The 70,943-nt window shown below is 47.8% G+C and overlaps 1 protein-coding gene across 1 annotated transcript; it reads left to right on the forward strand.

The window, feature by feature from the left end:
* Positions 1-7,011: 7,011 nt before the first annotated feature.
* Positions 7,012-45,313, forward strand: SLC25A17 (solute carrier family 25 member 17). Its single transcript, XM_044677392.1, has 9 exons — positions 7,012-7,077; positions 28,500-28,560; positions 31,801-31,867; positions 32,570-32,721; positions 39,470-39,586; positions 40,180-40,325; positions 40,521-40,616; positions 43,159-43,241; positions 44,380-45,313. Exons 1-9 carry the CDS (start codon positions 7,024-7,026, stop codon positions 44,525-44,527), a joined length of 924 nt encoding a protein of 307 aa, XP_044533327.1. The 5' UTR covers positions 7,012-7,023; the 3' UTR covers positions 44,528-45,313.
* The last annotated feature ends 25,630 nt before the right edge of the window (positions 45,314-70,943 follow it).

The raw sequence follows: 70,943 nt of genomic DNA on the forward strand, positions 1-70,943 counted from the left end.
ATAGGAAAGAGCAAAGACTAGAAGCAGAAAGACAACGGAGAAGAGGCTGTTTTGGTAATGCAGGCAGGCAGTGATGAGGACCTTGGCTAGAGTGGCTGCAGGAGGTGAGAAGCAGGGTCTTATGCTAGAGTGAGGGCTGTGTAAAGAAAGCCAGGAGATAAGAAGTGGAGATGAACAGGATTTATGTTGGCTAGGGAAGGGAGAAGGGTAGGACTGACAGGTTCTAACCTGGGTGATGACTCTAAGAGGGGAGGGTGGACTTAGGGCCCAAGTTGCATTTGACATGCCTGTGGAGCCTTTGCTGGCCCTGAGTTCAAAGCCTGGCTCTCACTATCTGAGGGAACTTGAACAAGTCATATCAGTTTTCTCCACTGTAAAATGGTGGAATTGGATTTAGTGGCCTCTGAGCTCTCAATCTAGGCCTCAAGGTCTAACTGTCACCTTCGTAGAGCTGATAGTGGAATCAGAGATCACTGAGAGGGAATGCCAAGATAAGGGCATCCATAATGACCCTGCCTTGGGAATTACCCCATCTATTTTTTTTTTTTTGGATGAGAAGCTTGCTTTATTATCTTATAATTCCAGTAGGTGTCAGCAAAAAACAAATTACATGCAAAATTTTACAACAAAACAAAATGCCTTTAAGCAAAGTAACTATAAAATCAGAAACATTGCTACTTTTCTATAAAGCAAAAATGTTTGTTTACAAAGGAAAACAGCTACAAAGAGCCAAGAGCCCTGTGTTTTACCAAAAAGTTTTACCTATCTAAAAGTAATAGTAACTGAATGTTAAATACTGCTATTAATATATTTCTTGTTGTGTTAATGGTATATAGCTTTAGATACTACAGAGAAGATACACAAAAACCTTGCACAAATGATCTATATATGGATGGATGTATCTACATGAATAGAGTACCCATACAAATGAGAGAATGGAAAAAAAAAAACAAAAAAAAACAAACCACAACCCCCAAACTTAAGTCAATTTTGAACTAGATCTTCCTGGACAACAGTTGTCACCTCCAAAACATTTCCTTTCTCTGAATTATCATAAACAAATGCTAAGCAAAGCTACATGTTTGTCTCCACAATAAACTGACAAGTCTTCTGAAGTTTTCAAGTAGGAAGAACTCACCCCCCCCCAAATAAGTATTTAAGTAGTTTTCTTAGGATATTTTTATATTTAATAGCATATTTCTGATAAGGTACAATACACCTATATGTATAATACCTGTATTACTCACATAAACACCATGCTCAGCAGATTAACAGATCGAGACTCAACACAATCAATAAAGATTTTTCTAACATAAATAAACATGCCCACATCAACAAAATAAAATAAGTATGGGCTATGAGGCCCTTGTATGCAAAGTCTTATCAAAGACTTAGATGTTACAACTAGATTTTCTAACACAAAATTTTATCAGTATCGTATTCATTTCAAAAGTACAGCTAGGCACTAGACTTTTAGAAAGCCAAATTAAACTATGAAAAAACTCAATAAACATCATACTACTCAATTATGCAAAAGTACAATTTAACTAGCAACAATCAAAATATGTTCCTGAAAACACAAATCTGGATGCTTACACTTCTAATTCCAATGTATCTTTTTTTTTTTAAAGCATGCTAACACTGACTTTTCCATCAGAATCCATATAGAACGGAAATTTGTAGTTTTATCATTTATTTTAAGAGTCAGGTCTCTTTAAGCCAAGCAGCAACACCAAGTAAAAAGGACCAGAAGGATTCTGTTAGCACACTCACTTTAAACAAGAAATGGACTTGCAGATTCATTGTTTAAAAATGCAGAACACTAACCAGCCTGGCAAATTGTCATCCAGGAAAGTAGTAGATTTATATTTCTCGGTGAACTCTTTTAAAGTGAGAGTTCTTTGGAAGGCAGGATCTTCAAAGCTAAATCTGTATAAGAAACTGATAAAAGTAGGAACAGTAAATGTTCTTTGGGTAATTTCCCAAGGAATGTGTGCCAGGGACTTCGCACCAACATTTAAAAATTGTTTTTTAAATCATTTGAAATATATAAGCACTTTAATTCTGAAGACGAGATATCACCTTCCTTGAGACTATTTGTATTCTATTTTTATTTTGAGATTTATACCTCTTCTAAAAAACAAAAGAAAGCCAACACTGTCTATACCTAACGACCATCGCATTATAACTTATTGAAGGATTACATGAACACAAATCTTTTATGTCAGTAAATACTTAAAAGGACAGGAAAAACCTAAATTCCATTTGGTGAAAAAGCTTATTTGGTTTGAATCTGAAAAGAACTGAGGGTTTGGTGGTGGTAATGTAGAGTTGCATCTATTAGCTCAATTCAGAAATCCAGGCCAAAAACTAAATTAAGTGAGTGAGCTACATTGTTTAGAATTTTAAAATAGTAAAAAATCTCTAATTTGACAAAAGGCCGGATAGAAAAGCCTAAGAACACTTAGGGTAGCCTTAAAAACAATTTATTTTAATTTTGTTTCTTTATTCAAAGTGAATATAATCTGAAAAACTGCTTTGAAGATTTTTGGCCTGTTTAATTCTTAGTAACCAACATAGAATGGTTTTTAACAATTGCACAAAGGTATGTTTTGCTTGCACAGTCAAGTACTGTTCCCCCATCTACTCAGCTAGCTTATTTATCTACAACATACTAAACCTGATTTTGAAAGTCCAGCTAAAATGTACACAGAACAATGAATTCTGAAACATCTAGTATACAACACTCATGCTTGATGACATTTTCCAAACTCTCTGTCACTAGTTTATCATGCTTAAATTGTAAATATATTCTACAGCAGAATTGTTGAGCTACATAGAAATACATTAGCTCATTTTCAAACCACTCAAATTACCCAGCATGCTTATTATGAATCATCTCTCCTCCTCCTCTCTCAATCTGTTCATAAAGCCATGGGGGCAGCTGGGTAGCTCAGTGGAGTGAGTCAGGCCTAGAGACAGGAGGTCCTGGGTTCAAACCCGGCCTCAGCCACTTCCCAGCTGTGTGACCCTGGGCAAGTCACTTGTTAGGACCACAATTGGGACAAGAGTAGAAACAGCCCAGACACTCTTCATCAAGGCAGTCACAGAGATCCATCCCACCGAATATCAGGAGGCCTTGGCTGGCATAGACTTTGCTCTTTGGTGGTATCGCCTGCCTGTCTGAATTGGTTGCCTTGGTTTGTCTTCTCTTTTCCCTCTTACCAGTAGTCGTCTCTGGAGTAAATTCAGTTTGCTTTCCTGGATTGGCAAACTGTAAGGACCTCAAGGCTTTAGCAGTCGTCCCCTTGCCCGGCGCCCGTCCTGGCTCCTGCCGCGCCGTCCCCCGCACCTCAATAGCCTGGCCCGTAGCAGCCATGAAATCTACCCCATCTAGTTTTGAAAGATTAGGTGGCGCAGTGGAGAGAGTGAACAAGCGAAGATATTCTCTAAGTCTCCAGGTCCTGCCTTTCTGTAAACTGTAGAACGGAAGCTTCCGAGGGCAGGCTTTTGTGCCTTTTGGCTTTACACACATAAGCCCTTGAAGAATCTTAAACGTAGATGGAAGCTTGACCAAGAGGTTAGAGGCAGGAAGTTGGAAGCGGGCACCAAGGCCTTTCTTCCCCTTTTAAAACCCCCTTCCCCAGGCATCAGCAAACTTTGTTGTTCAATTGTGGACAACTATTCATCACCCCATTTGGGGTTTTCTTGGCAAACCATACTAAAGTGGTTTGCTATTATTTCCTTCTCCAGCTCATTTTTACAAAGAAGGAAATGGAGGCAAAAAGAGTTAGGTGACTTGCCCAGGGTCACATAGCTAGTAAATATCTGAGGCTAGATTTGAACTCAGGAAGATGAGTCTCCCTAACTCCAGGCCCAGCACTCTCTCCACTATGCCATCTAGCTACCCTGATGAAACCTAACAATCAGAAATAATAATCATGAAACTGGATAAACCCAGCAAGCCTAATAAAACTTAGATTCTGTATTTCTGACCCAGAAAAATGAGGGCTAGTGAAAGAGATGAATCTGGGGAACCACTGGGGACTTTTGGAAATCTTTGGGTTTGTGGCCCCTTCCTTGGTGGCCTGGCTGTACTCCTATACTCCAACACCCCCACCCTTCTCACTTCTTTGACAATCCTTAAATTCTTAAAAAGAGTTTCTTGTGCCACTGAGAGGTTAAACAAATTGCCCTATTGGAGTCAGACTGGTCAGCAGTGGCCTGTCATCTCATTTATTGTGTGTCTAGGCAATATCCCACAGCTCTGGCCTTTCTTTACCTTCCTAGGACCACCGCTCTAATACAAGACCCTATTCTTTCGATCCAGTACAGTCACACTAGCCTCCTGCCAATCTCCACAGTCCTGCCATTATTCCCTCTGCATGCATAATCAGATCCTGCCCAGTGCCTGGCACACAGTAGGCCCTTAATAAGAGCTTGATAACTGATAGAGACATAGAAGCTATGAATGAAGGGTGTTAATGACAGAAATTGAAGCCAACGGAAGACCAGATTTAAGGATAAAGGAAATAATCCGTTTGGTTACATATTTTTTTTTAATAATTTTTTATTTTTAGAAAAAATTTCCCTGGTTACATAAGTCATGTTTTTACTTTACCCTTCACCCCCCCTCCACCTCCTGACACCCCCCACCCCACCCCCGTAGCTAATTCGAATTTCCACTGGTGTGGTCAGTCAAGACTTATTAACACATTATTGATAGTTACATGGGTGTGGTCTTTTCAGGTCTACATCCCCAATCATGTTCTCATCAACCCAAGTGTCCATGCAGTTGTTTTTCTTTTGTGTTTCTGCTCCTGCAGTTCTTCCTCTGAATGTGGATAGTGTTCCTTTCCATAAATCCTTCCAAATTGTCTTGGGTCATTGCATTGCTGCTGGTACAGAAGTCCATTACATTCGATTTTACCACAGTATATCAGTCTCTGTGTACAATGTTCTTCTGGCTCTGCTCCTTTCACTCTGCATCAATTCCTGGAGGTCTTTCCAGTTCACATGGAATTCCTCCAGTTTATTATTCCTTTGAGCACAATAGTATTCCATCACGTTTGGTTACATATTGAGTCAGAGGTCCTTCTGGGCTTGGCATGATGGAGACTCACTGTGGACTGGAGGTCAGGATTTTAGGTCAAGATCAAGTCCTAGAGGTCATTGTTGTTAAGGTGACACAAGGGATTTAATTAAAGTAATTAAAGGGATTGCTGAGAGGGTATAAGAGCCAAGGCCAGCTTTTTGGAAATCTCCCATTAAGAGGCTGGTTGAGAAAGAAGGAGCCAGTTGTAGTAATAATGAGAGGAAGGAGGAGAACAAGAAAGTGTGATGTTTCTGAAGATGGAGGTGAAAATCCAGTTGGGCTGGGGGAGGTGGGAGGGCGGGGTCACTAGTATAGGAAACTGGAAGAGAGGCCAAGGAGAATCAATGCTGCAAAATGGATTGTGGGTTTGGCCACAGGTTGGTTCACTGTCAGCTTTTGGGAGAGCACCTTTGGTTGACTGTCAAGATCTATTTATCATCTCTGATAAGGACTGCTTGAGTTGATAAGAAAATAACGGGACACCGGAGATGATCTTGACTGTTAACTCATAGCTGCTCCTCCGAAGTGCCCTCGAGTCCCAAGTTTATTATATATGAAAATTCAAACTCCCTTTCACCCACAAGCACAGAGAGAGTTTTTCAGCCCCGGAGACATTGCAGTGAGTTTAGACAACACACAGAAACCTCAGAAACTTCAAGGGGAAGATAAGAACCAGGCTGGACCTTCTGCTGCTTATCAGCAAGCTTATCAGCAAGCTAAGTCTGAGAATACCTTTTCTCAGGGGTGAAATGCCCCAGCTAACTGAGGTTTCGGCCTTGGCTGCATTTCTGACCAAAGGGGAAGAATGTTAACCTCTTGACTGTTGGTTTGCTAAGAGCTTAAAGCTTTTCAATGAGGCCACAGTACTTTTCAACGAGAAATCACAAGGATCACAAAAGGGGTCAAAAGAGGAGTCTCAGATTTTTATCTGTTTGAGACTCTGTTTCTCTTTTTGGCTTTCCAAGTTGACGGGTTGCAGGAGGTTGAAGAGAAGACCAGTGAGAAAGTAAGTTCGTGGAGGAGTAAGCAATGTTTTCAAGAAGTTAAGAACCAGGACAGCTAGGAAGCACAGGGGAATAGGGTGCCAGGCCTGGAGACAGGAGTTCCTGGGTTCAAATCTGGCCTCCTATACTTGCTAGCTGTATGACCCTGAGCAAGTCACTTAACCCTCATGCCTAGCTCCTACCGCCTTAGAACCTATTAGCATGGATTCTGAGACAGACTCTGCTAAGGGCTTTAACAAAAGAAGAAAAAAAAAGTTAGCCTCTCCCAAGGTTTCCGGGGACCCTGGCCACCTTCTTGTCTGAAGCCACCTTCTGGTGGTGCTCCATGTCTGAGTTATTGGGAGCTCTGTGCTCAGAGGGGGCTGCTGACCCCTTTCTGGGGGGGGGGGGGCTGTGCTAAGGGCCTGCCACCACGACTCAGGCCGCCTGTAGAGACTGCACGAAGCCTTTGGGGACCCCCCGCCCCCCAAGCTTCTACGGGGGGCTGCAGGTGCAGAACGGGGCACTGCGCGCGTTACTTTCTCGGTGGTCCCGGTGGCCACTGAGGGAGTGGCGTGAGGGGCGGGGCAGGGGCAGCTCTCGTTCGTCAGGGACCACTCTAGGAAGAAAGTGAAAGAAGCGGAGGACGTCTCGAAAGGGTGAAAGAGAATCACCCAGGGTGCAAGCTGCGGGTGTCCATGGGCGAGCCCGCGCTACTGGCCTCGGATTGGCCCTCCCGAGACTCGCCCATTTGACCCCGCCTTCTCCCTCCACGACGCCGAACGACCCGGAAGTGGTTGCCATGGCGGAGGCCGGCGGCGGGGGCGTGGTCTGCGGACGCTGGGATCCTGACGCTGGTCCGGCCGCCGCTTCGCTCCCTCTGGCGCCTCCCGTCCGGGCAGCGGCGTCTGAAGCGTCCCCTGGGGGCGGACGGCAGCTGAGTCCATGGCCGCCGTGCTGTCCTACGAGAGCCTGGTCCACGCCGTGGCAGGCGCTGTGGTGAGGAGGAGGCGGGGCGCGCGGGTGGCCCGGGGGCGCCCGGATGTGGGGGGCGGGGGAGCGGAGCGGCACTCGGGGTCCCCGGATGTGAGAGCGCGAGTTCGTGGGGCACGCGGGTCTCCCAGCCCCTGGGCCTTTGGGGAGAGACTGGGAAGGCCCTGCCTTGCGAGGTCCCCAGGGGATAAACCCGACGGGGAAGAGTCTGGCGTCAGCCCGGGCCTGAGAGAGAACCCCCAAAAGGGAGAGTGAACGACGCCTCCCACCTGGAAGAGGCTCAGAAGCGCTGCTGGGAGGGAAGGGCTTGGAGCGGCGGCCAGGCCCATTTTACAGAAGAGGAAACTGAGGCGAAGGGACTGGCCCGGACCTCCAGACGGGACCGGAGGCTTGTGGTTCCGAACAGCACCTTGGCCGCCGAAGGGGTCTGAATTTGAATCCAGACCCCTATCCTTTAGAGGCGATGGGGAAGGAGCCAGGATGGAGGTGCCAGGCAGAGGCAAGGGGCAGCCAGGCGGCCTCCTTGGCGCTTATTAGCTGACTCTAAACAGATGCCGGCATTCCCTCCCCCCTGTCCAGCCCAGGGGAGTTGGCTGGTGACTGTGTGGACCGAATGGGCAGGCGCTACCTCTTGCGAAGAGCCTTTCCACACCCTCTGGATTGTCTGCCCTTGGTGGCACCCTCTTTTTCAATCCTTCCCTTCCTCTTCCAGTCAAAGTATGGACTATAGCTCAGAAGAGCAAGGGCTAGGCAAATGGGGTCACGTGAATAGTCCCGGGTCACACAGCCAGGAAGTGTCTGGGGTCAAATCGGTACCTAGGACCTCCTGATTCCAGACTTGGCGCTCTAGCCATTGTGCAGCCTGGCTGCCCCAGTTGCTCCCTTTTTTGAAGCTCTCTGCCTTTGGCTCCTGGAGACGTCCCCCATTCCTCATCCTCATCTCCCTCTCCCTCATGGTTCTAATTGTTGGACTTTCGGATTGTTTGTTTAGTTCAGAGACCGCTGAGACAGCCATAGAAAAGCACAGCTTCCCTGTGGGGCTGCAGTCAGAGGAATTAAGAGTGGAAGGAAGCTCCAGCTCTTCTGAGCTAACCCTGACCTGACACAATGCATAAATCTTCTTTACTAGCAGGGTTTGGTGGAAGGGGCACTGGATCTGGAGCCAGAGGGCTTGGGTTGGGATCCCACCTCTGCCACTTACCACCTCTGGGGCCTTGTACAACTCATGTAATTTCACCACACAGTCTCAGTTTCTCTCTCTGTAAATGAGAGGATTAGATTTGATGGGTGGCCTTTGAGGCCCCTGCCAGCTTTAAGTTTGTGGTCTTTGGAACACCCCTTTCCCTACCCATGATTCATTTCATCCAAAAGTTACCTGAAAGACTGGATTTCCATAGAGAAGAGACTACGAAGTATCTTTTGTATGCCAGTTCTCATGCCTGACACTTGGAATCCATAGACAAAAACTTAGCAGTCCTTGCCCTCAAGGAACTTCCTTCTGCTGGTGGGGCCTGCAAATAAGCCATGAGAATGGTACAAGGAAAATGGAGGTGGAAGGGAGGGATGGAGAGAGCACACAGCTTCTGCCCAGTCTTCTTAGAGGAGATGGCTTCATGTGGAGCCAAGGAATTCCCAGGCTGTCCCCTATTTGGGACAGCTGGAATTATGCAGCTGAAATCGCCCTCCTTGTATATTTCCTCTTCAGGGCTGGTGGCATCCTCTGGGTCATCTGGCCCTCTCTCCTCACTGGCTCCAAATCACACCTGTCTTGGGATAGAATTAACTAGATCTTGGGTTCTGGCTTGAATTAATCTGGTCACATCCCGGCTGATTGGACAAATTCTCTTTCACCCCTGCCTCCCACACCTCCTTTCCCTGAAACTCCCATCCCAGCCTTCAGCATGTCTGTTTTTCTGGTTCCTCAGGTTTATAATCATCTTTGTTCTCATTCTCTTCATTTCACCCCATTTGATCTGTTTAACACGTCATGCCCTTTTGCTCAGGTACGACTTGGTTCTGCCCTTATTTTCCTCCATGGCTGTCACTGTGGTGAAGGCCTCCTGAGCCCTGCTGCCCCCCACCCAGGCCTTCCTGTGACTGCTAGCCATGGATCTAGCCTTTTTGGAGTGCTGGTCCTTATGCCGCCCCCTTGCCTCAGAATCTTCATGGTTCTCTCTTGATTACCGACATCTGCCCTTCTCCTAAAATCTCACAGACCTCATTACGCCCTCTTCTTCTTCACCAGTTCCTGTGAACTTTCCTCCTTCAAAACTTGGCTCAAGAGAAGCATTCCATGATGGAACATACCCTGATTATTCTCACAGCCCCTTTCCCATACCATTTCTAAGCTCCAATATAGACAAACCCAATCCTTGGTGTGTTTGGGTAGGCTTCCTTTTATCCCCTGTGCGCCTAGATGGAAAGTTCTGGGCCACCTTTTGTGTTTCTTTTGGGTTCTCCTCTGCCTTCAGAATCGGCAGCCTCACTTCGGTTCCTCGGCAGGCCATCTCAGGCTGAGGACCCAGGCCTCTTCTCCCCTAGCAATTCGACCTAGGATTGAATTTGGAGTGTCTGCAAATCATAGACTTCAAGTTGGAAGGGGCATCAAGCAAGGCCTGTAAAAACCAATCTCTCTCCCGCGCCCCATCACAATTGAGAATTCTTGCAGGGAACCCACATTGGGCACCTACTGTGTGCTGTGCCCTGTGCTGGCTTGGGGCCTCTGCTTCACGCTACAGCCTGGTAGAGGAGTTAGAAAGAGGGGCGCCAAGAGCTATGGGATTTCAGAGGAAGAAGGAAGACGTTTCATTGGGGGACATCAAGGAATCTGGAATGATGGAGCATGAGAGGGGGCCCTTGCAGATGAGGGGTGCAGGAGGTGGAAAGGATGGGAGGGAAGGGGCCTGGTGATGAAGCGATGTGAGTATTGTTGGCGTTCCAGTGGGTTTCACATGAACAAATGAGTGATTAGTGAGAGTTTACTCTATGGGGCGCATTGTCCTAAGAGCTGAGGATACAAATAGACAAGTAAAAGCCCCTGCCCTTCAGGACTTCAGGTAGACCCAGGGGATCCCAGGGGCAGCAGCAAGGCAAATGGGGTCATTTCCATGGATTGAACCAGATCCATTTGATGGTCACCTGGAGGGTAACAACCTTTTTTCTGGTCTTTCTTAGGGCCTCTGGCTGCAGCACTCCCAGAGGCAGGTGGCCACTGTGTCTCCATAAGACTTGCTTGCCTTCCCTAAATGTTGCTATGGCTGGGCTGGGCTGGGGGCAGAGGACACGATCTCCCTGGGGTCCTTGGATCAGGTTCCTGGTCTGCTTCCCCTTGGGTCTCATGCAGGAGGCCTTCTTGAGCTCTCTGGAACAAGATTTCTCCTGTTTCTTCCATCAGATGACCTTTTCCTAATGCAGCCTTTTCTCCCAATATAATCCCTGCCTCCTTATATAACACTTTCCTTAGCTTTATGTAACTCAAACCTTTAGTGTCCGTGAGTTTTTATTTCTCCCACTAAAAAAAATAAGACTTAAGCATGTCTGGGAGCGGATAATAAAATGCATTGCTTTAGCTTCCTGTCCAGGCCCCCCCACCCCCCTCCCCAGGGTACTCCTACCTGCCCCGAGGAGAGGCCACTTTGCCTCTTTTCTCCCTCGCATAGAAGAGCCGTGCTCCCACTTCTTCCTGCCTTAAGCAAAGGCTAGATGGACGACATCTATTCCTCAGCAAAGTCCCATCCGAATCCCTCACTGAGCGTCAGGGAGGGTGGAGCCAGTGAGACAGTAGCAGTAGCGGGTTTTTATTACACGTCCTAAAGCTGTCGTGTAACCCGGACGATTGTATTAGCAGCTCAGCTTGCCAGACTGGTAGTGTGGCCTTGGGTCTACCTAAAGGATTTTTCTCGGAAAGTACCTTTTGGGCATCGTGACTTTGTTGGACTACATACAGAACGAATGAACAAGCCTTGATCAAATGCCACGTGCCAGGCAGGAGACAGTTAGAAAAGGGGACAATTCTGCCCTCATTGAGGACCTCACTGTCCAGAGCCCCACAGCAGATAGACAGGTATGCATGCCCCAGAAGCTTAGAGTGGAAAGGGGCATCAGAGGTCATCTCACCCAGCTGCATCTGACCACGAGTCCCCTTGACCTCCCTGACAAATGGCCATCTGGCAGACCTCCTACTTGAGGCAGCAGGAAGCACTCTCTAGGAAGTTTGGCCCTAGCTCACCCTGCTGCCCACCTCCTCACCACCTCTGCCCTCCAGGCCTGAGACCATTTCCTCTTCTCCATCCCAGCCCCACAGACATGGGAGCTCTCTCTCCTGGATTGGTCTCAGGAGAGACCAGATTTCTCTCAGCTTTCTGAAAAGATCATGCGGGTATGCACTACCCAGGTTTCATACAAGTTGGATCAGTTTGAGGAAAAGCACACGGCATGTAGAGAGCAGCATGGAATCCCCACGTTTGGGCAGCAGCCTTGAGCCACTGCCCAACGCCTAAGCCTGCCAGTGAGCACTGAGAGATGGGGCAGTACTGGCAGGGCCTATCCCTTGGTGCTGTCGGCTCCTGCTGCATAGGGAAGGGTATATCTTGTAAATGTGTGGCTATAAAATGGACTGAAATGCCTTTTGTGTGTGTGCTTTCTTTTGAGGTTTTTACCACTCACCAGTGATACTGTGTTAGCAACCTGGGATGTTGTGGAGTTGGGATGGAGACTGAGGATGATGGGAGGAAATCCCTTAGGCAAGGAGTGCTAGAATCCTGAAGACTTCAAGAAAGCAAATGCTTCAGGCGGGCACTTATTTGGTCCCTTGCCTTGACTTGAAGATTAAGAATTTGCGGAATTACAAATTGGGAATTTAAAAGGCATTTCACCTAGATGAGTTTGGGTTTTTTTACACTCAGTTCTAATGCCACAAGGGCCTTAGGTTGTTGGAGGCTGAGGAATCCTTGGGATTATGATGATGATGATGATGCTAGTGATGGTGTTAATCAGTAACTTTCAGGGTACATCTTGGCTCTGGCCTGTGGAAACTTTCTCCCCTGACCTTTGTAGGTAAGGAGCATGGTTTACTTGCCTCCTACCATTTGCCTCCAGGAAGCATCTGATTTAGAGCTGAAAAGGGCCTTAGAAATCACATCCATCCCCACTTCACTCCTCCTTTACAGATGCAGAATTGGGGGCCAGAGACAGCAAGTGAATGACCAGTGAAACAGTGTGTAAACTCGAGAATCTGACCTCGGAACCCTCTGTGTCATTTGATGCTGAAAACAGCACCTGCCCCCGCATGCCTGGCTTTGCCCAGAGAAGGCTTGTGCTAAACATGTTCAGCCTTCATCTTTTTCCTGAACTTCAAACATCTGTCCCTGTTATGTATCCAGAATGGAATTGGCCTTTCCCTTCAAACTTACCTCATGTTGAAGTCAGCATGGTAGATTGGAAAGGAAGCACATTGGCTCTGGAGGCAGGTCATGGGTTCTAATCTCACTTGTAGTGCTTAAATACCACCTGTAGATCTGAGTCAAGTCACTCTCTCCTCAAGCTTCTGTTTTCTCATCTATCTGTAAAATGGGAGAGTAGGGCACAAGCCCTACAGCTCTGTTGTCTTTTCTTACCGACTAACATCTAGCTGTTGGCCAAAGTCTGTGCCTTCTGCTTTGATGATGTTTCTCCTAGTAAGGGGAAAGTGCCGCCCTGGGTAAGTCACTTAACCCTGATTGCCTAGCCCTGGGAGCACTTTTGTCTTAAGGTTGATGCTAAGATAGAGGGTAAGGAGTAAAAAGAAATCAAACTTAGACACCGACTTTGTCCTTCTGGAAGTTTTTCCTGAGCCTTCCTCATTGCCTCTCCTGTCCCCAGGTGAAAACGATCTCCCCTTTCTCAGGTTTCTCATCATACTTTGCACCTCTTCTCTAATTCCTGTGGACTTCTCTTCTCTACCTTTATTAGAACGTGAGCTCGGCCTGCATGCTGCCTAGCAGAAGACCTTGCTCACGTTCATAGGCAAGCTCAAAGTGACCCCACTCTAGTGATGTCTCCATCACCACTGATAATGAACGATGTCGTTGTCAAACCCCCGTTGGGATGGGCAGTTTGGAGTTGAGTGTTTCCAGCTGCTTCTTGAACTTGTCCAGGCCGTGACCATCTCATCCTTTTGCTTAGGCCATCTTCTGACCTGGAATGAAAGCCCTCCTGTGCCCGCTTGTGGAAATCTCCAGCCTCTTGTTTCAACCCTTGCCCAAAAGCCGCCAGCCCGTGTGGAAATTCCTTGGAAATGCTCGACATTTCTATTTGATTTCTGCCCTGCCCCCTCATATTGTCGATGCCCGCTCTCCTCCAGGAAAGCCTCACAGCTCCTTGTTGGCCCAAGCAATTAGGGGGTATAGAATGCTTATTGAATTCAGTGAAATCCAGTAGATTTGGACTCTCCACAGTAAAGACCCTGTGCATGACAGACTATTTGGTTGGCTTTGGACTGAGTAATTTTGCCTTGGTCTGAAATGTGCCCGTGTACTCTCACAAGCTGCCTTTCCTTATTTTGTGCCAGCAAAAAGCAATCTCTGCCCTCCGGGAACTTGCTTTCCGGGCCATACGAGATGGGGAAGTACATTACCTCTTGATTTTCAGGGCTCTTTGGGGGAAGATTGCTTATTTCTAAAAATTCATTTTATGTATGCTAAAATCGAATTAGGAACAAGTTCCAGGCACCAGTTGCCCTCCACCTTTTTTTTTTTTTAAGCAATGCTTTTTTTTTCTTTCTTTTTTTTTTTTTAAACCCTTAACTTCTGTGTATTGGCTCCTAGGTGGAAGAGTGGTCAGGGTGGGCAATGGGGGTCAAGTGACTTGCCCAGGGTCACACAGCCAGGAAGTGTCTGAGGCCGGATTTGAACCTAGGACCTCCTGTCTCTAGGCCTGGCTCTCAATCCCCTGAGCTACCCAGCTGCCCCCAAGCAATGCTTTTTTAATGGAAAACAAAATACAAAATAACTTTTCTGAAAACAGAAATATTGAATCCTTTTCTCTGCAAACAAATTACAACTCCCCTTTTTCCGCAAAGCAGGGTTTTATATAGCTAAGACTTATTTCACAGAGTATTCATTAAACTGGTATTGCAATGCAGGAGGTGAGAGCAGAGAAGGAAATGATAACCAAGGCAGCAGTAGGACCCAGGGCCTCTGATTCAACCTTGTCATCTCGTTCCAATAGTGCGGTTTGTTTGTTTTTTTTAATTATATTTGATTGCTGATTAATGAGTTTAGCGTGACCTCTGATCCTCAAAACAACACTGCAGTCGATAGGCAGTGACATTCCAATTTACAGGTAGGGAAATTGAGACCGGACTGGTAGATCCATTTCAGAGTTTTGCAATTAGTTGAGACCCGGCTAGAGAGCAGTTCCTGTAAACCGGAGGAGGAGAGATGAGGGGTGTCCACCACAAGCCCGATGTGAAAAGCTTAAGAAAACAGCTGAGAACTTGGTTCTTCTTCCTTAATAAATAGAGTTTGCAACAAAGGAATCGGCTCCACTGGTCTCTAGCCTGGTGGCACCCACCCCCTTTGGAGGGCCACGTGCTGCTCTTTGGACCATGGCTTGCTAAGCAATGAGTTGTATGTTTAGAAGCAGTCTAGCTAAGAAGACTTGATGCGATGCTGTACAAAAATTGGGCTTGTCGTCACCCGAAAGATGCCCTTCCATTTGCCAGACATTTCTTTACGGCCTCTTGCTACGTGCACTTGGTGCTGGGCGTAGGAAGATGGAAAATGTACCTGTTCCCTGCTCAGTGGGGATAAATCGCGTACAATCCAAAGTAGGAATGATTGCACCAATGGAGAGGTCTAGGCAACGGGTTCTGGAAAATCGAGATGGGAGAAGACATCGTAACGCTTTTTGTTGATATCCAATCCTCCCCGATTCTGAGGAAGCAGTTCAGCAAAACAAACTCCTCTATCAGCCTGAGTTTGAAAGTGTCTGCAGTAAAGCAGTCAGCCCCACGCGTGGGAGTGCCTCGGCCACACGTATTGTCCAGACGACTGTACTCTGAGTTTATGCCCATTCTTCCCACAGATCCTGTGGGTCATTTGGGGAGCAGTTTGCTTGAGGCTCGTGGGAGGATTGCTTTGCAGCTGCTGCTGTTATTACTAGGCCATCTTATTTTATTTATTTATTATTTAGCTTTGCTAAACATTTTTTAAAGTATATTCAGTAGAGAGGTTTTATTGGTTGGGGCAAGAAAGACTTCAGAGAGAAATTGGCCCTGCTGCGGCTGAGCTTTGAAGAAGCTCAGGGATTTCCCAGCTAGAATTTCACTGGCCATTCCCTTACTGTCTCTGGCCTCCAATTCTGCGTCTGCAAAGGAGGAGAGAAGTGGGGATCGATGTGAATGGCATGGGAGCTCCAGGGAGACCGGGGGTGGGGTGGGGTGGGGTGGGGTGGTAGGGCAGGTTGGCTGGAACATAGCACGCATGAAATAAGCCCGGGAAAGTAGTTTGGAACCAGGCGGTTGGAGTCCTTAAGGGGTTGGTGTTTTCTCTAGGCGGCAGGAGCTCTTGAAGATTCAGGTGCAATGCCTTCTGTGCCTCACTTTGCCCTTTGGGACCCTTCTTCACAAGGCAGCCCTTTAATCAGGTCCTTGATAGAACTGTTAAAGAAGAGAAGCCCTAGGTGGAAACCTGACTGTTAGCATGCATATCTGAAGGGATGTCATCATCTTGTCAGACTAGTTGTACTTGGGCCCCAGGGGACAGGGCCAGTGGGACAAGTGGGTGGCAGTTGAGCAGAACAGAGTGTTACTTAATAGAAGGAAACATTTCCTTAGCAGAGCTGTCTGTAACTGGAACGGGCTCCTTCAGGACAGTCCAAGGACGCCTTGTAGCAGAGGCTCGGTGGCTGCTTAATGTCGCAGACGTTTCCTGGGGGCTTGTGGTCTCAAGGGAAGGAGCCCTGCCCTTCTTTGTGGTGAAGCTGGTATGGAACAGTGTCTTCTTCTGGCAGTTTTAGAAAGGAAGCGGCATTACATTTTACATGGAATCACAGATTTCCTATTGGAGAAAGGCTCGTAGCCCTGCTCCCTACTGTACCTGGAGCACTTCATAAATGTTGGAGCTAGAGGGGAACATTGGCTGTTTTCGAGTCCAGGCCTTTCGTTTTCTTGACTTATTTTTAATGTGTCTGTTTTATTACAGCTTTGAAAAAAGTCAACAAACACAAATGTTGCTCTCTATCCTCTCTTTACAGATGAGGCCTAGAGAGGATCACAGTAATTCAAGATCAGATCATTGGTAGCAAAAACAGAACAAGGACCCGGGGCTCCAGCCTGTTAGTCTTTCCAGTTGGGATCAGAGATTCATAGCTGAAAGGGCCCGCAGAGATGATCCCATCCATCCCCGTAGTGTAGTTTTATAGACGAGGATCTGAGGTTCAGAAGAAAGGGCTTGATCAGAGGGCACCCAAGTTTAGGAATCTCCCTAAAGAGGTGGGCTTTGAAGCCGAGTCTCCTCCAGCTCCAGAGCTAGTGTTCTTTTTGGTAGACCAAACCATTGGCCTGGATGTCTGTATACACCAAAGCTGACTTGGTTCACGTGTATCCAATCAGTGCTTTCTTACTCGTTCCTACATTTTTTCCATTAAAAAATGTCTGTATTCTCACTTGAGCTTAATATATCCATCCCCTTTCTCCTCCCACTAGGTACAGGCATAGCTTTCCTAGGTTTTTCCCTACTCTGTTCCCTGCTGGCTCCTGTTTTCTGAAAATCCTTTTGAAAAGCTCTGTGCTCTTTGGCAAGAGTTTTCTTTTTCCGCCACTGACTTTTCCAGGAGTGGAATAAGAATTAGCAGCCCAGAACTTCAAGGAATTAACTTACAGAGCTGGGTGTGCTCGCCAGGGTTATCCGCTTTCTCCTCTTTAAGAGTCTCATCATGTGGATCCATCATCATGACTTTGACCTCTCTTGTCACCATCCTTATCTCTCACCTGTTGGGCTGGGTTTCACTTTGATCTCCAGGAACATTCTTGGGCTAGGGTGACTTATTTAGGGTTCAGTCTCCCTCTGACCTTCCTCCCCAGACTCTTACCTTGATTGCTGATGTCCTATCTTGTTAACTGTCTAATCTCAATGTAGTTCAATCGATAAGCATTTATTGAGCACCTACTATGTGCCAGCCACCATGATAAGTTCTGGGAGTAAGCTAGAAGAAGAATATGACAGTAGAAAGGGGCTATGGTAGGGAGCCACTGGAGTTTGTTAAGTAGGGAGGTGACATGGTCAGACCTGCTATTGTAGTGGTCCAGGTGAGAGCTGATGAGGTTTTACACCAGGGATGGGAGCAGTATCAGAGGAGAGAAAGGGACGGCATTGAGACATGCCACTAAGGTGAAGCAGACGGGCCTTGGCAACATTTTGGATTTCAAGCGTCAGACCAAGATGACTTGGGAGGCCGGGGTTGCCCTCAACCTAATAGGGAGTAGAAGGGAGGGGATAGGAGGGAAGATAAGTTCCGTTTGGGGCACGTCAAGTTGAAGATTTGAGATATGTCTTTGATGTCTATTTGAGATGTCTGAAAGGTAGCTGGAGATCTGAGACTGGGGGTTATCATCAGTGGAGATGATAATTAGGTTAAATTCATGGCAGCTGATGAGATCACCCAGTGAAGTAGTCTAGAGGGAGAAGAGAAGAAGGCCTTAGACAACTCTGGGGGACACCATCTGGAAGCAGATCCAGCAGAGTAGGCCAAGAGGTGCAGTCAGAGAAATGGGAGCAAAACCGAGGGGCCTGAAGACTAAGAAGAGAGTGTCAAGGAGGAGAGAGGGATCACCAGGGGCAGAGGCTGCAGAGGCCAAGGACAGTGAGGAGTGAGAAGTAAGTGGCCATTGGATCTGACAACAAAGAGGCCATTCGTAACTTTGGGGAGAGCAGCTTCAGTGGGATTTTAAAAGCTCAAGAAGAGATTGAAGGGTGAGAAAGTGGAGGGACTTGGTGTATTCAGGCAGAAGAGACGTGATGGCAGAGTCAGAATGATCAAGGTGGAGGTTTTTCAGGACGAGAGAGTCATAGGTATGTTTGTAGGCAGAAGGGAAGGAACCATTAAATAGGGAGAGAATGAATGAGCATGGAGCAGTCTAGTGGAGGAGAACGGATGGAGTGAGATCACTTGAACAGGTACAATTGTGGCTGAGGCTGAAGGAGGGGAGGGAAGAGAGCTCACTGAATAACGCTGTTTTTTCCAGTAAAGTCTGAGGCAAAGTTCTCAGCTGGGGGTGGGAGGTACATGGGATATTTGAGGAGGGTTGAAAAGGTTTGCAAGTTGTTATGGATGGATAGTGGGATTGCCTAATAACAGTGAAGGCCCAGTGGACCAAGTCAGAGCACTAATCCAGGCCTTGAGGAGAAATTTTTCTTAAACTCTTCCCTTCTGTCAAAGGCAAAAGAGCAGTAAATAAGTTGGGATTAAGGGGTTTTACCCAGGGTCACCCAGCTAGTGTCTGGGGTCACATTTGAACTCAGGACCTACTACCTTCAGGCCTGGCTTTCTATCCACTGAACCATCTACCTGCCTCAAGAGAGCTTTAAAAAAATATTTGTTGGATTTTTTTTTTTTTTTGCCTTTAAAACTTTGGCAATAACTCAGTAAAATTATAGAGTTCAGTTGACATTTGCTGAAAAATAGGCAGTTTCATATTTTCAGTGGAAATGAGGAGTTATTTTAGCCCAACCCCAGACGATGGCAGTTGGTCTTAGCTGCCTTGAGCCAATAATCTGTGCTCTTCTCTTCGGTCATTTGCTTTAACAAAATCTAAGTTCAAATTTCAGAGCTTTTCAGAACTCTCAGAATGAGATTTCATTGAGGTAGCTTGGTAGAGGAGGAGGAGGAACCCCACCCCACCACCCCCACTAGTCTTGGGAATTGAATTCAAACCCTCCTCATTTACTTTTCCATAAGGTGAGGCCATTGACTCAGTCCTGGTAAGGACCTCAAAAATCCACCCCCGCCCCTCCCCTTAGAGTTGAGGAAAGAGAAAGCTCCAAGACTGGCCCAGTCTCTCTCTCTTTTTTTTTTTCAGCCAGACTCTTTATTGGGGGGACAAGGAGGGGAATAGACTTGGGGCTCCAGAGCTGCCACCGCCTCAGTCTTCATCATCAGCCCCAGGTGTGGGGATGGCAGCAGCCAGGCTGGGCCAGGTCAGGGCTCCTTGTATCCTGGCATTTGGCCTTGGAGGCACCTCCAGACCCCAAAGGGTGAAGCTGCTGAAGTTGCCCATGGCCTGGACAGTCTGGTCCTCCGACCCCTCTGACCTGTCTTCTCCCAGAGCACCAGTCCATGTAGCCTGAGGTGACCAGGTAGTACTGTGGCAGAGTCGAGATTGAAAGCCCAGACTTTGGGCCCCAAACACCATCGAGTTGCTTTTTCATGGGGCCCAGAGGCAGCTTTTGCAGGTGGTGACCTTGAGGGTACTGAGGCATTGGTTTTCAAGAGGAAGATAACAGAAGGAAATCCTCAAAAGCTGATTTCTCCCCAAAAGATGACTGCTAGCCCATGTACCCATTTTCCTATCAGGGGATACTTTATAATAATAATAATAATAATAATAATAATAATAATAATAATAATAATAATAATAATAATAATAATAATAATCAGCACACACTTCAGAGGCACCTGATGACAAGGGGAGAAGATCACAGCTTTATAGTCACAATTACCTGAGAAGACTAGACAATACAAGTTCCTCTGGTTCCTACTGTTCATTGATAATAGAAAGACATTTGATTTAATAGCACAGTCAGCAAGCATTCTGTTCTGTGCCAGGCACTGAGCTGAATGTCGAAGTTAAAAGAAGAAGCTCCAAAATGGCCCTGCCCTCTGGGTCTCACGTTCACAGGCGAGACAACAGGGAAAGGCCTTCCTCTAATAGAACGGCTCCCTTGCATGTGGCACAGTCGGAAGTCGTTCTTTTAAAGTTGGTACAGCACAGACAACCTTGTTTTTGTTTGACTCCTTCATTATTACTATCAAGTGAAGCATAAAATGGAGAAGATATTTGTTGGCGAAAGGTGTCTGCCATTGGTGCAGAGTCCAGATGGGAAAGGAGTTCCTGATGGATGGTGAGACTTTCCTGAGCTCCTGTTTGTGAAGGAAATTGTGCCGATTGCCCTGACGCCTGAATCATTGCAGAAGCTTCTTTCTGGACAGACCTAGCATCTCTCTGGAAGAGTTTGGCCAGTGTCTGGACTAGATAGGCAAATAAGCTTGGGGCAGGGCTGCTGGGGCATGAGGTATCCCTGGATGATGACCTAAGCCCAGGATTGAGTCAGAGAGCCAGTCGGATCAGTCTTTCAAAGGTAACCTCGTCAGCGACCCCAAGCTTCTTCCTGGACTAAAGGGCCATGATTTTATTATTAAAAGAGTATGTGCCCTTTTGTTTTCCCACCAACCCTCTTAGAGATCCCCACTTAAGAGGGGAACAAGCTGGATTATCTTTAGGAAGTCAGCCAGACTTTGCAGATTGTAGAAAAATGTTCTGTTATTCCCTTTTGTTTTTATACTCAAGTTACGGGCCCTTAATTGTGTCCTCAGCCCACCAGGTCTAACCTTGTGCCACAGAAAAACATTGAAGCAAGAACAAGGCACCGAATCAGGTCTGTGGCGCATCTCCAGGAGCGAGGAGGCTTTCCTTTTCACCTGTCTCAGGCCAAGAAGTTCAGATTATGGGAATATGAGGGTGTCCTAGCATTCTGGTCCAAGAGGGGAATGGTTCACTGACCAATAGGGAAGCTCTTTCCAGTGGTGATCTCATTTGATCTTCACAACCCTGTGCTATTCACATATTATTTATTACAGACAGACAACAGACAAGAAACCTCAGGCTCAGATGGGATTTTTGACCATGAGGAAGCATTGCTCTGAGCCAGCAGATCCCAGGGCTCCTTTTCTATTAATGACCCTTTATGATCCCCAGGGAGGTAGATCTTAGCCTAGCTTCTGGCCTCACCACCCCCTGAAGCTACTCTCCAGGATTACTAGTGATTTCACAATTATGTCCAGTGATCTTCCAGTGAGCCCTTTTAGCATTTGTGGGTGTCTTGAGGCTTCCTAAATGCTTTACATAGCTTAGTTCACTTTCAACCCTCAGAGATAGGTTCCCCATTTTACAGAAGAAAACATTGAGGCCCAGAGGCTAATTGGCCTGCCTCGGGTCTTCTCTGGGACAAGATTTAAATGTGGCTCTCCCCGACTCCAAGTGCGGGGCCATCTATTGTGCCACCTTTCCACCCACAACTATAGGTGACTCCTGAGTTTTTGTCCAGAGCCCTTTGGAAACCTCTTCCACTCGTCTGGATGCAGTTATCCCCTCTTTGGAGATGGTTGCCAGCCTTCCTTTCTCTCCTGAGATCTGGTTGGCCTCATCTTTCTGCTCATGTGGGCACATGAAACTCCAGCTATCAAAAGCAGAGCTCCTCTTCCTCCTGCTGAACGATTGGCTCCGTGCTCTCCATTTAGCTTGGCCAAGGCATTCATTCTCAGGGAAGAAACATTTCAGACGGGTCTAGGGGCCGAGCAGTGGAGTGTGAACATGTTGAGAGCTAAGAAGAGGCCTCAGCCTGAGGCCTGGGTCATTCTGAGAGCACAGATGTTTTCATTGGAAGTTTGTTACTTCCGGTTGCACTGGACTGTGGCTTCTTCCTATTGGTCTGCCCTCTCTGCGAGTATTAGACACCACCACTGTTTCACTTCCCCAGATCCCATCTGGTGACCGAGGGCCCATCTGGACCAGGCACATTGCAAAGTCTCCTGGGAACCTTTCCTTTGGGATCTTGAACACTCTGCCTGGATGAGCCAAGAGCCATCAACCCTAGTCCTTCCAGTGACCATTGAGCCTTACTGTACACATGTCCTGTTGTTTGGACCGCTAAGTCCTTCCATCTGTCCTGGAGCAGAGACTTTGAGAACGAGGCACTTCGGAGAAAACGCTTAGGAAATGTTGTTCCATTCCATCCAGGGGTCACTGCCAGATCTAGTGGTTTCTGTCTCTACAATGTCATGTCTGCAGCCGTTCTTCGCCAGCCTCGTTCCCACTTTCACCAGGCATCAGCTAGATGTGGATTTTCCTTCTCTTTAGCCTCCTTCCACAGTTACCAGTGACGTCCTAAAGGACTCTGACCCTATCACCTCCCCTGCTGGTCCCAATAGCATGAGTCCCTTGTAGAAGTCCCACAGTTAACTGGGGAAGTTTGCTCAGTCATGGCATTGATTTAGCTGAGTACAACTCGCCATGCCTCCCGTGGCCAGCTGGGCTTGAGGTCAGTCCTGAAATCAGGCAAATCCTCCCCCTTGTCATGTTTGGGCCTGGAAGGGACATGACTTCCAGTGTTTGGACTGCTCTCACCTCCAAGCCAGAGGTGGGAGGAAGCAGGATTTCCTCAGGTATGAAGCACATCCCCAGGAAAGGGACCTCTTCTATGATCATTTACCTCCCTTGGAGAATTTCAATTGTTAGGGAATGCTTCTTCCGTTTGTTCCTTTGCTCCTTTTTTCTCCCTGCATTTATTATTAAGCAGCTGCTGCGTGCTATCCGCTGGGCTGGACTCTAGGGAGGCAGTCTGCCCCCCAGAAGCTTGCCTCCTTTGATACAGCACGCTTACAGAGTCATTAAGGTGGGCATCCCCAATGAGGGGGGTGGAGCAGAAAAGGCCTCTTGTGGGTACTGGAGTGGGGCTGGGATTTGGACGACAGCCTGTGCGCAAAGGCTAGGTGGTGAGGAATGGGACATCACATCTAGGGAAAACCAGTGGGCAGTCGGTTTGGTTAGAGATTGCCGTGAGGGCTGTAGGCAGGGTGAAGCCCATTGTGAAGGGCTCCCTTCAGATGGCCCTCAGAAGTCTGCATCTTCATCCTCGAGGTTTTGGGGCCATGGAAGCTCAGCTTGGCGTCTTTGTCCCTTGTCCTCGGTTCCTAGCTCTGCCTTTGATGACCAAACAGAAGCAGTGCAATCCAGCAATGATGATCCAGCCTCTCTCCAACCCGTGTAGATGTTCTGGCTTTTGTCCTTCATCACTAGGCTACTCAGAAGGAAGGCCGTTGCCCCACTCCCACTCCCACTCCTAGAGCCCCAAGCTTCAACTCAGTCAGAAGATGGTGCAGAGAGGAGCACCTCCAGCCGCCTGCTCAGGGGTCTTGTGGTTCCTCCTTTTCCTAATCTTTGGGCCTGGGACACAACATTCCAGGAGCCAGATGGTTTGCTCTGTAAGTTTCGCTGATCTTTGCTGGCGATTAGGTTCTGAGTCTTATTTCGTAGAACAAGTACTGCATTCCGGGAGAGCTGGGGAGAGTGCCAGATACCTTGGGGGGACTCGCATGCGGCATTAGATGGCCCGCGTTTGTCATCTGCTCCCACCGAGAGAGAATGTGCAGCTGAAATAGCCAAATATAGTCATGAGAGTTTAGCATGTTCATGCAGTCAAAGGTTCTCCAAAACGTTGCTAAGCTTTCCCTGCCAAGCCAGCTCTTAAAATAGTTGAAAATGTCAAGCTTTGTCTGTCAGCCTGCTAGGCGAATTCACAGGACGCTCTGACTTGGTTTCTCTCATTACTGAATTAATGCAGGCTCCCTCCAGGGCCCAGAGCAGCAGCTTCTATGAAAATGGAAAGAAAGATGGCAGTGGGGGTAGTTGAGGGATATTCTCAGCGATTGTAGGGTTTGGGGCGTTTTCTCTGAAGACTCACCAGAAACTCCTCTAGGCGTGAGGGTGAAGTGATCAATTTTATGACTAAAAAGTACCTCTTTGGGGCACTGCTTAACCACTGATGAAAAAAAATGCCCACAGCTTTTGGTAGAAGATGAGCATACCGGGAATATGTTTGATTCTAGGATCCAAAGGCTGGAAAGGACCTAGATGGTGAAACTGAGGCCGATACCTAAGTTGCCTCAGGTATTCCTGTCCCGACATGGCACATTCGGATCTATTCCAGCTGAGGGTGGAGGAGAATTAGAAGGCCGGTTTGAGACAATCTCGGTCTCTCTAGGCCCAGGGGACCATCCTCAGAATGACTGCAAATGCTTGCAAAAGTAAGTTTATACCATCTTCTCTCTGCGGTCTGGCAGAAGAAAGCCAATATCCTTGGCTTGTGGTGAGTCATCACCGCCCAGGGGTCACCTAGGTTTAGTGCCCACCAGCTTCCTCCCTTCCTTCAACAGAAGAGCTACTTTGGCTGGAGAAAGACCTGATCTTGAAGCAGGGCCTTAGAAACGGACTTCCTCCCCAACTACCTGGCTTCAGTTCTTTGGAATGGGAACCTTCCAAATGGTGATTAGGCTCTCCCATCAGATGTGTTTAGTCTATGTTCTAAATCTCTAAGGTCTCACAATATTTTCATACTAGTAAGTAAAAGAATGTTTCTTTCCTCTTCAAAAAAAGAAAGAAAATCCATAGACTCTTGGATTTAGAACCAGAAAGGCCATCTAGCCCAACCCATTTAAGGAAACTGCTACACAGCTAGTAAGTGGCAACATCAGGATTTGAACCCAGGCCCTCTGACTCCAAACCTGCATTCTTTCCACTATACTCCCTTGAATCCTTAGTGTTGAAGCTGCCGAAAACAGTTGTCAGCAACTCACTGGGCTGGTGAAAGCCCAGTGCTTGACCGGGCAGGCAGCTTGATTGGTGAGCAGAGGAGTGACAGCATTCAGGAGTCCTGGATAATCAGGGACCTCACTCTGTACGGTGAGGGACTAGATGAATGCTGGCCTATCAGGTTGTGCCTGCTATTTGGGGACTCAGCACTCATCCATCCCTTTAGCAGTGCAGATTGCAGCCCATCGATAGCTGTCAAGGGGACTTGCCTCGATTCTTCTAGATGCCACAGATCTATTTCTTGCCATGGACTAGCCCATCTTCTCTTCCCATTGACCTTTGCTGCTCTTGTTCATAATTCACTAATTCCGTGTTGTAACTGCTCACGTGCCCACCATCACCCTCTGGGTGATTCTTATGCTTAATTTTGGGGAGACTTTTATGTTCCATGACTCATGGCTGAACATTAACACTGGTGGAACATTGGTATTTCAAAGGATGATTTGCTGCTTCTTGGAGAAATACGGGGTGTAGTTATTAAAGGAGCTTCGTCATTGCCCACAGGCAGTCCAGCCCACTCTCTTCCCATTCACCAGAGGTTGGCTCAGGCTTGTGATCCTTGCCCAATGCAGTCTATTTGAGAGAGAAATATGGATGGCGGAGCTCTAGTTTGTCTTCCTAATGACCTTCCTGATCCACACTGATATTTATATGTTTACAAAATACTTTCCTTCCCTCATTCAATTTTGCATCTCACTAGATATTCAGTGATTAACAGTTATCTGACAGCAGTTAAGCCAGAAGGACAAAACAGTCCTTCTCTCTGGGCTTTAGTTTTCTCTTCTCTAGAAAAGAGGATGGGGACAGCTAGGTGACTCGTTGGATAGAGAGCCAGGCCTAGAGACGGGAGGTCCTAGGTTCAAACCTGGCCTCAGACACTTCCCAGCTGGGTGACCCTGGGCAAGTCACTTGACCCCCATTGCCCACCCTGACCACTCTTCTGCCTTGGAGCCAATACATAGTATTGATTCCAAGATGGAAGGTTTCTTAGATCCCTTCTAGCTCTCAGTTCTGTTGTGCTCCTGTAACTCATTATGTAGAGAGGAGCTCAGAGAGGAGGCTCTAAGATGGAGCAGGATTGGGGAGGGTTTACCAGAGAAGGTGGGATTTTAGCTGATGCTTGAAGGAAGGCAGGGAAACCAAGAAGTAGAGATGAAGAGGGAGAGCATTCTGGGCCTAGGAGACAAGCAGAGAAATGCCTGGGGGCTGGAGATGGCTGACCTCCTCCTTCATGAAATAGCCAGGAGGTCAGTGTCACTGGATCATGGTGAGCGGAAAGAGTTTGAGTGCCAAACTGAGAACTTGATGTTTGATCCTAAATACAGTAGGGAGCCCCTGGCATTGATCGAGTTGGGGAGTGGGAGGGACATCAGTGGAGGCTTTCTAGGCCAAGGCAGCGGACCAGGCTGCCTCATGGGCCCCCTGGAGTCAGTTTCATCATCTGTAAAATGAGGGTTTCTGCAAGGCTCCTAGAGCTTGGAGGAGCACCAAGAGCTAGGGCTGGCAGGGCCCCATCTGTGACACATTAAGTCACCAAACCTCTCTGACTGGACCAGATGATGTCTCTGTCTCCTGTGCCTAAATGTTAGTGGTCCATGGAGCGGTGTGGCCTCAGGGAGCTTGTGTGTGGATCTACAGGTGTTGGTTATATGAATGCCTGGGCAGATTGTGCCTGCCTGCCTGCCTGCCTGGCTAACTTGTGTGTCTTGGGAGGAGACTACATTGCTTGGCTTTTGTATCCCTGTATTCCATAGAGTGGAACGTCCTTCTGCCATGCCAGGCCCTCCTCCCTGTGGTAGGTTCCTCTCTGGGCCTCATGCTGACCCGCTTCCATGCCCTCCTTGTCAGCTGTGCTTCTGGACATCAGTGGCCTCTTTGTTTTTGGGTGCTCTTTACTTTCCCCATTAGAATGTGAGCCCCTCGAGGGCAGGCACTGGCTTTCTTCTTGCTTTAATTTGTAACTCCAGAGCTGAGTGCAGTGCTTGGCACTCTCCAACACTTCATGGCTTCGTTGCCTGCCTGTCCACCTATGTTGTGCCCTTTGTGTATAAAGTGGATTGTGGGATGTGTGTGTCCAAGGCAGGTGAGTGTACTTGCCTAAACACACAGCTGTCACCATCGTGTGTGGCAGGCAGACCTGCTCAACTGAAACTCGATGGGGTGAAGGAATGAAGAAGAAACAAATTGATGTTCTTCTTGGGACCCCCTGCTCCCTGTTCTTAAAGTGGGGAGTCTTTAGCTGGAGGGAAACCAGAGACCTCCAGCTTGGAACTTGCAGTCAGTAAATCAGCCCAGCAGACCTGGTCTCTGTGGGATGGGCTTCAGATTTCTTCTAGATAACTCCGCAGGGAGGCGCTGTCTCCTCCAAAGCCATCATATCACTCTTTTGAATCCCTCCAACTCAGTTCCAGTGGGATTGGCTTCATTCATGTTTTATGATTCCAAAGCAGCTCATGATCTCTTGTCTGAATTTTATGATGACCTTCTCTGACAAACGAAGACGCCAAGGGGCAGGGCTGTGGCCTCATTCAACCCTAGAAACAACCTGTTGAGGTAGTAGCCTGATTTAACAGATGAAGAGACTGAGGGGTGCAGGAGATCAAACAGAACTAGTAAAGAGGCTCCCTCTCTTTCCTCCAAGTCCTGTTCCACATGCCTGGAGAGGCCGGCTTCTTCAGAACGAGGTGAACCATGAAAGAAAGCCATTTAGCTTTTCTACGAGATTGGCACACTTTGCTGGTGGGCATTTAAAACCCTTCGAAATCTGCCCCCAGCCCAGCTTCCCACATCCCTGGGCCAGTGGTTTTTCTGTTAGTAGAAGAATGGAATCCAAGCTTCTCGGTGCCAGTGATTATCGGCTTTTGGCTCTTGGATCTCCAGCATGGTGCCGCACTCCATAAATGTTGATTGAGTTGACCTCATGCCCAGACCTAACCTTGATTGTACATTTGGTGTCTTCTGGCACTTGTTTTTAGCTTCCCACATCCTGGGAATCCAACTTTTCTTGCACATTCCAGCCAAGTTGGATTACTAGCTGTTCCCTGAATGTGATCCACCATCTTCTGCCATTCTGTATTCATTGAGCCCATTTTCAGTACCTGGAATGTTCTTTCTCCTCTCCCAGCTCAGGGACTTCATCTTTGGTAAAGCCTTTCCCCCTGAAAGTGGTATCTTCCTCTTTGGATTTTATTTTATTATTATTATTTTTTTACTTCTTCTATCAATGCCTGGGGTAGCTAGGTAGTTCAGTGGATAGAGCACTGGGCTTGAAGTCAGAAACACCTAAGTCTTCAGTCTCTTGAGTCTGGCCTCAGACACTCATTAACTAAGTGACTTTGGGCAAGTCATTTAATCCCCATTTACCTTAATCCACTCCAAGATTTCCTTCTCCAACTCATTTGGCAGATGAGGAAACTGAGGCAATCAAGGTGCAAGGCCAGATTTGAACCTGGGAAGATGGCCTTTCTGACTCCAGGTCTACCACTCTATTCACTATGCCACCTCGCTGTGCCTAGACTGATCCTAGCATCTCAGACCCTGCGTTCTTAAACATGTGATCATGGATTCTCTTGTTTTGGAAAACTAAGTTGCTGCATGTGTGGATCTTTAAAACCCTCTCGAAATGTTATTGGTAGAAGGGTGGCAAGAGTGAAGAATGAGTACCTAGAGAAATGGGCTATTGGGAAGGGTGGCCAGCTAGTGGTGCCACCTTGTCAGTGAGGGAGGGGCTCTTGGGCAGCTCCGACTTGGGACTCCTTCCCATTGTGAGGCTACAAGCTAAGTATTCTTTCCCCTTTTGCAGGGAAGCGTGACCGCCATGACGGTGTTTTTTCCTTTGGACACCGCTAGGCTTCGACTTCAGGGTGAGTAAATCTCTCTTGGGGTGAGCGTCCATTGGCCTGGCTATCTTTATTCTCTCTTCTTTCTTACAAATACTAGAAGACTGTCAGGACATACGTGACAGCCAAGGAAGATAATTTAGCATTGAAATAATCAGTTCTTGTGTTCAGTCAGCCTTCCCAACTTCCTGGTAGCACTGCCTGAATTCTCAGAAAATTGGCAACTTACGAGGTTGGAATGTATTCAAACTGACTTTTGAAAAGATTGGAGGGGCAGCTAGGTGGCTCAGTGGATAGTGGAGCCAGGCCTGGAGACAGGAAGTCCTGGGTTCAATTTTATTCTCAAGTAATGTATGTGGGTTACACAATCCCAGTTGCCTAGCCCTTACTGGTCCTCCACCTTGGAACTCAATGTCGATTCTAATACAGAAAAGTAATTTGAACTACCCCCAAAGCCCCTAAAGTGTATGTGTGCATTGATCTATGGATGCCACTGCTTGGCAGGCTTATCCCCCAAAGAGACTGGCAAAAGAAGGAAAAGACCCATCTCTTCCAAGATAGAGATTGCAGCACTTTTTTTGGAAACATGTGCTGCTAAATAAATAGAGCGTGTGTGTGTTTGTGTGTGTGTGTGTGTGTTTGTGTTTGTGTGTGTGTGTTTGTGTTTGTGTGTGTGTGTGTGTGTGTGTATGTGTGTGTTTGTGTTTTGTGGGTTCCCCACCCCCTCCACTCCACCGCCCCACTAGCAGAATGTGAGCTCCTTCCGGTCAAGGACTGTTTTGACTTTTCCTTAATAAGTGCCTGTGGCTTATTTGATTGCCCATTGGTTGTGGGACAGAAGGGACGAGAAAGGATGAATTTCGAGAGACCTGGGAAGACCTCCATGAGTTGATGCAGAGTGAAGTGGGCAGACCACCACAGGCCTTCTCTTGTTTTTGCGGCCTGGGGCCTTCAGGCCCTTCTCAGGATCATGTTTTGAAGGCATGAAATGAAATACTGAAGAAATCAGATATCGGCAAATAAAGATGGCTGTTTTTTCCCACCCAAAGTCATAGATCCCCTGAAATTTGGGGGGACCCCCAGTTAAGACATGCTACAAGAGAAAACAACTTTAAAAATGTAATAACTGATCGCTGCAGTGACCAATCCTGATTTCAGACTTACGGTAATGCCTGCCTCCTGCCTGTGGGGATGACTGGCTGGTGGCCAAGAGTCAGAAAGACCCAAGTTACCCTCAGATACCTACTAGATGTTTGATGCTTAGCCTCCTTCTGCCTCAGTTTCCCTAACTTAATTATAAATTGCACTTAGCTTGCACAGTGAAACAATTAAAAACCACCACCACAGCCATGCTTGACATGAGAGAAGATGAAGAGCAGCCACTTCCCTCAGTTTTAATGCAGAGTTATGGGACTATGAATGTGGAATCCTGCATAGAACATTGGACTTTTTCATTTATATTGATTTTTAAAGATAGATTTTCATTGAGATCTTTTGTTTCTGTATCACCTTCATTGACCACCCCTACCTTCTTTCAGAGAGCCATCCCTTAAAATAAGAAAACAAATTCAGCAAACTAAGAAGAGTCTGACGTTCCGTCCAGTATCCCTGACCTTTCTTTACAAGGAAGCTATATGTACCCATTTTGACCTTTTATCTTGGGATATGGTGTAGAATGTTGATCTATACCTAGTTTCTGCCTAACTGCATTCCAGTTTTTCCAGCAGTTTTTGTCCAATGGTGATTTCCTGTACCATTGATCATTTTCTTGGCATAATTCCAAATAGCTTTCCAAAATGCTTATATTCATTCATAGCTCCACAAATAGCACATCCGTGTGCCCATCTTTGGGGCACAATCCCTCTACCATTAACTATTCCTAGCCTTTGTTGTCCTTGCCAGTTTTCTGGAGGTGAGGTGAAGCCTCAGGATTATTTTGATAGGCATTTCTCTCATAAGTGTTTGGAGCATTCTTTTGCAGAGTTGTTCAATCTGCAATTCTTCTTTTGAGAACTGTTTGTTCATCTACTTTGAGCACTTATCATTATAGGGCCATCTATGATATATAGATCTGGCATCTGGTCTTGTAATTTTGTTCCTTGTCTTCATATCTTGGCTGTCAGACCCTTCTCAGAGCGTCTAGTTGATGCCCAGATTTCCCTCCCAGTCACTTGCTTCCCTTCTTGTCAGGGTGCATTGATTTTGTTCATGCACAAGCTTCTCATTTGCCTGGAATCCAGAAGATCTGTTTTCTCTCTTGGGATTGCCAAGATTGGCTTTGGTTCAGAATCCCCTCCCCACCTTGGACTGTTCTCTGGAGGCCCGTGGGAGGCCTCTTTTTTCCTCCTTTTTGAATCCTTTCCTTGCAGTTCTTCTCAAATGAGAATATCAGTTGTTCTCTCGGCATTTTAGATCTTTTGCTCCTCTCAGTAGACTGTTATTTTGTCTGACCCTGTAAAGAGTCCTTTCAGTGCATCATCTGGTAATGGGGAAGGCAGGAACTAGGACAGTTGGATTAAGTTCTGTTTTGCAAGATACTCATGGAGATGGCTAGTTGGGAGCTAAGTAATGTGGAACGGGAGTAAAAACCATCATTATAATAATAATAGCTAGCACTTATATAGCACCTACTATGTGCTTTACAGTTATTATCTCACTTGAACTCCTGTGATATGTGTTCTTACTCTCTTCATTTTGTAGTTGAGGAAACTGAGGCAGATAGGATTGCAAAGCTAGGAAATGTCTGAGGCTGGATTTGAACTCCAGACCTGGGGCTCTCTCTTTTCACTGTAGCACCTCCTTGCTTCTTTCATTCGCATAGTTCTAACCCTAAATTCGTGCCAATTTCTAACCCTAACCCTAAATTTCATTTGCATAGTTCTGAGATTGCAAGGATGCTGGGAGATCCCAGCAGCTGGCTTGTGTCTGTCCCTCCCTTTCATCATGTGAATTATGCCCCTCCTTTGCCATGCGCTGAGGCCTCTACTCTGTGCCTCTCCATTACCCTCAGAGTGGTTCTTATTTCTAATTCCTCAGAGCCTGCAGGGAGAGCCCCGAGAGAAGGTGCTAAGGACCCCACATCCACCGGCGTGCCCCAACTACTGGGGAGGAGCTTTGTCGTTAAGATCTTCGGAGGCTGCTGAGGGGGAGCTGCCACCTGACCTGAGCAAGGGGGAGGAAGGGATGAGGGAGCTAATAAGACTCAGCCACGGAGTGGACTTGAGCGAGGGATTGGTTCTAACCGTCTCTTCTTTGTTCTGCCAGTTGACGAGAAGCGGAAATCCAAGACGACACACATGGTGCTGATGGAGATCATTAAAGAGGAAGGCCTGTGAGTATCTCTCAGTGCGGCCCTGTGATACTCTCAGCACCCCCTGTAGTCTGCCAGGCCTCAAGAGAGGGTTGCCAAACGTTGCCGAATGCACTGGGCCCAAGAGGCTTCTTTGTGATGTCTGGCCAGGGGTCAGGCTAGAGCTGACGAAATCAAAGCCCAGATTCCGTTAGATGGGGGCTGCTTGGCACATGCCGCTTACCAGACATGTCCAGCGAGCAGACAATTGGTGCATTGCACCTCTCATATTCTTATTCTAGCCTCAAACCAGATAAGTTGTTTGGGAAATATTTTTCTGCAGTTTTTTTTATTCAGAGATATTAAAATATCCCAATTACATGTAATAACAATGTTCCACATACTTTTTCCAAAATTATAAGATCCAAATTGTCTCCCTCCCTCCCTCCCTCCCTCCCTCCGAGATGGTAAGCAGTTGATCTGGATTGTACTAGTACTAGAAAAGCAAAATTGTTTGGGAAATATTAATTAGCCATCAGTTGTGGGGCCTACGATGGCATCTGCCTCAGCCTAAGCAGTCACTGGGAGGCACTGAGGGAAACAGACATGGTTGTGTTAGTCGGGAGAGCCCCTTCGCCAGCCTCCTGCCCGATGTCCAGCGGGCCCCTTACCTGCTGCTTTTAGAGCTGGGCTGGGGAGAGCCAGTCTGGACCCACTGCTGATGATGCGTGTCTTTTCTCCTAGCCTGGCACCGTATCGAGGGTGGTTTCCTGTTATCTCCAGCCTTTGCTGCTCCAATTTTGTCTATTTCTACACTTTTAATAGCCTCAAAGCTGTCTGGGTCAAAGGTCAACATTCTACCACTGGAAAGGATCTGGTCGTTGGATTTGTGGCAGGTACTGAGGGTTTCCGAGTGCAGTGGATGTTTTTTAGGCACCGGTTATGTTCTGTATGTACCCAAAGAGCATCTATTTTAGCACTGATTAGTGCTAAATGAGGGATTGTGGGCTTCCACTTGGGTGACCAAGTTAACAAGCATTTGTTCAGGCCCCGTGTATGTGCCAGGCAGAGAGATACAAAGAAACCCCAAAGGCAGTCGTGCCCTCCAAGAGCTCCCAGTCTAATGGGAGAGACAAACATCCAGCAAACAACTGGCGGCAAGTAAGCTAAGTGGGGTCCATTGGAGACCCTCAGCCTAGGGAAGGCGCCAGCATTGAGGGGGTTTGGGAAAGGCTTCCTCTAGAAGGAGGGTCTTTAGCTTGGACTAGAAGGAAGCCAGAGAGGGCAGGGGTGGAGAGAAGGCCAAGCCAGAGGAATGGCTGCCTGAGGACAGGGACCGTCTCTTAGCTTCTGTTTGCAAACCCCCCACCCCAGGTTCTGCTCTGAAAAGACGTCGGATTGGAATATTGTGAGTCAAAGGGACAGTTGAGGGATGCTATACATGTTTCGCCTAAAGGCAGCCAAGTTTTCTTTGAGAAAACTCTTTGTCACCATCCCTCAGGGTGCCCGCGGCTAGTGACAGTATCTCATCGACCCTTCTAGACCTTTGCTGCAATGTCATGATTCAGAGGACAAAGAAAAGGTCCTAATGGGCCAAAAATCCTGTTTGTGCCAGGCTTACTCAGAGGGTGTTGAACTTACTACAAAGGTGCCCTCTTCTGGTCCTTCTTCAGGTTTCCCAGGTTCTCGCTGCACTGCCTGGGTCACACTTATCTCTGTTACATTTAAATTAGTCACGCAGCAAGGTTGGGGACGAGCTGGGGGGAGGAACAGATTCTATCTACACAGCGCCTTCCTCTTCATCACTTATTTTTCCTATGCCCATTTCCCCCTTCTTCCTTGGCTTTGTGGTCCTTGAGGCCTTGGACGCTTCTTTTAATCCACGTGTAGAGGCCCTTCATTGCCTGGTTGGGGTTGTGCCCTCTCCTGTGGGCACTGGGGAGTCTAGGGAGGGAGGCAGATTCTTGGACACTTACCAGCAGCAGTGCTCCTTCTCTAGCTTCTGGGCCAAGACATCAGGCTCAAAGGCTGTTGGGGAAAGCTTTGTTGGGCTACTAATGGGAAACTTGCCCCTTTTCTGGACACCAAAGAGAATACCCAGGTTATTTTTCTCTTTTATTAGAATGATAGCACAGGACTTTCTCTAACACCTGAAGGTTAGTGAAGCCTTAGACCGCAGTGAGTCTCACAAAAATGCTATAAGATAGGCCTGGGTAAACTGAGGCACAGGTCAGCTAAGCCTAGGGTCTCACAACTAATCTGTAAAGGTTAGAGGCAGGATCCCAGCCCGGGCATTTCTGACTGGATCTACTCTATAGCCCACTCTGTAATTATGGAGTTTCCGAACCCTCTAAGCACTAGTGACTTCATGGCCAGAAGCCTGGCTTTGGACTCCTTTGAATTGGTTTCAACTAAATCTTCCTGTCATGAGAGCAGGATATCTTGGTTATTCCGCTGTTGGGTGCTATAATGATGCAGATGAAGAAATGAAAAATGATGTTTTCAGTCCAACCACTGTGCCTTGCTGTGCTGAGCCTTTCTGAATCTTTCCCCTCTGAGAAGCCCGAGTTTCTGGAGAGCCCGGCCTTCCCTTCCCTAATCTTCCTCTTTCTCCTTGACCTTACCCATTGGCTTGTACCCAGTGAAGGCCTAGGAGCTTGGGCCAGAAGGGACCTTCGAGGTCACCGGAGCAAACCCGAAGGAGGGTCGAACTGTTGAAGGGAGGAGGTTATTCCTTGTGTTGTCAGCAGCTTTTTAGTTCTCATAGTAACTGTTGTTTTGGTTCTTGCAGTCTTATTGCCAATATATTCAAAAAGCAATTAGAGAAAATGTGACTTTTCCTGCTGGGAGCCTTGTTGTATTCTAATACACTGTGTGGGAACCAGGCATTGTTCTCTGCAGACCCCGTACCATACTGTTATTTGAACTCTGCATTCAGCTTGGGAATTATGGCTCTTATTGTGTTTGGGCCTCAGACCCCTAGCAGTGAGCCTTCTGGAACAGAATGTCAGAACCGATCCTTTCTAGATCTTCTCCTCTTCTGGCAGTGGTGTGTGTCAGCTCACCGCTGGCGGCTCTGGGATCCAAGACATACTGTTCATACAGTACGTCAGGGGCTTCCACGGTTGCTTTGAGGCATTGCCCTTCTTTCAGGGGCTTCCTTCCCGACTAAGATAGATCAGACAACTTGGGGGTAGGATTCCAGAGATCCAGGGAGGTCCACCTGTCTATCATTCTCTGCTACTTTTCCCAACTCCCATTCAAATCAGCAGGCTGAGGCCCAGGTCCCAAAGGGTGGCAGGCTTTTCTTCTCGGGGTGCTAAAGGGAACCCTGAGTAGCAGGAAGGTAGTTCTATTAGTGTTGCTCACAAGCCCCCACCAGTGTGCTTCCCATTGGTTAGCTTTGCTGTGGTCAAGTCATTTGATCATATCTGACTCTTCATATCCCCCCTGAGGGTTTTCTTGGCAAAGGGGATTGCCATTTCCTTCTCTAGATCATTTTTACAGATGAGGAAACTGACACCAATAGGGTTAAGTGACTTGCCCAGGGTCACACAGCTAGTAAGTGTCTGAGTACAGATTTGAATTCAGAAAAATGAATCTTCTTGACTCCAGGCCCATTGTTCTGGGCACTGTACCACCTAGCTGCCCCTAGCTAATTATCTAGATCCGTGTTTGCGAACCTATGGCATGTGTGCCAGAAGGGGCTGCTCCCTTCCCCCTCTTCACACATGCCTGAGGACATTTCTCTCATCACCTGCCCCTCTGGCCAGCAGCCCAATGGTGCTTCCTCCCGCCCCTGTCTGGGGGAAGGGGGTGACTCACATGCTGCTTGAGGGTTATAGTTTGGGGTACTCAGTCTCTAAAAGGTTCACCATCACTGACCTAGGTGTGGTAGCAATTAGCCAACCAGTTTATGAGCTTTTCATTAAGAGCATTTGCTGAAGCCTCTGAAAGTCTGGGACCTGCATGTCCATAGAGGTCCAGGGAGCCTAGGTAGCTCTTGGTGAATGGAAGTTCTTTTCTCTTTTCCTGGTAGCCCCCTTTCTCTCAGGTAGAGCTTTCTGCTGGAAAGGCTCCTTAGAGAGGCCTTCCTTACAGAGAGCTGCCCTTCCTCAGGAGCCTGGTTTATCCTTAGGCCACTGTTGCTCCTGGTGCAGTTTGGGAAGGACAGGCAGACTCCCTTATGCATCCTGTAATGGGGGAAAAATGGGGTTTTTTGGTTGAATATATTAAAAGGTTGGTCTCCAGAGGATTGAACAATTATCAATCCTCAATTAAGAATAATCTCAAGTCAGAATTGACTTTTATGGAAGTCTTACAATTTAAGAAGAGAGAAAATAAGAAAATTAGAGAGAATAAGATAGGATAAGTGATCTAACACACTGAGTAAATTGCTCCGGCCCCTGGCTCAAACCAGGCAGATTTTACTAGTCCTTAATTGGAAAGATCAAGCCTTGAGCCGAGGGCTGGAGGCCCCAAGGCCCAGGAGGTGTATGAAGCAAAGCTTCAGCCACAGAATCTCTTTGAAAGGAAAGTTCCTTAAGAGAAGTTCAGGAAGATTCAGTCTTAACACTCACCATGTGGAACAGTCTCAGTCACGAACCAGCAGAGCTCCCTCAGGTCCCCTTCACAAAACCAGAAGACCCAGCCCAGCTGACCGAGGTCTCTTTTTAAAGGGGTCACTTATGTGGCACTTCCTGTTCCTTCCTCCTAGTTTACATGTCCAATCACAACAGACTCTTCTCTTAGGACTGCCCAGGAGGCAGTCAGTGGATTCTGATTCGTCACTCACTCCAGCACACATGGGTTAGGACCTCCCAAAAATGGAGATGTTCTCACCTTTGGTGATTAAATCTAAAGATGGGCAGTGTTGATTTAATCTAATTATCACAATCCCCAAGTTATTCTGTCTCAGTGGCTCAGCTGTCGATTTATGGATTCTATGGAGGATTCTCGTCCTGGAGTAGACATCCAGCCTTAGATTTAGATCTCATTTTTTGCTAAAAAATTCAGTTTGTCATTCCCTCTTCCCTGCCCAATGTATAGTTGGAATATTGTGCCCAGGACTACGTTCCCCAGAATTCCCTTCTTTTCCTTCTGTTTCTGGTTATTGATTCCTGCCTCAGTGTGAAGAAACTCATCTTCACCTTAAAGTGAAAAACCACAATTCACACTTCCATTGTTTGTACCACATTTGGCAATATACAGTTATCCCAAAAGTTCTAGTTTGTCAGTTTCCCAGCTATCACCTCAAAATCTGCACAATTTATATATAAATGAGCTGGGGTTAAAAAGGATGATTGTGTTTGGCTTCAGTACATTTTTTTCTTTTTTTTTTTTTTTTTCCCTTGAGGGACTGCTTTTTCTTGGACCTTCACAGAATTATCCATTTCTGCCCAAGAATTGAGGAGCTACTTCTGCTTCTTTCAGTTAATTTCTGTTGTTGTTGTTCAATCCTGTCTGACTCTTTGGGACCCCATGGGCCATGGCTATCCACGGGATTTTCTTGGCAAGGATACTGGAGTATCTTTTATCAGGCAGAAGTTAAATGACTTGCCCAGGGTTACACATCTAGGAATTATCTGAGGCCAGATTTGAATCCAGGTCTTCCTAAGTCCGAGGCCAGCACTTTATGCACTGAGCCACCTGGCTCAATAAATAAATCAGGGTACCCTATTACGCATTTCTTTTGTGGTAAAGAGAACAGATAGCTGTCCTACATTTGGTAATTATTTTGTACACTGAGTTCTTTTCTCAAAGTAACTCTGTTTATTCTTTGGGAGGAGAAGCTAGACATGAGCCATCCCTAAGCTTTGTTTAGAGATTTTCATAAGGGCTCGCCTCCAGGGTTGGGCCCCAATAATGGTTAGCATTTATCTAGTCCTTTAAGGTTGGCAGTGCACTTTATATGTACCATCTCCTTAGTTCTTACCAACAGCCCTGGGAAGTAATCCTGCACCAAGAAGCAAACCCTCCCTTGTAGCAGCAGACAGCGTACCTGGCATTCTGGCCTCTCTCCCATTCCTGTCATTGCTCCCCGAACCTCAGATACTGTGCTCAGCAGACTCCCCTGCTGGATCAAGTCTGCCCTGGGTGTGTGTGGAAACAGAGAGCAGTCTGCCTCCTCCTTACTCTGGAGAGGTGGGAGATTTCCAGGCCAGGACATCCTGTATGTTGCCTAACAAGGCCCCCGTGGGCTTTATTCCTAGGGGGAGGTAGAGGGAGTGAATCAGCCGTGCCCACGCTGCCGGCACTGCTGCTGCTGCTGCCTCATAAAGAAATGAATGAACCTGCCGATAAGTCGATGAGCCTTTATTAAGCTCTCCAGGCTTAGTCCCTGCCCTCCCGGAGGGAGCTCAGAGAAGATGTGTTCGCACATCTCTCTGAGGCAGCTGGCCAGAGTTGCTATGGCAACACAGGGTGGCCTGGTGCTGGAGCCCACAGCTTGCCCATCCCAGAAGCCTTTTCCCAGGAGAGGGCAGGCTAGGACGTGTCGTGAGGAGCCAGACACCCCCACACCCCCACACCCTGGGCCACCGTGACACCGAGGAGATCATTGAGAGGGGCGCAGGGTTGGAAAATCTGCCCCAGCAGACCCTTTATTTGTTATCTACGTGCTCTTGGGGCTGGGTTAGCAGCCCCACAGGAAACTGAGTCTCCTGGACATCCCTCATGACATTCTTGGAGGAAGGCAGGCACCCTCATGCCCCATGCCTGGAAATTCCTAAAGGCAGATATTCTGTATCCTGCTGCTGAGGCCCTGCGTGTCTGTGGCCTGAGAACCCAGTGGGGTTAGAGCTGTCCCTCCAGGTGGATCCGGCCTGCCTACTTGGCTGTAGTAAACGTCACTCTCCTTTGTTAATTGTTGCAGGGACTGTCCTTTAAAAGAACATATTAAAGGCTCAAGCTGCTGGTAAATTGGGAGGCTAGCCCCTGGCCTCGCTGTGACGTTCCAGCCCAAGGCATCCCTGTAGGACCCAGGTCCCTGCCCCTCCTGAGCCTTGTAAGGAGCGTGCCCGGCGGAGCGTGCTGCCTGTGACGCTGCCGCCCTGCCTGTCTTGGTGCCTTGTGATAGTCCTGCCCCACTGCTTGCTTCCTGCCTGTCTGAGTCGACATGCAAATACCCCCCCCCCCCCCCCCGGCTTACACCGTGCCTCAGTTTGTCTTGGTAACGTGCCCTCCCGACTCCCACTCACTCCCATTAAATCAGGACCTTGGAGCCGAGGAGTTTGCCGCTGCCACCACATGGTCACTCTTGGCTAGCCTCAGTTTCCTCATTTGGAAGGTGGAGGAGTTTTTTCTCTGAAACGCCCCACAGGAGGATGCCCGATGGCATCTTAGGCAGCACCCAGGGGTAGTAGCTTATGCCCTACTTTTCCAGTGAGGAAACACCAGTTTTCTTGGTTGGAGACAGTGTTATCAGTTTTCTCTTTTTGTCTCTATCTCCCACCAGCCAAGTTCCCTCCTGAAATGCTTCTAACATCAGAGGCTTGTGTGGCACCGCAGCCTACTTTGGGTTCAAAGAGGGCTGGGCACCGCTTTGGCATTGTTGGTCTCTGTCCGCCATGCCGTGCAAGAGGTGGCGCTAAGGTGAGCGGTGATGTTCCCTGACCCTGGCTTCTGCTTGCTTTTCTGACCCAGGTGTGGTGAATGTGCTCCTGACCACTCCGCTGTGGGTGGTGAACACCCGCCTGAAGCTCCAGGGGGCCAAGTTCCGAAATGAAGACATTGTGCCCACCAATTATAAGGGCATCCTGGGTGAGTGCCTCCGGGGTGGTGATGGTGGTATTCTAAAGGGCTCATCAATGACCCTGCCTCAGGGGTTCTTATCTGCCCTTCTGCTCCTCTCGTCCTCCGAGTGTTTGGCCTTCAGGGGCCTGGCCAGTGGAGAGGAGAGGCAGGTGTGGAGAAGGGGCACCAGCCAAGCATTCTGAATGGGGAAGTGACAACAGCTGGGCAGGGGTCTCTGGGACATCACATAGCCATCAAAGCTGCAGGGCTGGGATTTCCTTGGTAGGAGCACATGGGTGAGGAAATTCCCTTCTCTGGTGCAGGTGGTCACCACCTCTGTACCTCAGAGCCCTAAAGAGCTGCCCAGGGCTCTGATTAGCAATGGGATGTGCCCAGGGTCACACAGCCAGTGAGGGCTGAGACAGGACTTAAACTCAGGACTTATTTCCCAGGCTATCTGTCTACCCACTACTGCACACTGTCTGCCTCTCTGGTTACTGTCTGTCACGGCTTGTCTGGCCTTTTCTGACAAGCTCATTCCCAAACCATTGGCACAGAGCAGCTCTGCCCAGGGAGCTCTCTCCCCTTGGTTCTGGAGCTTCCTGTCTCCTCTTCCTCAGACGCCTTCCATCAAATCATGCGAGATGAAGGGGTCCTGGCTCTGTGGAATGGCACTCTTCCCTCACTACTGCTGGTCTTCAACCCGGCCATTCAATTCATGTTCTATGAAGGGCTCAAGAGACAACTCTTGAAGAAGCGGGCACAGGTATGGGCACGGGGACGGGCCACATCTGAGAACCAGCCTGCCATGCTAGATCTTCCCCGCCTCCCCTTCTAAAGTGGAGGATTCAGGGGACTCTGGCTCTTGGCCCTTCTGGCCATTGGTGTAAGGGCTCTGACTTTGGCCCTTCTGGCCAGTGGTATGGCGTCTCTGATCTGTTTTCATCCCTCTGCTGAGCAGCTTTCTTCTTTGGACGTGTTTATCATTGGGGCCATCGCCAAGGCCATTGCCACCACAGTGACCTACCCGATGCAGACAGTGCAGTCCATTCTGAGGGTAAGTATGGGTCTGTCCACAGAACCAGTGGCCCAAGACAGTAATTAGGAGCAAACAGGCTCACAAAACTCCCAACTGGGAAAACTGGAAGGCCTTGGCTGTAGCATCAGGCCATGGCCCATAAGAAACTCCTGGTTCCGATGGTTTGCTGATGATGGTAGAGGAAGGACCCACTGGGAAACTGCAGAAGAAAACTGAGAGGGGCCCTGGCTGTGCCCCTCTCATCCCAGCAGAACAGGGGATAGGTGGGCTGGCTCTCGGTAGTGATGGGTGTCAGATAGGAGCTGAGGCTCCCATAGGCTTAGCCAGGAGCATTGAAGGGGTTCATAAAACTGCAGGTTAATTTGAATTCCTTGTGGGAAAGGAGGAATGATGGTTCACTTCTCCTTGCTGAGTTTCTTTTTTTTTTACAAATCATTCTTAATTTTTTATTAAATCCAGTCTGAAAGGGCTTCCACTTGGCACTGGATCAGATCAAATTTTTTTTATTTTGTTTAACATTTATTAACATTTATTTTTTAGAAAAGTTAACATGGTTACATAATTCATGCTCTTACTTTCCCCTTCACCCCCCCGACCTCCCCCCCCCACCATGGCTGATGTGCATTTCCCCTGGTTTTATCATGTGTCCTTGATCAAGACCTATTTCCAAATTGTTGATAGTTGCATTGGTGAGGTAGTTTCGAGTCTACATCCCCAATCATGTCTGCCTCCACCCATGTGTTCAAGCAGTTGATTTTCTTCTGTTTCCACTCCTGCAGTTCTTCCTCTGAATGTGGGTAGCGTCTTTTCCATAAATCCCTCAGAATTGTCCTGGGACATTGCACTGCTGTTAGTACGGAAGTCCATTACATTCTATTTTACCACAGTATATCAGTCTCTGTGTACAAGGTTCTTCTGGCTCTGCTCCTATTGCTCTGCATCAATTCCTGGAGGTTGTTCCAGTTCACATGGAATTCCTCCAGTTTATTATTCCTTTGAGCACAATAGTATTCCATCACCAGCATATACCACAATTTGTTCAGCCATTCCCCAATTGAAGGACATAGCCTCCTTTTCCAATTTGTTGCCACCACAAAAAGCTCGGCTATAAATATTTTCGTACAAGTCTGTTTATCTATAATCTCTTTGGGGTACAATCCCAGCAATGGTATGGCTGGATCAAAGGGCAGGCATTCTTTTATAGCCCTTTGAGCATAGTTCCAAAATTGCCATCCAGAATGGTTGGATCAGTTCACAACTCCACCAGCAATGCATTAATGTCCCAATTTTGCCACATCCCCTCCAACATTCATTACTTTCCCCTTCTATCATTTTAGCCAATGCTGAGCTTCTTCTTAATCATACCTAGTTTCCAGAATGGCTACTTAGCAGAAGTTTGTGCCTGGTAAGGGAACTCCTCAATGCCCCTTGGTGGCCCCGACTTCTCCCAGACAGTGCTGATGGAACCCTTGTTGGGGAGGAATAGCCATGCGATCTCTGGCATGTGTGCCAGGGGCTCCCTCCTAAGGCTGCTTTTCAGCCATGGCCGCTGTGCCTAGGACATCTCCAAGGCCTGCCCACTGGGTGAAAAAAGTATCTAGGAGATACCAGGTGGTAATGGGATTTCAGTAGGTCAAGGAATGATCGTTTAGGGCCAGTATCAGAAGGATCACAGGGTTTGGGAAGGCCAACAGGATAAAGCTTACAGGATACCAAGTGCAGTCCAAACAGGGTTTATTGAAGGGAAGGGAAGAAAAGGAAGGGAATTTGGATAATGGATCTAAAGAATATAAATAACCCTCCCCACCAAATCTAGTTGTTCTCTTCTGAGAGCTGGTATCTGCACTGTCATTAACTTCTACCTAAAAGTCCCAGTTCCTACAATAAATACCCTCCACTAACCCAAATCCCCCCTTAGATGGTGATAGAGCAGATAAGGTTGGAAGTTAAGCAGGAAGAGGGCTCAGGGAAAGATGGACCAGAAGGATAGCCACAGGAGAGGAAGAATAGCCAATCTCACAAGGTCCATCCAAGGAGAGAAGACAGAACTCAACCTCCAGCTTCAGCTGTCTCTTAGAAGAAGCCCTGTCACTTCTCTAGAATTCCAGAACCTTCCTGCTTTTGCTCCTACTCCTATGCTCTTTTCCTTCTAACATGGATCAGTGGAGGGAGGACCAAGCCAGGGCTTATGAGCATTTGAAAGATGGAAGCCCTTGGCCCAGTGGCATCCAGAGAGGCTGATGGGAACACTCAAATGCCTGAGTGAAGTGCCATAAGAGTTGAAGCTCCCCAGCCAGCCCTTTCCACAGAAGGAGAGATGGTAATCAGAATTCATTAGTCTGGGGGGTGTAAGACTTTCTCCAAGGTGCTGCCTCTGCCCCACCCCTACCCCCCATGAGAAAGAGCCTTAATGGAGGGTGAGGAGGCACTTCCAGCTACTTTCATTACTGCCTGTTAGTACTGTTTTAGCCTCTCCCATTCCTCTCTATGTAGACACTAAGGCTGGGGGAAAGCTCAAAAAATAACCTGGGGGGGGTCTCTCTTTGCATCTTTTGCCCAGTTTGGACGCCATAGGCTGAACCCTGAAAACAGAACATTAGGAAGTCTTCGCAATGTCCTTTACCTCCTTCACCAGCGAGTAAGGTGAGCCCTTCCCAGGCCTCTTTTGACGAGGAGATCTCTTTGTTTGGTGGGGAGGGGTGGGGGGACACATGCTTCATCTGTGGGCTTTACTATTCATTTACGAACTCACCATTTATGACTAAATAAAATGGGTTTCCTTTCCTTTCTGGGCCCCCACAGTAAAAAATCTTGAAGAACTTTCCATACTCTCCTTGCGGAATCTCTACCTCTCTCCCAGACAGGCAGCGGTCTTCTCCTCCCGGCTTCTCCAGGGTGTGGGGGCTGGCTGGGCAGGGTTCCCACCCAAGCCGGCTCTCCTTCCCTCTCTCCATAGTCAGAAAGACAAGGGAGGAGTGTAGGCACCTCTGGGGAAGCCCCTGCAGGTCTGTCCCAGAGCCTGCATGAGTAGCATCCCATGATGCATTCATTCATCTGGCCTTCCCCAGCCAGGAAAAACCAGGCGTGGCTCTAACGTGGGTCTCTCCATTTAGTGCCCCTCTTCTTTTTCTGTAGATTCTTACTGGGGCGATGTGTCAGGGGAGTCAGAGGACTGGGCAGTTGGGGGTTGGATGGATGCACCAGGGCCATGTAATTTGGTCCAGGATTCACAGGGAAAAACTGCTGAAAGTAGCTCGGCTTGGGGTGTGTTGGTGAGTCTCCTGTCAGACCTCTGGCTGGAGGCCGCCACACCATGTCACTTCACAAATGGCTTGCCTCTTCCCCTCTGGATTCTGGCCCCAGGCCTTGCCCCAGGGTGGGGTTATGTGGGGCTCTGTCCTGCTGGTAGCTGCTGTTTGGAGGTGGGGAGGGCCCCTGAAGTAACTGAAGCCGAGACTGGGACAGGCCCCTGCTTTTTGGAGTTGTTGGGACCCCACAGCTGCCAACACTTGGAGCCCCCTTGAATCTGGTCATGTCTGTCCCCAACTTGTTAACCCAGTTCCTAGTTTTAGGGTTGCTGAGTCATCCCCAACCAGCAGGCCTCCTGCATTTCAAGGAGAAGGAAGTAGGCTCCGAGATTTCCTCCTCAGACAGTCTGAGCTGGACATGGCATGACGGCTCTCCGAGGCTGGTTCTGACCCAAGGCTAGTGCTCTCGTGCCTTCCATCCTGCGCTCTTTCAAGCTGCTTTTGCCCAATCTTCCCACCCTGTTTCCTCCTAGGCGCTTTGGAGTGATGGGACTTTACAAAGGCCTGGAGGCCAAGCTGCTGCAGACCGTGCTTACGGCTGCCCTCATGTTCCTAGTCTATGAGAAGCTGACAGCTGCCACCTTCACGGTCATGAGGCTGAAGAACGGGCATAGGCGCTGAGAGGGAGGCTGGCACTGGAAGGGGCCAGAAGGAGGAGTGAGGCCAGGGACCTGAGAGAAAGCCCTGACCCTGCTGCCCTCATCACTGGCCCTGCAAGCAGCCCGGGGGCATGTGGCCTGCAGGCCAGCCAGACTGCTGCCAGCTTGGTTATCATGATGGACAAATAGTCTTTGAGAAATCGAAGGTTTATTAAAATCTGCAAATGAAAACATTTCTATTTTACAAGAGTTAGATTGGTTTTCTTGAGAAGGTGGCAGTGGTGTCTGTCCTCTTGGCCTTTATCCTTCAGATTTTCCTCCTTCAAGTTACTGGTGGGGCTCATTCTGTGGTCTTGTCACAGGACCATGGCCACGTAGCCCTGCCATTCCTTTGTCCTGTGCTCTTGAGGGGACAGGCCTTTACTGGGCTCTGGTCTGTGTTCTGCTCTCTGGGGTCTTAACCACAGGCATTCCCATGATGCTCCCTGCCCCACTCCCAAATGAGGAAACTCCTCCCAGTGTGGCTAGGGCCTCGCTGCCACTTCTTGTCTTGGGGGCTGCCTAGGGCGAGGAGATGTTAAGTAAGTCGCCCAGGCTGCCAGGTGGGGTCCAAGGCCAGCTCTGTCCACTAGACCTTATAATGGAGAAGCATTTCAGCGAATTCCACAGCAACTCTGTGTATCGAGGCCTCAGTGAGTCAGATCCAGTGTACTTTCTGGGAGAAAAGAAGGCCTGAGGACTAGCTGGGATAAATGTGGGGCATATTGATAGAGCACTTTATGATCATCCAATAAAGTCTTACCAAACATTCACTGTGTGCAGACTGATCCCTGGGAGTGATGGGCCTGTTAGAACCTCTGATCTGGAGGAGATGCCGGCTCACGCAGCCATGATGCTTGTCATTCTTTCGGAGGGAAAGCATCCAAGAGAGCATTCCTGAAGGGCCACAGGAGGAAGGAAGGGAGGCCGTTCTAAGCAAAGAACCAGACAGGAGAGCACAGAACTCGCCTGCTGTGGAGAGGGAGCTGACTGGGATAAGCCTGGATAGTCAAGGCCATATTGGGCTGCCACAGGTCCTCTTTTGATAGCAAGAGATTATTCAGGCAGTGCCAAGGAGCCTAGATTGAAGAGGAGGAAGAGATGGAGGTGAGGGAACCATAGGAAAACCGTTGTCATCTAGGAGGGCAGTCGTGGGGCACCTGACTTCCTGCCACCCACCAAGGAATTCCAAGCAGCTCTTATAATCCCCCTTCAGTTAATCTAGAAATATCATTTGGTCAGCAGTCCTTGGTGTAGTGTTTGCTTAAAAAAATATCTAGAATAAAATTCCTTTTGCCAAAAGCCTTTCTGGCCTGCAGGGTTCACATTCCTAGGAGTGCCATTTTGGTGCAGTTCTAATTGACTGCCATCTCCCACCTGGCTTGGCAAGACCTTATGCTGGAAGGCTTATGCTGGACCCTATGAGATTTTGGCTAAGTCACCCTAGAGCTGGAAGGGGTCTTAGGGGGATGGTCTTTAAGCGACCTTATCCTCTGCCATTTTACAGGTGAGAGAATTGAGGCCCAGAGGAGAAGTGATTTATTCAAGGTCCCCCATATAGTATAGCAGAGCCCCTGACTCCCATCAACTGTTGCTGACATTATTTTGATCCTGAAACCCTTGACTCTACATACACTCAGATCTCCCGGGCCATTCTCGAGATCTGGCTTCTGTAATAAGGGAATAGGCTGATAGTTGTAATAAGGGGAAAGCAGGTAATAGCTAGAGGTAATAATAGGGGATAAAGGCAGATATGGGACTAAGGTGAGGTAGGGAGATGTAATAGGGGAATTAAGCAAGTAGGGTAATAAGGGGATAAAGGCAGGTAATAAACAGGTGGTAAGGGACTAAAGGCGGGTAGGGAGATAAGGTAGTTGTAATGGGAATTAAGGCACTGGATAGGGGTTTGTGGATCCCTAAGGCAGTAAAGTGGACAAGGAGAGTACAATAGTGGAGCAAAGGGAGATGATGAGGTAGTTGGGCAGGCAGCTGCAACAGGAAGACACAGACTGGGTACACAGGCTTGAGACAGAGACACTGAAGGGAAACAGACTGAGCCCTCCAGGCAGGAAGGGCCTTTCTACAGACAAGGGTTGGGCCAGCCAGAAATGGCTTGAAACTGACTAGAGGGCTTTCTAGTCAGTTTCTCAGGTTCACAAAGGAAGAGTCCAGAGGAAGTATTGAGATCTCACTTCCTCCAAAATGGACGTCCCCAATTCCCTTCAGGACCCAGAGACAATGTTATTCCTTTCTCCCTTCTCCCTCTCTTATCAATTAACTAATGAATTAGCCAAAGGTTTGATTAAGTGACAAACAGGGTTTATTGAATTTCAGGGTTGATTATAAAGGATAGAAGGATACAAGGTAACTCTAACAGCCGCCTAGGGAAAGCTTCAGGTGGGGGAGGGAGACAGGAATGTGAGACTGAGAAAGGACCTGCTTAACTCAGCCCGGAGAGGTTTTGTTGCCTAAAAGGGGTAGGAAAGTTGGATACAGTGATTCAAGAGATAATCTGTATCAAGGGAAGCCCTACTTGACTACAGGGAAACTAAATCTACAAAGTTTGAAAGCTACCACCCAGATCTACCCTCCTTTCAAAAACCCACAGGAAATTCAGGAAGGGAAAGTGATGATTGGGAATAGGGGAGGTCAGGGAGATCCAAAGGAAATAGCTAAGCTAACAAATCTTAAGAGAAAAGCTGCAGAATATAGGCCAGGTTTTCAGTCCAAAAATAGAGCTCAGTTGACCCTCCTGCTCTCATTGAGTCTCCAGGATCAACTGCCACTAGTCAGGGTTCTAAACCCTTTTCAACTGTCAGAAATTTTGCAGTAAGGCTTTGCAGGGTTAATATGCACCCTTTTGCACTACACTTCTGGGCCTTACCCCTGCATCTGGATGTGGTGTCACCTTCCAGTGTCTCACACATCAGAGTGCTGATGAAAAGGAAAGCCTGCCCCCTTCCCCCTCCCCCCTTTGGCTTCCAGGGCACTGCGGTAAGGCTGGGCTTTTACCAGCAGGGCAAGGGAAGCCTCTGCAATCACTACTAAGCTGATTCAGTGGCAGGCCTGGGACTTGTGTCTGTGTTCCTAGAACGTGGCTAGTGGGTTCTCTTCATTTCTGATTAGCCTGTGACCCTCAGGGAGCATTAGCAGGCAGATGATGGGGCCACTGGTAGGCCGTGATCGGAAGAAGGAATGGTTTCACAGCGAGAATATCTTCCAGAAAGAAGGGAACTAGACAAGAAGGCAAGTTCCCTGCCCATGAGAGGAAAAGGGGACCCCCCCCTCCCCATTAAATTTACCTAACAAAGACAACTTTTTCCTCCTCGTGAAACCAAAATACATGCATGAAAGTTCTGAGTTCTTCCTCCCTTCTCTCCTTCCCTTCTTTTCTTTTTCCTTTCCCTGCCCCCTCCTCTCCTTCCCATCTCAGTCTGTTTCTTTCTCCTCCACTCTTCCTCCTTCCCCTTTCCTCTCATCCTCCCTCTCTTCTTCCTCCCACTGGGCTTTCCTCCTAATTGATGGATGCCCGAGTTCTTGGAGAGAGCTTGGCACAAAAGAAGCCCTCCTCCGCAAACACATTTCCATCCCGCCATGTAAGCCGCCCAACGACATTCTGCTCTTCCTCTTTCTGCCCTGTCCCCTCCCCTCCTCTCCGGTTTCCTTTGCTCCCATCAGGACTCTTCCCTTTGTGCCTCTCTCTGCCTTCCTTCTTGCCCTGCTGAAGTCCCACTGGGCATGCCTTGGCATCTCTGAACACGGTGCTCTCTTGGAGAGGCCCTCCTGGCCCATAAGCTATTTTGGAGTCGAGCTCTTAAGCCAGCAGGGTGGCCACTGCCCTGGTTGCTCCCTTCCTGCCTGTGATATAGAATGGCCAGTCCGCACAAGCCACAGTGCATGCTTGAGTGAGTCAGAGCACTTCCTACAGCTGCTGCCTCTTCTGGGAAAAAGGGGCAAAGTGTGGGGAGGCCTGGGCAGCCAGAGGCCATCGAACCAGGAGTGAGGACGAGGCAAGGCCCCAGGCTGCAAATTCTGCCCTGGATAGGATTCCCCCACTGGGGCTGGGATTTGGGGATAGACTTCAGGGAAGCCGGGAGGCAGTGATGAAGAGAGACACAATTCCAGGCACCAGTGACAGCTGGCAAAAAGGCCAGAGCTGGGAGAGGGAAGGTCTTGTTTAGGGAACAGCCAGGAGCCCCCAGGCCCTGAGTGGGAAGGAAGGGACAGGAGAAAATGGAAAAGGCTGATGGGACCGGAGGCTTTAAAGGCCTTTGATCCCCCACCGGGATTTTGTGTTTGCCCCTGGAGACGATGAGCAGCCACTGGGGTTGTGTCTCTGGGGCTGGAGGGTGACAGGACCAAACCTGGCCTTTAGGAAAGTCACTTTGGGGGCTGAATGCTCTGGGGAGGGGACGACTTGAGGCAGGTCCTTCCCCCCCCACCCCGCAGCTACCACTGAAGTCTAGGTAGGTGAGGAGGGCCTCCACTGTGCCCAGAGGGTCAATCAGGCCTTTTTTAAGTCCCTGTTTCCTGGCAAGCTGGAGTCTCTCTTGATCCTGGCATTCCCCCGACTCCCCTCCCAGGAAACATTTTAGTTAATATTCAAATGAACTCCAAGTACAGAATATTGAACTTGTAGGCAGGGAGATATAAACAGGTTTGACCATAAAGCAAACAAACTGGTTTGCCCCTGCCAGGCCAGTGACTCAGCCCTCCGTGTCCCATCTCAGAACCAGCCAGCCTGAGCCTCCCTCTTCTCTCCTTCCCCCACCCCAGCCCACGTAAGTTATGCTTTGGATGGGGAGGGGGCCTTGCCATTGCTTTGGGACAATGGCAGCCGGAGGAGCCATTTCTGTCAAGAAAAGGAAGGCCAGATTTTCTAGAGAATAAGCTCAGATCGAAACTGACCCACAGTCGAGCCCGCTGGACCCACACCAGCACCGTGTTCAGAGATGCCAAGGCATGCCCAGTGGGACTTCAGCAGGGCAAGAAGGAGGGCAGAGAGAGGCACAAAGGGAAGAGTCCTGATGGGAGCAAAGGAAACCGGAGAGGAGGGGAGGGGACAGGGCAGAAAGAGGAAGAGCAGAATGTCGTTGGGCGGCTTACACGGCGGGATGGAAATGTGTTTGCCGAGGGCTTCTTTTGTGCCAAGCTCTGAGGTGACGAAGAGAAAATCAGGGCAGCCTCTGCCCTTGTGCTGCTCACATTCCAGTGGAGAGACCCCACATAATGACGGGCTCATGTTCCCATTTCAACTTAGAGCAGACGGGGAGACCCCAAGGACCATGGGGAGGGAAGGCAGGAGAATGCCCAGCCATGACAAGAAGGCTTCCAAGGCCAAAGTGAAATGGGGCTCTGGATACTCCGGTGGAAGCTAGGATGGAGGGGACAACTTCCAGCTCCCAGAGGGCATCTCGCACCCTGGGAGAATTAGGCAATGAGGGAAGGAAGAGCCCCCCCACCCTGGTCTCCTCAGTGGGCAGGTGGGCAGGTGGGCAGGCTGGGGCAGGGAGGGAAAAGAGCCTTAGAGGAAGGTGGCCCTGTATTTGGTGTGGAACCAGGAGAAACTGGTACCAAAATAGCCAAGAGTACCCTTCTCCTCCTCGAGGTTTCCCATGGTTCTGTGCGAGCCCTCTCCTGGGTCTTCTCCAGAAAGGAGAGAAATCTGACAAGAAGCCAGCAAGTTTTCACGAGGCCGTGGAGGCCTTCGGGGGTGGCCGTGAGAGCAGATTTGTCTGTGGCCTCTCGTGGCCTGCTCCACGAGGAAGCCTATGTTTGGCTCCCTTGGATTCCAGCCGCTAGCACGGCGCCCGCATGCAGGCAGCACTTCCTAAGGGCTGAGTGACCACCCTAAAGTGCCTCCCGGCTGCCCTAGTCTAGCCACCACGTTCTCCCCCTCGGGGCTGCCTGCTGCGGTTTTCTAGAGTACCCGGATGGGTTTTTAGCATTCATTTTCCGAACGCTGCACTCGGGACTCTCCCAGCCCCTAGAAGGGCAGCGGCTCAGGCAGGGATTCTCCAGGACGGAGATGGGCAGGCTAGGAGGGCGAAGAGTCTGCTCATAGCACTGCTAAGGCTAAGGGCGCTGTGTGGAGATCTTCACGAACAGGATCTCAGGGGATTCTCCCAACAACCCAGGGAGGTAGAGGCTCTTCTTATCCCCATTCTACAGTTGAGGAAATGGAGGCAGACTGAGATTCAGTGACCTCTCCAGGGTTACCCAACTAGAAAGGGTCTGAGGTCAGATTTGAACCCAAGTCTTCTTGACTCCAGCCCAGCACATCCGCTGCACCAAGCAGCGAGGGATGAGGCCCCTCTTCAATGTGTACCCAAATGATCACAGGATCCTAGATTGAGGCAGAAAGGGATCGTAGAGGCCATTTGTCCCCCCTTTATAGAGGAAGAAACGGAGGCCTGTGGAGGTTAAGTGATTTGTCCACTGGTCGTAAGGCAAGTCTTGTGACCTGGCCGGCTGGGACACTCCCTCATCATGGAGATTCTGGAAGGATCTCACCTGCCGGAGGAAGGGGGCCAGAGAGGGGGCCTCCCTGCATCCTCCTCCTAATTCCACACAGTCAGTCAAAGACTGCCAGGCCTCAAAGGGACAGTCCTGGGCCAGGCAAAGAAGGGAGAGAGGCAGGGCTCGAGGAGGACCAGGAGGACAGAATCTGAAGCCCAGGAGTCTGATGAAGACAATCCCCAGCAGCAGCAGCTCCCTATTGCTTTGGGGATCCAATAGAAACCCCTTCCCAGTGTCTCAGCCTCACAAATCCCTCTCCAAGGGCTCGTGTTCCGGCTCCTGGGTCTCCCCCATGGAACGAGAGGCTGGTGAGGCCCAAGTGGCCTCGGAGAGCCCAGGACTGTGGAGGAAGAGGCTCTGCCTCCTTTAATGCCTCCGAAGATTCTATCATCTTCTCCCCGAATCCTCCCCTTCTGTCTTGGGATCAGTTCTAAGACTGAAAGTGAGGCAGGGCCAAGACAACAGGGCTGACATGACTTGTCCAGGGTCACACAGCAAAGAAGTGTCTGAGGCAGCATTTGAAGCCAGGTCTGACTGTCCACTGGGTCATCTAGCTTTCCAAAACAGTCAGCCATTGCAGTGGGGCTTTGGAAGCGCCAGTTTTCTTTCCTGGACTCTCCAACGTCACTCAGAGAAGGGCTCCACAGGCCTCCTGAGGCGTCGCTCCCCTGGGGAGGGCCTGAAGAGCCTGGCCCAGAGGGTCAGTCAGTGCAGCTGCGGGAGCCCGCACCCTGCCCGGGAGGTGCCCACGTCACGCCGCTTCCGCCCGGGGACAAGCTGCCCAATTGCCAGATTTGCCCTTGTTTGAAGCAGCAGGAGCTGGAGATCAGCTCCGGGAGGGACCCGATGGAGGAAGCTCAGGTTTCCCATGGCTGGACAAGCTAGGCATTTCCCAGAATCCCTTCCGGTGGCCCTCGGGCTGCCCAGGCCTCCCCACACTTTGCCCCTTTTTCCCAGAAGAGGCAGCAGCTGTGGGAAGTGCTGGCCAGGACCTTGTCACATGTTGGGGGGGAGGGGCACGTGGGGAGAACCTTGACTAAGCCCCTACTGTGTGCCGGGCACCATGTGAGGCACTTTGCAAATATCTCATTTGAATCTCCCAGCTACCCTGGGAGGGAGGGGCTCTCATTGGCTCTATTTTACAGTGGAGGAAACAGAGGCAGAGGGAGGTTAAGGGACCTGCTTAGAGGCCCATAGCTAGTAAGTGCTTGAGGCTGGATTGGAACTCAGGCTTTCCTGAATCCAGGACCAGCTCCATATTCAGCAGAGCTAAGACTTGGAGAATAGAAAGACTTCCCAAACACCAATCTGGTCACGTTATCAATGGGGCAGTCAACAAACCTTAGGTGCTGGGGATGCACAAACCAAAGGGAAAGTCTTTGCCTTCCAAGAGCCAATATTCTATTTTGTAACAACTCTCTGACAAAAATCTCATTCCTCAAATATATAAGGAACAAAGTAAAATGTATAAGAAAACAAGCCATTCCCCAATTGACAAATGGGCAAGGGACATGACTAGGCAGTTTTCAGATGAAGAAACCAAAGCCATCAATAAGCACATGTAAAAGTGTTCCAAATCCCTCCTGATCAGAGAAATGCACATCAAAACAACTCTGAAGTACCACCTCACACCTAGCAGACTGGCCAATATGGCAGCTAAGGAAAGTGATCAATGTTGTAGAGGATTGACAAAATTGGGACACTAATGCATTGTTGGTGGAGTTGTGAATGGATCCAATCATTCTGGATGGCAATTTGGAACTATGTCCAAAGGGCTTTAAATGCCTGCCTGCCCTTTGATCCAGCCATATCATTGCTGGGTTTGTACCCCAAAGAGATCATAGATAAGAAGACTTGTACAAAAATATTTATAGCCACACTCTTTGTAGTGGCAAAAAAAACCCTGGAAAATGAGGGTATGTCCTTCAATTGGGGAATGGCTGAACAAATTGTGGTATCTGCTGGTGATGGAATACTACTGTGCTAAAAGGAATAATAAACTGGAGGAATTCCATGTGAACTGGAACAACCTTCAGGAATTGATGCAGAGTGAAAGAAGTAGAACCAGGAGAACATTATACGCAGAGACTGATACATTGTAGCACCATCAAATGTAACTGACTTTGCTACTAGTAACAATGCAGTGACCCAGGACAATTCTGAGGGACTTATGGGAAAGAACACTACCTACATCCAGAGAAAGAACTGTGGGAGCAGAAATGCAGAGGAAAACATATGATTTATCACTTGTTCATAGGGGTTTAGGATTGGGGGTTTTGGTTTTAAAAGATCGCTCTGTTAACAAAAATGAATGATATGGAAATAGGTATCAAGTGATAATACATATATAACCCAGTGCAATTGCTTGTCAGCTCTAGGAGCAGGGAAGGAAGAGGAGAGGGAGACAACATAAATCATGGCACCATGAAAAACTGCTTAAAAATTAAATAAAATTAAATACTTTTTTAAAAAAGAGCTCACATTGTCCTGGGAGATTCAGCATTGTCTGTGCATACACAGAATGAGCACCCAGAGATTCCCCACAGGGGGAGAGTCCCTGACAACTGGAAGAAGAAGGATGGCTGGGATTCCTAGAGAGCTCTAGAGGACACACATGCAATACTGGGAGGTAGGTGCTATTATTAGTTGCTGAAGCTAAGACAGACACAGGTGAAGTGACCTGCCCAGGGTCACTGAGCTGATGAGTGGCTATATTTGAAATGAGGTATTTAAAAAAAACAAAAACCTTCCCTTCCATCTTAGACTCAATACTGCCAATTGGTTCCAAGACAGAAGAGGCTAGGCAATGGGGGTGAAGTGACTTGCCCAGGGTCACATAGTGAGGAAGTGTCTGAGGCCAGACTTGAACACAGACCTCCCATCTCTAGGCCTGGCTCTCAACCTACTGAGCCACCCAGCTGCCCCCATGAACTGAGATCTTCTTGACAACAGGCCCAGTGCTCCAGCCACCACCCTACCAAGGCCTCTTGTTGAAGGTGCTTCTTAAGCCAGAGGGTTGGGGCAGAAGAGGAGGGAGGCCTCATGGACAGCCTGAGGTGAGGCAGAAGGGCTGTTGTCATCATCAAAGTACAGCGAGTAGCCAGTTTGGCTGAAGGATGGAGGCAGGACAGGGAGTGAGGTATGATTGGCCTGGAAGACAGCTTCCTGTGGCCCACAGAGGAGTTTCTACCTTGTCCCTGGGAGCACAGGAATGCTGTGGACTGACCTGGGATTAGGAGTGTCATTTTGGTAGCTGTGTGGAGGCTGGACTGGAAGCAGGAAGGCCAGGGAGGAGGCCACTGCAATGGTCAAGGCCGCAGTGAGGGAGATTGTGACGGAGCCAGAGAGAAGAGCAAGATAGACGAGAGGCTGTGGAAGCATGCATCTGTAAGACATGGTGAGGAAGAGGGAAGAGTTGGGGACAAGGCCAAGATGGTACTAGGAGAGCTGGAAAAAGAGTGAAGCCTGTGGGAAGCCAATAAGAGAACAGATAAAAATCCGAGACTCCTCTTTTGACCCCTTTTGTGATCCTTGTGATTTCTTGTTGAAAAGTATTGTGGCCTTATTGAAAAGCTTTAAGTTCCTAGCAAACCTGAATTTAAAGGGTTAAGACTGTTCTCCTTTGACCAGGAATGCTGCTGCCTGGTATAGCCAAGGCCAAAACCTTAGCAGGGGCAATTCAACTCTGAGAAAAATACTCCCCAACTTGGCTTTCTGATAAGAACCCAGTCAAAATTCAACCTTGGCCTTGGTCTGTTCTGAAGCCAGTGAGACTTTTTGTGTTTTGATATGACATAATTTGTAACTTCTGCACATCTGCAAAGTTTTGGGGGGTTCTTTTGTGTGAAATGAGTCTTGAAACATATATAATAAACTCCATGCTCCTGGAGCCAGAGCCGGAAATATGAGCTAAAAGACAACTCCTGTGTCAGTCCTTATTTCCTTATCAACTAAACTGTCCTTATCAGATTATCAGAGATGATAGATAGATCTCGACAGAAGCCCTCACGGGAAACAGACGATGGGTGGCCTGAGAGGGGAAGTGGCTCAGTGTGGGATTCCTGTGGGATGCCCAGGGAGGTCTGTGGAGCCGGGGCTCAGAGGAGTGATGCCCGGACCCAGGGGAGCTGAGGAGAGATGGCACCAATGAAAGGAATAGACGGGGCAGTGGAGAGCCAGGCCTGAAGGCAGGAGCTCCGGGTTCAAATGTGGCCTCAGACACTTCCTAGCTGGATGACCCTGGGAGAGTCACTGAATCCCAGTTACCCTGCCTTGGAACTGATCCACGGCACATTCTATGATGGAAGGTAAAGGTTTAAAATAAAAAAGATGTAGAGAGGAGAGGGCCCAATGTGGATAAAGGACTTAGCAGGGTGCCTGGCTGTAGCACTGTTACAAGCACTTATTGGGTGCATGTTTCTGCCTCCCCCGATCCTCATGGCCCCTCTCCTCTGTGTCCCCCCATAGCTCCTCCAGAGAGCATCTGCCCAGCTGCCCCATCCTGTGCTAGACTGTGGCAAAGCTCAGAGCAAGCCTGTCCCAACGGCTTCTCCTTTGTGAAGCTGCTGTTATCCCCGGAGGCTCGGGGAAGAATGGGCCACTTGGCACACGGACAGATGGACAGGTGGACAGATGGATGGACGTCTCTGCTGGGCACTAAGTGGGGGGCTTAGAGGTGCTGCATCTCCTCTAGCCAATTCCACATGGGTTTATCAAGGCCTCCTATGGGGCCTGGTGCTGGGCAAAGGAAGCTAGACTTGAAGTCAGAGAACCTAGGACCCAATTCCTGCCCCCCTGGTTCTGGAGTCATAGAACCTAGGTTCAAATCTTGCCTCTGACACATAGGACCTTAGTGACCTTGGGTAAGTCCCTGGATCTGAGTTCTTCATTAGTAAAATGAGGCAGTCTGTGAAGCCCCTTCTAGATCAGGGACCCCCTAGGAGTCTGGGCAGACTGTGTCTCTTCACCTCCCTTACAGGAGCAAGGCAGTATAGTGCAGTGGAGAGTCAGCTGTGCACCTGAGAGCCTTCTGCCTCAGTCTCCCTTTCTGTACAACTGGGGTCATCAAGGTGCCCACCTTTAGAGTTATGACAAAGGCCCTTTGGAACAGCCCACGCAGAGCCCTGGGGAGCCCTTAGGGTGTTGTGAGGAAGATTAGTTAGTTAATTAAGTATTAAAGTTGACCTAGCAGGAAGGAGCTGGAGCTGGGAATTCCATGATGGAATGAAGGAACAGGAAGAAGTGACTTGTGCTCTGAGAAGGGACTCCATTAGGGGTTAGCACAAACTGTGGTTAGCCCTGGGAGATCTCAGAGTAAAGGACACCTTGCATCCTGATTTTCCCTGGGATCCTGTGTGTTGGTGGCATCTAGCAAAGAGGACAAGATCTACAGTGCAGAACCAAGGGAAGAGGAGAAGTTTGGGATCTGGTGGATAGTGTCTCAAGCACACCCTCTCAACTTGGTACCTGAGACCACCTTGGCTCTTGGCATCCAGAGATCATCAGTGGATTGCAGTGAGAACCCCAAAGCCACATCAGCCCTTAGCTGTGCTGCTCAAGCCTGGCAGGACCAGGTCTGAGGCAGTCACCCAGAGACTCCATTACAGCTCCTTGGGCCCTGTCTGTTTAGGTCACTAAGTTAGTGTAGGGAAATCTTCCCTTTCCCTGTGGGTTTTGTCATTAGGTTTTAAGGTTTTAGAGTAGATATCCCTATCCCACCTTTTAGTTGTACATAATTAAAACCAGTTAATCCCTTTTACCTTGCCTGCTTGTTTCTAGACTCTGGCCTAGGGGAAGCTGTGTGACAGTTAAGACCAACTGCCATTCCTGTTAATCCAGTAAACTCTGGTCTTTCCATCCTGGTCCAGTCTCTCCTAAACCTCAGTGTGTGTACCCACAATCACTTAGTTTTATTATAATATCCCTGGTGTCTCCATTATCCATTACCTTTGCTTATCATTTCTACAAGAGGCAGAAGAGACTCAAGGTATGGGGCCTCCTCATCCAGGTTCCGAAGGCCTAGGCGCTTCTCCTTTCTTGGGCCCCAGCCCCCTCTGGCAGTGAAGTCTGTGGATCCCTTCTCAGATTGTGGCCGCTTTTCCCCCTTTTAAAAAAATGCTCTTTTTTAATTCATTTTTAAAAAACCCTAGTAGCTTTATATATCCTTCTATATTAATTTTATTTGTTACAGGGCTAAGCAACAGGGATCAAGTGACTTGCCCAGGGTCACACAGCTAGGAAGTGTCCGAGGCCACATTTGAACCCAGGACCTCCTGTCTCTAGGCCTGGCTCTCAATCCACTGAGCCATCCAACTGCCCCCTCTTTTTTTATTCAGTTCCAGGGGAAGCAATTTGTGACCGTTGTTTTCTGACATTTTATGGCTCAGATCCTCCCCCTCTCTACACCCCCTTCTCAATAGTGTGCCAGAGGTTATGCCAGTGTGCCAGTGGGGCAGTCTGTATTTCCATATTGCCCATGCCATAATCAGATGCTCATACAGTAAAGGTCTCAGGAGGGAACTGCTGGGCCGCAGGCTCCAGCAGCTGCTTCTTGGGCACAGGGTTGCCCTGGCAGCCTGGGGCCTTTGTTGGTACTGGGGAGCCTGGGGGGCTTGGGGCCCTCATGAATGTTGGGGTGCCCTGGCAGCCTGGGGCCCTCATGGGTGTTGGGAAACCTTGGGAGCCTGAGCCCTTGTGGGCACTGGGGAGATCTTCCAGCCCAGGGCCCTTGTGGAAGCTGGGGAGCCCTGGCAGCCTGGGGCCCTTGGGACTGTCTTGGGAACTCGATTTGCTGAGAATGGCCCTCGGCAGGCCATGGTGGCCCGGTATCTCTGCTCACTGCATCAGCTCGTGCCAGTCTTCCCAGGCTTTGCTGGGCTCCTCCTGTTGGTCAGTTGGGTTCCGTCCCAGCCATAGACCACAGCCCGCCCTGCCATTCCCAAGCGCTTCACACCCCCTCCTTTCCCAGTTCTTTGGGAGCCACCATAACATTTGGGTACAGGGAGGTGCTTCCCGCTTTCTCAGACCAGGTTTTTCAATAATAAATATAAATGTCATGAATAGATAGAGCAAACCCCCCAGATCCCAAAGGGAGCCAAAGGTTAGTGACAGCGGGGACGGCAGTGCCCTTTTCCCATCCGAGCTCCCAGACTCCCTGGATACAGCTGGGTCCCCCTCCTGGGAGGGGGCAGGGGCAGGGGCCACAGATGCCAGGCTACGGTCTTTCTTTTGTACCCTCAGGGCCGGGCACAGTGTCTGGCACCTAGGGAGTGGCCAGACTTTTACCTCAGGAAGAGCTCAGATTTAGACACTTCCTGTCTGAACGACTGCTCTTAAGGTCTCTCCCTGTTCCAAATTCTGTGATCCTGCGAGCCCAGCTGGGCCGGGGCCTGATGCCCGGCCGGGGCCCGATGCCGCGGCTGCCTGGCCGTTGGGCGCCCCCACGTTCCTCTCGATTCAGAGGGCTTGGTTGGTGGTGTCTGCCCAGTCCCTGCCCTTGTTTACAGCAGAGCCGTCTGGGGTGCCCAGAGGGGCTGAGAGGCCCAGCCGAGTGGTCAGCAGTGGCCTGAGCCACAGACCTGGGTGATTGATCCTCTCCTCTGAGCCCGGCCGGGCCCTGGACCTCAGCTGGCGTCTCCCCAGCTAGTGTTTCCAGCATGTAAAACACACGGCCCAGTCGGGCACGCACAAGGTTGCCCTTATCAGCGACTTCATTAAAACCCGTTTTATCTCTCTGTAGGGCCTCCTCTGGTGGATAAAATCTCCCCAATCCCTTTGGCTGTCTCCCCAGAGCTGTGTGCTCCTGTCTCTAGCCCTCACGGCTCCTGTGTCTGCCTCCACATCTCGGCCCTCCGTCCATCCATCTTTCTGAGACGTCGATTGGGTGCTAAATTGGGTCCTGGCTCCAGACAGCTAGGAGAGTGCTAGATTTGGACATGGCAAGGCCTCAGTTCAAGTCCTGCCTCAGACATCTGTTAGCTGTTTGACCCTGGGCCAGCCACCCAAGCTTTATCAGCCTCTGTTTCCTCATCTGTCAAAGGGTGTAGGCTGGCCTAGATGGCCTTTCACATTCCTCCTGGCTCTATCCTCATGAGGATGGTTCTTTCTTCTTTTGTGGGCCTCCGTTTCCTTCTTTGCAAAGTTTAGCGGCTACGTTTGGCGGCCTGCAGGTTCCTTTCCAGGTCTCGCTCTCTCATCCTCTCCCATAGCTCACTGGGCCTTGATAGCCTTCCTGGAGGCAGCGGGCGGCTGGGCTTCCCCAGGCTCCCTCCTTCCCAAACACCAAGCACTGGGCCCGGGTCTCCCTTTATACTTTGCAGTTTTCCCCGGCCCTGCCAACTCTCATCTGCCCTCCACCCGAAGCCCAGCTAGAGGCTGGCCGGGGCTGGGGCCCTCCAACGGCTGACGGCTGATGGTGAAGCATCCCCCGGATGCTCCTTGTTCTCTTTCTGCCAATCAGGGCTTGAAGGCACCTCCACTATCCACTATACTATCCACATGAGCTATTCTCCTCTTCTTCCTCCTCTTCTTCTTCCTCCTTCTCCTCCTTTTTCTCCCATTTTCTGATGCTCCCCAAAGGACTGCCCTAAAGGCTACAGAGGCCTGGCACCCAAGGCCAGGGGGTTGTTGCTTCTCAGGCAGCAAAGAGCCATGTAAAGGTTGTTATATTGAATCTCTGGGAGCTTGAAGTTCACTTTGATTGACAGATAAGTCAGTTGGATAGAATGTTCCCAGAGAGGCATGCGAGAGGCAGAAGGGGGCAGTTGAGAACCCTGGGAGAGGTTCTGGGGTCTTTTTCCTGTCCTGAGGCTAGAGATCAGTGTAGATCCTGGTCTTGGAGATAGAGAGTTGTAAACACTACTCTGCAAGGTCCTCCTGTGTTTCCCTGTACCATTATCAACTTGTATTTGACCACCATCTCTGTCTGCTGCCCCTAGATGTTAGGAGTTTCACCATCTTAGTTATCTAGTTTCCCAGGGCCCGAGAGGGATCCGGGAAGTGGGCAGGAGACGAAGAAGAGGGTGGACAAAGGCTGGATATAGCTCAACTGTTAAGGCTAAGATCTACAGAAGAAGAAGCTGAAGATTTCCCAGCAGTTTACCTACTCTGGTTTAGCCCTGGCCAGGCTGGACCAGAGGGAAGCTATCATTTGAGTCTTCATTGCCTGCAGTTAGAGATTCATTAGTAGCAGTTTAAGTAGGGTCTCCTAATACCTCAATCCTTACCATTATCCTTCTTACCAAATATATTTAAAGTTTAAAGTACCTCCTAAATCAGTTTCAAAGCTTATTTGGGAAGGGAGCCAATGCAGTCAGATTACCAACGTTATCCCATCCCAGCTGAAGAGCCCAATTTAATAATATCAATTAACCCCAGGTGGGTCCTGAAGGGATAAACCACTTTGACCTGAAGGATCCTGCCTGGGCAACTGTTATAAAGGAGAGGTGCCATCTTATCATCTCTCTGTTCTTCAACTCCATATACATCAAAAAGAGATAGTGACCTCTTTAAATATAACAGTTTTTGGCGTAGCCAGGCTTTGGACCTGTTGAATCAGCTAAAGGATAATGGGGATTGTAAGGATTGTGTTTATCTTAAGCACTCTAGCCATGTTCTTATATTCCTTCACTCAGGGAGTGATGAGGCTTTGGTTTTATTCCATACCAGAATATCTGATGAAGCTGGTACAAATATATGACACCTATAAATATTTAACTATATCACTGGCAGAGTTTTTATCCTACCTGCCGAGGGGGGTTGTGGCTTTGGTGACTTTTATACAAGCGCTATTGGCTATGAAGAAGGTTTATTCTTGGGTTTTTGGCAAAGCAAGATCAGACAAAGATAATGGCATGTCCTTGATGAGAGACCAATTGAAAATGATGATAGAAATTAATAATAAAATCATACTGGGACAGGAATTGGATAGACACATGATTTTACAACTTGAACTCATAGAAGGCATGTATCTCCCTAAAGACAATAAGGCTCCTAAGAAAGTAATCGTTGACATTAAGTACACAGACTGAGACTGCAAATGAGATAGAGACTGCTGTTGCTACACAAACTGAGGAGTGGGCAATGGCATTGGCTATTGTGATATTGTTTCCCATTGTGGATCAGACTCAGTTTAGGGCTGATGGTGAAGCTGTAAATTTGAAAACTTACAAGGCTTTCACAGCCCAGGATTTGGAGGTGCTTAGGAAAAGGTTCCCCAAGTTTTTCCTTTCACCTTACAAGGCGGCTAAAGAATTAAAGAGGACATTCAGCCTTTTTAACCCTTTGTATCAGGACGTGGAATTCATGTTAGAGGAATTTTTCACACCTAGTGAAAAGGCTAGGTTTATTGAAGAAACTAGGTCGAATCCTAAATTGATGGACTGGCCTAGAGACCATTCCACGATTGACTTAAGCTTTCCTGAGAACATGAGGACCCTTCTAAAGTGTAGATCAGATCTTTTGGAAGCGGTAAAGAAACACACTAAATGTCCAAACAGCTGGAGTAAATTTGAGAAGATGAGGCAGTCTGAGGAGGAACATCCTAGCTTATTTTTGGACAGACTGATGGAAAATTCAGAAAACTTGTTGGGTTTTAATAGAGATCAGGCAGATGAGGCTGTACCACCCAGCCTCATTACACAATTTATAAAAGGAGCAAGCATCCCAATACAGGTGTATTTCAGGCAAAGTTGTCCTCAGTGGGAAGAGTTGTCTTTGGAAGAAATTAGAAAGCATGCTACTTACATCCATGAGTCCAGATAAAAGGAAAATCAAATAAAGCATAAGTTAGACTCTGAAAAAGATAGGACCATCCAAGATCTGAAGCGTGAACTCCGGGAATCTCGTAGAGAGAGAGAGTGAGAGAGAGAGAGAGAAAGAGAGAGAGAGAGAGAGATGAATTTCGCAATTTTGCTTTACAAATTGCTAGGGATAGAGACTCTAAGCCTAAATCCACCTATTATAGGCAAAAGAAATCAAATAAACCAGTTCCCAAATGCTACCTTTGCCATAAACCAGGTCATTTTTTGAGGGAATGTATATTCTGGAAACAGATTGACTTTACTAAAGATAAATCAGATTCCTACAAGAAATCCTACGCTCCCCGAGGCTGAGAGTTTTGAGCCTAAATACAATGTAGCCAGTGACTTGTCAGCCCATCCGGCAGCCAGCAGAGGAAAAAACTTTGGCGGTTTTAAAAAGAGGCTTGAACAGACAGGGCCATCCGGGACTGTTAATAACTTAGATTTTAACACTCAAACAGGGTTAAAACCTCAAGTCTTGGTGAGGGGGGGGAGGATATTGCACCTAATCCTGTCCCTGAAGCCATGATTAGAGACTTACAGAGCCCTGGAATGGTGGAAGAAACTGTCATATTTCAGAATCTGGTTCAAGAGAAGCCATCTTGTTCTCAGTACTCTGCAGAGAGGCAACAAGGGGAGGGGAAGACTTAGACTCTTACCATACAGAGGATGTGCTAAGGGGAGAAGACATTTCCCAGGAAGTGAATTCTTGTTGTTACCATGGACCTTTTAATAGAGAGGAAGTAAATTCTAAAGCCAGCACCATCCAGCCATTGGAGAAAGAGACACAGCTATTACCTTTGCATAACGACAATGACCAGAAAGATCCTTTAATCACCATCCAGATTAATGGAGAATACATCAGTGGTATCATTGATACAGGGGCAGATATCAGTTGTTTGAGGAATCTCCCTAATGATTGTGAAATGCTTGGTTCAGTCATTGTGAAAGGAGCATCTGGCATTCCACAGACTGCACCAACCGAAAATGGTGAAATTGGGACCAATAGAATTTGACCATCAATTCTTATTATTACCACAGGGTCCTAACAATCTCATAGGTAGAGACATCCTGTGCAAACTTGCAGCTACAATATATTGTGAGCCAAGTGGAGAACTTTATTCGCACCTGCCCAAAAGGTCATTGAAACATCATCCGGACTTATGCTTAGATAGTATAACAGAAGATCACACAGTTTTAGTTCTGGATCAAGACAGCTTATGCAAGATTCCAGATACTCTACCTGTAGGAGTCTGGGCTGATAGTTCATCAGACGTGGGTAGAATCCTATCTGCTAAGCCAGTGAAGATAAGAGTGAAAGAGGGAATGAAACCACCTAGAATTCCTCAATTTAAACTGAGCAAAGAGGCTGCAGAAGGAATAAAACCTATAATCCAAGGATTGTTAGATCAAGGCATCCTGGTGCATGGTTTTTCTGAATTTAACACTCCTATTTTACCAATCAAGAAGGCAAAATTAGATGCTAGTGGTAACATCCAGTGGAGAATGGCACAAGATCTTAGAGCAATAAATGCATATGTGGAAGAGATCCATGCAGTTATTCCAAGTCCATCACAGATAATTGCAGGGATTACTCCGGACTTGAGATGGTACACTGTGATTGATCTGTCCAATGAATATTTCAGCATTCCATTCCACAAAGACAGTCAAAGATTGTTTGCATTCACCTGGGAGAACAAGACATTATTCTGGAGTCGTCTTCCTCAAGGGTTCAAAAATTCGGCTTCGATTTTTTGTCAAATACTGCAAAAAGATCTAGAATCCATACCTTTCACTGCTAGCAAATTGGTGCATTATGTAGATGACACCCTGCTAATGTCACCACAGGAGAAATCTGTCACAGAGACAGCATCCATCTAGTGGAAGAACTATATAAGAGAGGACATAGAATATCTAGAAACAAAGTCCAATGGGTAAAAAACAAAATCGAGTTTTTGGGATTCACACTGCAGGGTGGAACTAGAAGTATATCAAAGAAGAGAATTGAGGATATACAGAAACTCAGCTTACCTAAAACCAAGAAACAGGTAAGATCAATAATTGGCATGACTAGTTTTTGCAGACAGTGGATACCTGGGTTTTCTCTAATTTCTAAGCCTTTAACAGAGTTAACCAGGAAAGACATCAAAGAGCCACTGAAGTTAACAAGAGAACACATACATGCCATTGAGAAGTTAAAGTCAGCAATTATTTCTTCTCCTGCACTAGGCATTCCAGATCACAACAAAGTTTTTCATCTATTTATCCATGAGGATAAGGGAATTGCTTGTGCAGTGCTCACTCAATATTTAGGAAGCAATTTAAGACCCCTGGCTTACTATAGTTCTACACTAGATCCTGTTATCCAGGGAATGGTTTCCTGTTCGAAGATTATTGCTGTTGCAGCTTTAATGGTTAGGAAAAGTTCTAAGCTGGTTCTGGGTGGGAACTCAGATTGTATTCCCAGCATCAAATAGAAACCACACTGAGGAATGCAAATCTTCAGGCTTTCACATCTCAGTGGATCTCTCAGTATCAAGCTGTTTTGTTAACAAATGAAAACGTAACCTTCCACAAGTGTAAATCCATCAATCCAGCGACTCTTATTCCAGAACTTCCATTAGAAGGGGATAGCCTTCATATTTGCGAGGATACATTAGAACTAGTACAAAAGGGCTAGAGAAGATCTTTCTGATGTTCCTATGGAAGATGCCAACCTCACACTTTTTTGTGATGGTTCGAGTTATCATTATGGTGGGAAAAGAGTGACTGGTGCATCTGTAACTACCCAAAATGAAACCCTATGGTATGCAGTGCTTGGCCCAGACATCTCAGCTCAAGGAGCAGAAATTTTTGCATTGATTCAGGCATTGAAAATTGGTAAAAAAAACAAAGCTCTGAATGTTTTTACAGACTCGAAGTATGGATTTTCGATTGTTCATTCTTCGGGAGAAATTTGGAAGAAAAGAGGGTTTATAACAACTAATGGGAAAGCAATAGCATATGGGAAACTAATTAGCGAATTGTTAGAGGCCATACAATTGCCAGCAAAGTTATCTGTAATACACTGCAGGGCACATCAAAAGCTAATGGGACCAATACAGATAGGCAATCACAGAGTGGACATCATGGCTAAATTTGCAGCCAGGTGTGGGGAAAAAGCTATATTTCACCTAGCCTTAGTGGATAGAGATGAATTATTACAAGCCTATTCACAAAAGGAAGTGGAATATTGGCAGAAAAATCTTGGAGCCACTCTGGTGAATGGAGTCTGGAGGTCAATCTCTGGAAAACCGTTTTTGCTGAAATTATTGTACCACACTGCATGTGCAGCAGTGCATAGAAAAGGCCACTGTGGAGTTTTAGGAGTGGTAGATACAATTCGCAAAAGCTGGATAGCAATAGGCGTGACTACAGAAGCAAAAAGAGTGTGTGAGGGGTTGTTTCATATGCCAACAATACAACAAGGCTGTAACTAAGACCAGAGCCTTTGGAGGGAAACCTTTAGCATTCACACCATTTGAGTGTCTACAGATAGACTATGTCACAGTGCCTAAATGTCAACAGTATAGGTACATACTCGTGATAGTGGACAAGCTGACCAAATGGCTAGTAGCATTCCCAGCTAAGAAAAATGATGCAGCTTTTGTAGCAAAGATGTTATTGAGGGAGATAATTCCAAGGTTCTCTATACCATCAGTAATTTCATCTCACTCTGGTAATCACTTTGCAAATTCTATTTTAAGGCAAATTTACCAGGTGTTAGGGATCAAGAGACACTTGTGTTCTATCTATCGACTGCAGTCGTCAGGAGCTGTGGAATGGACTAACCAATCTCTGAAATCTATGGTTGGAAAGCTATGTACAGAGAGTCATCTTAAATGGCCAGATGTTTTACCTATGGCACTTTTCTATTTGAGAAGTCAACTAAATAGTCAAACTCATTTGTCACCATTTGAACTATTATATGGTCAACAGCCATGGATGGGAAAAGCTCCATGAGACACTAATTATCTATCACATTTAGGGATTTAGTGCAAAATCTATGAGTATGTCACATTGTTAAAAGAGAGATTGGATGAACTACAGAAGTCATCTCTGATACAACAAAGAGTTCCTTTTGACTTTAATCTTCATGATTATCAACCTGGAGATAAAGTATATATTAGAAACTTCACAAGAAAATCAGTATTACAACCAAAATGGTTAGGTCCTCATGAAATAATCTTGGTAACACCATCTTCAGTAAAGATTAAGAACAAGAATTCGTGGTATCACTACAGCCACCTAAAGAAAGACCTCAGGGAAGCAAAGTCCTCATCAAGAAATCAGTCTGAAATGCAAGAAACAGAATTTCAGCTAGACATGCAGTCTCACTCACAAGATACAGAATCTGACCTAGAAATAGAACCTCAAAGTAAGAAATCATACTTGAAAAAGCCTCAAACAAGAAACATCAAGAAACACATAAATATCAAGAACTTGATACTCAAATCAGTGATTTAGATCACACAAAGTCCTCATTCATGTACAAAGATCAACAGTTAAGTTTATCAGAAAGTAGTAGTGAAGAAGAAACAGAATATTAGTTTAAACATTATATATTTACATCTAAGACAAGTGCAAACATAAAGACTCATAAAGGAATCTTATGGCAACACAAAATTCTGACATAACATCATACAGTCATGCATTGGTTCCTGATTCAGGGATTCTTCAATCAAGTTGACGACAGACAAGATGGGTTTCCAGCAAAGGAGAAGAGTGATGAAATCCCGAAGAGTTCCAGAGTTCCAGAGACATCAGGACATCAGGACCAGTGCAAGGACAAGAGGAGACATTGTACTGACAGACTGTACAAGGACCCGAACTGTGACAGCACTGTGACTTGGACATCATCACCGGGAGACTCACAAGAAGAGAAGATCAGCGGATGAAGATTAGGTTTGGATAAGGGTAAGGATTTCACATTCAGACACTAATCACAAGGGAAATGCACATATAGAATGCATGCAACAGAACATAAGCTGATTGTCAGAAGGATTCTTAAGAAGAAGGTGAGTATAAATCCAAACAGGATATGTTAGGTCATGAGTCAAACACATAGTTGAAATAAAGTCACTTCACATGTACATAATGTATATAGTTGAAGAAACTACAATGACCCAAATGAGCAAGAGAGTTGTTTCCTTGCAAGGTCTAAAGTAGTCATTTCATGAGAACATCACATGAAAACCTTGTACATATGTAATATTGTTACTAACATATATTGCATAAGTCTACTAACCCACAGGGAAAGAGTAGATGTAGGGAGGTTCAAATTTTAGTTAGTATAGGGTCAGTCGGACCACCAACTCCTGGTGGCAACTTTTAGAACCAAGTTGAAATCATTCAATGACTTTTCAGGCAGATTACAGTATAAGTTCAATGTGCAAGATCTAAAGACCAGAGAGGAAAAAGAAGCATTCAATTGCGAAATCAAGAACAGGTTCGCGGCCTTGACAGGACTCACGGGAGAGACAGTTGAAAACCACTGGACCAAACTCCAGCAGACCTGGAAGACCACCTGCGCAGAAGTCCTGAGAAAGAGAGAGAGAAAGCGCAAGGAATGGTTAACACAAGAGACATGGGCCAAGATACAACAGAGAAGAGATTTGAAACAGAAGATCAGCCAGTGCCAGGATCAACAGGAGAAAGAAGAACTTCGAACACAGTACTGGGAAATTAACTGTCAAGTCAAGAAGAGCGCAAGATATGACAAGAGTCGGTTCATTCACGATATGACCGAAGAAGCAGAAACAGCAGCTGGGCAGGGGAACATGAAGAGGCTACACGAAATAACAAGAACTCTATCGGGAAAGAACTACAACCCTAGCAAGCCGGTGAAGGACAAGACTGGCAAGACAATAACAAGCGATGCAGGGCAGAGAGCCCAATGGGCAGAGCATTTCGAGGAGATCCTGAACCGACCACCTCCACCAACTGTTCTGGACATACCACCAGCCACCGAACTGCTTCAGGTGAACACGGGCCCACCTACCAAAGTTGAGATCATCAAAGCCATCAAGACCATGAAAAATGGTAAGGCTGCAGGTCCAGACGGCATCCCCCCTGAGGCACTCAAGGCAGACCCAGAAATGTCAGCGGAGATGCTACAACCCCTCCTGCAGAAGATCTGGGAACAGGAACAAGTCCCGACAGACTGCAAACTAGGCTACCTGGTGAAGCTACCCAAGAAAGGTGACCTATCCCAATGCGGCAACTGGCGAGGAATCATGCTTCTATCCGCTCCCAGCAAAATCCTGACCAGAGTCATCCTAGAAAGACTGCAGGAGGCCTTGGACAAGAAGCTGAGAATAGAACAAGCAGGGTTTCATCAGCACAGATCGTGCACCAACCACAGCGTCACCCTAAGAATCATCATCGAACAGTCCATCGAGTGGCAGTCCCCCCTCTGCATGACTTTCGTGGATTTCGAGAAGGCATTTGACAGCGTGGACAGGAGCATCATCTGGAGATCGATGCAGCATGACGGGATTCCCCTGAAGCTCACCAACATCATCCAGCGGTTATAGGAAGACTCTACCTGCCAGGTCATCCACAATGGGAAACTGACGGCTCCCTTCACAGTGAGGACCGGAGTGAAGCAAGGCTACATGCTTTTGCCCCTTATCTTCTTGCTGGTCATAGATTGGACCATGAGAAGAATTACCAAGGACAGCAATGCGGGCATTCAATGGACTCATACCAAACAGCTCGAGGACCTTGTCTTCGCAGATGACATCTGTCTCCTTTCTCACAAGCAGCAGGATGCGCAAGCCAAACTTGCACGACTCTCTGAAGAGGCGGAGAAGACAGGTCTGAAGATCAACAAGAAGAAGACCAGGTGATCACAGTCAACTGCAGACGGGACCTGCCCATCCAACTACAGGGAGAAAACATCAAGGAGACAGACCACTTCACCTATTTGGGTAGCATCGTCAGTAAGGACTGCGGAGCAGATGAGGACATCAGAAGCCGAATCAACAAAGCCAGACAGGCATTTAACACCCTGCGATCTGTCTGGATCTCCAAAGCACTGTCCCTCGTCACTAAGCTCCGAATCTTCAATACTAATGTAAAGGCCGTCCTCCTATATGGATCAGAAAGCTGGAGAGTGACGAGCGCCAACACCAACAAACTCCAGGTCTTTGTTAACAGATGTCTACGCCACATCTTGAACATCAGATGGCCTGAAAAGATCTCCAGTGCTAGTCTCTGGGAAAGAACAATCCAGTACCCCATCAGTCAGGACATAAAGAAACCTAAGTGGAGATGGATAGGACACACGCTACGAAAACCGGAAGACAACGTAGCCAGACAAGCATTGAGCTGGAACCCTTCAGGGAGGAGGAAAGTCGGAAAACCAAAACAGACCTGGCGAAGATCTGCCGAAAATGAAACAAAAACAGTCGGAATGACATGGGCCCAGCTGGGGGAAGTTGCCCAGAACAGAGTCCGCTGGCGTGAGATGGTTGCGGCCCTATGCTCCTAAGGAGTCAACAGGAATAATAATAAATAATAATAATAATAATAATAATAATAATAGGATCAGTGTAAAATAGTTATAAATGTTCAAATAGAAGAGTTTGAAAGAACGTTAGGTAGACATTGTGTAGAGTAGGTTAGTTAGAAATGAAAACTAATTGACTAACACATTAACTATAGTATAAGAATTACTGACAGACTAATCTTTCTAACTATAGATTAGGGAATAGAAATGTTAGCGTTTAATATGAGTTAGGAATGTTATTTGAAGTTAGTATTAGTAATATAGACAGAGTTGTTGCAAATTTTTTGTCTTAGAGTAGAAACAACATAGATGATTGTTTTTAAATGTTATGATAATGTTCATATGTTATGTTGATGTTCAACTGATGTGTTCATGAAACTATTGTATTCAAATCCCACACTTTCCCACAGAGAAACCTATCCTAAACCCTTGTCATTAGCTTTAGGCTAGTTAGTTAGCTAAGGCATCAGATAAGGTAGGATTTATTATTTTGGGAAGGGATAGTTAATGGGATAGGAACACATAGTTAAGATTTGAATAGTGTAGACATCATCCATGGACAAGAATAGCTGGAAATTTACAGGTTGAAATTTCCAAAAACAAAATGGCATTCATGTTATATTGAATCTCTGGGAGCTTGAAGTTCACTTTGATTGACAGATAAGTCAGTTGGATAGAATGTTCCCAGAGAGGCATGCAGGAGGCAGGAGGGGGCAGTTGAGAACCCTGGGAGAGGTTCTGGGGTCTTTTTCCTGTCCTGAGGCTAGAGAGCAGTGTAGATCCTGGTCTTGGAGACAGAGAGTTGTAAACACTACTCTGCAAGGTCCTCCTGTGTTTCCCTGTACCATTATCAACTTGTATTTGACCACCATCTCTGTCTGCTGCCCCTAGATGTTAGGAGTTTCACCATCTTAGTTATCTAGTTTCCCAGGGCCCGAGAGGGATCCGGGAAGTGGGCAGGAGAAGAAGAGGGTGGACAAAGGCTGGATATAGCTCAACTGTTAAGGCTAAGATCTACTGAAGAAGAAGCTGAAGATTTCCCACCAGTTTACCTACTCTGGTTTATCCCTGGCCAGGCTGGACCAGAGGGAAGCTATCATTTGAGTCTTCATTGCCTGCAGTTAGAGATTCATTAGTAGCAATTTAAGTAGGGTCTCCAATACCTCAGCCCTTTACCCTTAGCCTTCTTACCAAATATATATAAAGTTTAAAGTACCTCCTAAATCAGTTTCCGAGCTTGTTTTGGGAAGGGAGAAACGCAGTCAGATTACCAACGTTATCCCAGCTGAAGAGCCCAAATCAATATATCAATTAACCCCAGGTGGGTCCTGAAGGGATAAACCTCTTTGACCTGAAGGATCCTGCCTGGGCAACTGTTATAAAGGAGAGGCGCCATCTTATCATCTCTCTGTTCTTCAACTTAATATACATCAAATAGAGTTAGTGACCTCCTTAATTATAACAAGGTGTGACGAGCAGCTGGAGGGGAGGAGGCTCTTCCATCCATTTCCATCGGATCCAAACCAGAA

The sequence above is a fragment of the Gracilinanus agilis genome, chromosome 5 (assembly GCF_016433145.1).
Source record: "Gracilinanus agilis isolate LMUSP501 chromosome 5, AgileGrace, whole genome shotgun sequence".
NCBI classification, from domain to species: Eukaryota; Metazoa; Chordata; class Mammalia; order Didelphimorphia; family Didelphidae; genus Gracilinanus; species Gracilinanus agilis.

Excerpts from the sequence above, each read along its gene's own strand:
- SLC25A17 (XM_044677392.1), top strand. The coding sequence starts at position 7,024 with ATGGCCGCCGTGCTGTCCTACGAGAGCCTGGTCCACGCCGTGGCAGGC. Across the intron at positions 28,561-31,800 it reads CGCTAGGCTTCGACTTCAGG|TTGACGAGAAGCGGAAATCC; the intron begins GTGAGTAAATCT and ends TTGTTCTGCCAG. Across the intron at positions 31,868-32,569 it reads ATCATTAAAGAGGAAGGCCT|CCTGGCACCGTATCGAGGGT; the intron begins GTGAGTATCTCT and ends CTTTTCTCCTAG.